At 37.4% G+C, this 72,089-nt stretch overlaps 1 pseudogene; it reads right to left on the reverse strand.

Annotated features, from left to right (window-relative positions):
• Positions 1-33,761: 33,761 nt before the first annotated feature.
• On the reverse strand, positions 33,762-36,910 carry LOC149207185 (uncharacterized; annotated as a pseudogene).
• Between the last annotated feature and the right edge of the window lie 35,179 nt (positions 36,911-72,089).

Consider the following 72,089-nt stretch of genomic DNA (forward strand, 5'->3'; position numbering starts at 1 on the left):
GAATTCGTTGCCCTGCTACAATCCACTGATTGAGCTTTGCTTCCATGCTTCCAGTAAATTACGCATCCTTTGGCTTTGTTCTATCCTCCTTAACAACTTTTGAAAGTTATCCATCCTCACATTCTATTCCTCTTACATACACGTGATCAGTTTGAGAACTGAAAACTATTTCTTCCTTTGGTTCATCACCCCTTATGAGCATCCCATTCAAATACTGTTCTGCATCTTGGTAGAAAAAAATCAAATATTGTCCCCCTCCATCTTACTCTCTCTTCATGATAGTTTCAAAATACTATCCTTCATCTGCAATAACTCCTACAACCATAAATGAATCATCAGAAAAAATGTAAGGCTCTGTAGCCTCATTTGATGTTTAAAAAATCAAGTCTCTATCAACATCATCACCATCCTCTCCAAGTATTTATCCTTGCTTAGGTTCACTTGTATGAATTGTTTCCTTATACTCAACTTTCTTCCTTTAGCCTGCATTTCAGATTCTGTATTTTCTACCTTGCAAATAATTTTTGAATAGGCCATTGGACCCTTTTCCTCATATTTCATCTCCTTCTTTGGTTCTCATCTTGTTGTAGCATCTCTATAAGCACATTCAACTGTGCCTTCATCTCAATGAGTTCCTTCTCAAACTCTTCATCACTCATATTCCTCATGCCAACTATTATGGCGTCTCCATGTCTTCTCTCTGAATTCTTTAAATGACTATCCGTAGTCATCTTCATCTTCTCCTCTTCCTCTGTGAGTTTTCTTCTGCCCATTATGAACTACAAATAACCTTTATAGTATCAGGTCTCCTTCCTACCACAAATGCGTCACCAAGATTCCCACTTGTACTTGGTCCTTTTGCATACCTGATTCCCTCCTCTGGAACCCCTTTCAAGCACTCCTTGCTCTTCAAGTTTCTACAATCACTCTTCTTCCTCCATCGCAGCTGCACGATCTATCAAAATTCCTTTGCGACAATTCTCATATCATTCCTAATACCAACTCTTTCCTTGCTACTATTTGCAAACACATTTGAGCAAATTCTCCCACTCTGATACTACTTAATGTAGGAAAATTGACTTTTTCTACTCTGTTCACTTCCATGAACTTGCAATATTAAGAATAACAAATAATGATATCTTTTCTAGCAATAAAAAAAACTAATAATCCACAATTTTGTGCTAATTAAATGATCCAAATTTTATTGGATTGGATTGATATGTTAATCACAAAACAAATTTCCATGCTTTCTTTGAAATGAAATAATCATATAAAACTTAGATTCACAATTATGCAAGAACTCTCATTCATTAAACTAGATATTTTTTTTTTTTTTTTTTTTGTTTTCCGAGGAAAAAAACGGTAACCTTTTATTAAAAATTAATGAAAAGTTACACTAGCAGATGCAATGAAGCATTTTGTAAATTGCCACATAGGCTTGAGTGCTTTCACACCCCACGCTACGTTAGAGGACTAACGTGCACAAAGAATAAGAGAAGAAAAGAGAAGAGAGAAAGAAGAAAGAAAAGGGGTGAAAAACCTGAATTTAAACCACGCTTCAAGTTTTTCTCCCCTTTTTCTTTTCGACCTTTCGCCACTCTCCTTGAGTGGCCTCGATCGAGGAAATGACTATCTGTGTTGTTTCATTCGGCGTCCCTGTTTCTTATTCTGAGTCTGAAGTGTCTGAGTGATGATGCCGTTTGATGCCTCCCATGCTTTGATCTACGCTTGTCATCTCTGCCTGATTTTGCTGGATCTCTGCCTGATTTGAGTGGGACTGTGAAGCCTTGTTGTCTGCTATTTGTTCCTTTTGGTTCTCTATTTCAAATTCCTCTATGGTGGTATCATCCTCTTCTGTTTCTGTTCCTTCGTCTTCTGCTACCGAAGGGGCTTTTTTTTCCGCGGCTCTCTTCTTTATGACATCATCTATGTTCTGCCATCCTTTGGGCTTCCTTTGTTGTGGCTTGTTCCTGTTGGGACTTTTGCATGCGTTGAATAGATGACCTGTTTGTTGACATCCCCTGCATCTGAATGCTGTATTCTCATAGTCCAACGGTTGTTTCCACTGAGAATTGTTAAAGTTCATAATGATGTTTTCCGGTAATCCTTGGCTAAGATCTATCTCGACACATATCCTGGCATAAGTAAAGATTCCTTTTAAATGTCTCTCAGTATCAATCTTTAACATTCTTCCAAGGGTATTCCCTATGGCTGATAAGGTCTTGAAGTGCCAAAAATGTATCGGAAGATTGTGCATCCTTACCCATACTGGCATCCTTGATACTACCATAGTATTGGCGTCAAACTCTGGGAACCATGGGGTAACAAACAATCCCGCACTGCCCCAAAACCATGGTCCTTCATTGAGAGCTTTTTCCCTTTCTCCTTCTGCGAGGAAGATAACTATGAAGAAACCCTTCGAGCATAGGTGGATTTGGCAGTTTTTTGTCCAGACCGTGTGAATCCATTGGTACAGAGCATCTGTTCTAGGCCAGAAGCCGTTAAATCTACAAATAACAGCTTTTTTTTGTAGATCTAAGAAAATGCTTTTTACCTCTGGAGTATCCAGCAAGATGGAGGGACTCTCTGGCATTTGATCCACGATATACTGCCCTGGAGGTATTTTACCAGCTGTGTATTCTTCCCCCTTTGGAGGTTCTTTCCCTTTGGCTGCATCGCGATAGGTGCCTATAGATTTTGAGGTAGATCCTTTAGATCCGCCTCGTAATCGGTGGTTGAGGATAATAGTTGAGTCCTTTGCAACCTTGTAATGCAGGAGAGTTTGTTGATCCTGCAAACATATCCCAGAAAAAATTAGATTTTGAAATGCAGCTGGAATTCCCAGTTTGTCCTGGATCTCTTTCTTTAGCTCCAAAACCCTCATCCGTTCCTAGATCTGCACACAAACATGTCTGCCTTCTGCTGATCTGATGAAGATTTGTTTCATATCCGCTGTGTCTCCCTTGATCAGATCCCGTTTTTCGGGTTTGTGTTCTGGATCTGGCGAAATTTCATTTTGCTTCTGCCTAGATCTGGCCAGATCTGGTAGATCCACCCCGAATCTACAAAGTTTGGCACCATCTGAAGGTCCGTTTCCCAGATCTGGCCTCCTATTAAGAAGATCCGTCCGATTGTTGGCTCGTTTTTGGATTCGGACTTCCATTTTCAGGGCAGCGACATCGATCCCATAGACTGCACTGACTGTTGCTCCAAGATCTCGATCTCCCCGAAAAAAAACTTCCAGATCTGACCATAGCAGAGGTCGATCTGTCAGATGGATGGCCGTAGGAGAGTGCCTTAGGCTGGATCTATGTACCAACCCTCGGATCAAGGGAACTGGTGCCTGAACAAAGCTCGACGGCGGTTGCTTGGACCATTGGTTTGCTTGATCTGCGTCACAAAGCTGCAGATCTGAGTTCTGGCTTGCAAAAAATTTCATAGCTCCTCCATTCCTTTTTCCGGAACAAAGATTGACCCTTCCGCATCCTCCATTGTTGCATGAGCCAGCGCCTTCGCAGATCTCGGCCGCATAAACCCTCGCGTGAACCCTCGCCATCGCCAAAAAATATGGGGAATACTTATTTCAAAAAAGCGTTTGACGTAATCATTCATTAAACTAGATTTGTACATACATATGTTGAGAGAAATTCATTTTCTCTATTCACTTTATATGGTCTGATTTCACATTCATTTGGCCATTAGTTTTCCCCTTACACTTAAAATCTTTTAAATAACATATATGAACAAAATAAATTTTCCTAGATCGATAAATCAATCCACAAGTCAATCATGCTTTTCAAGGTAGACTCATTTTTTCCTTATTGAAAAAATATTTCCTATCCATAGGTTTTCAAAAAACTAAAATCACTCCAATATTTTCTAAGATTTCCAAACTTTTTCCTATCCTAACAACTTTCTAATTGCTACCATTATTTTTTCTCTTACAACCTCTCATGCCTAAAATGGTAGATTTTCTTCTTAAAAATATTATCTACTCAATATTATCTCTATCCATACTTATTTAAGAAATAAAGAAATTAAAATAATTTACAATAAGGAAATCAAATTCCTTTTCCATGTTGAATCTCCAAAAATCTTGATGAATTGGAAGATCTAATGCTCCTGCATCATGAAGGGACAATAATATGCATGCAAGGGAAAATGAAGGAAGAATAAAGGAAAAAAGAAAATAAGAAGAGAAAGAACATTCACGCACTCTCTTGGAAATTATAGCATTCACTTAGGGAAAACTGAGAGCAAGGGAGAGACAACAAGCACTTGGACACAAGGAGGACTCAAGAAAGCAAGCAAGGAAAGTAAGGGAGTGCAAGAGGAATATTGGACATCAATAAGCAAGGTAAAAAATTAAGCAAAAAAAGAGAAATCAATGAGAGGATTTTGTAGGTAACAGGGCGCATGTTTGGTTATCTTGCTAGGATGTGAATGCATAGTCTATGCATTAGTCTATTGTTCATGTTTGTTGTCATCAACATGACAATTTCCTAGACTGACATTGGTGTATAGCCTTGTTGTTGCCATTTCCTGGATAGCCATGATGTATTCGGTTCCCTATTTTTGTTAAGCTTTGGATTGTTAGTAGATTTTGGATCCTAGTTGAGGTGGTACCAGGAAAATTCCCAAGGCTTGAGGGCGGAGATGGTTTTCTCCTAGAACTCTTGAAAAGTGGGTGGAGACAGGAAAATTCCTTTGGGTATGGTGAAGAAAGTTTGAGGCATCCAAGCTTGTATTAGTTTTGATGATTTCTGGACCGGTTTAGGTGATATCACTATGGTTGAGGGTTGAGGTGGTTTAGCTTATGGATGATTTTGGCTTATCCCATGTGATCCCACACTCATGCTTGGAGTATGGCATGGGGGTGATTGGCTGAAAGAGAGACATTGTTCAGCCCAATCCATGGTCGGGTGGTACTTGGAAGTCTGTGACTTGGTTAACTTTATGCATATGTCATTATGTGCTATTTCTTATTGAGATTAATGAGCACATGTATTGATTATTGTGTTGGTTTTATGACTGCTTTTTCATGGTTTCATTATGGTTAAATGTTGCTTATAGGCCTGGTTAAATTATGTTCTCTTGTTATGGAACTTTTTCATGATTCAATAAGTTATTGAATGGTTATATGAATGTATGAGCTAACAAGTGTTGTTGCAATAACCATGGGAGGGTTGCAAGCCTTCTTGATTATTCTTTGATGAAACTAATGGGAAAATGAACATATATGCATTCATGACCTATAGTTACTATGTTTACCATGTGTTTGTCTAAATGTTTATCATGTATTTGGAAAGTTTGGGCAATATCTAAGCCTAAGTATAGATTATGTAGACTTATCATCATATACTAGATTCTGGAAATTTTTGGGTAGTTCTGGGTAGTGGCTTGTAGGCTAGCCTTGAAATTTAGGAACTGAATCTATGGTTGCAAGCACATAACTAATTATTTTCAACTATAGCCACAAAGAGGATGACATGTGCGTGTAGATGGAGCCTTATGGCCGCATGGAATATATTGCATGCATGTGACTGAGATGCAAATCTTAGTGAAAATATAGTTACAACTAAAGGAAAGATCATCATTGGATGTTGTCTGACATCTGGGTGGTCAAGTGTCCCTTGGAGGTTGCAGTAATTTTCAGTATGGTAGAACTCACTTCGATAACTAGAACTTGGATGTTGGGTCATGCATAGTAACTCTTGTCTCATGTTTACCTTGGTGAGCTTGTAAAGGCGGGTAAATGTGGGGTGGGGTGTTACAGAGTGGTATCAGAGCAAGGTTGCAAAACTAGACCTCAGGGTAAATGCATATTTTTATGCATGCATGTAAGTTATCTATATGTTTTCCATGCATGCATGTTAGTTACTTATTGATATTTCTATTATATCGTGCACATCATATGTTTTATCGTGCCAATATGGATTGTGCATATGCAATAACCTAATCAACAATGAGTTAAGGTATGCTTTTGATTATGATTTTATTTAGCTAACAATGGCATATTGCAGGAAATAAAAGGTCAAGAGATGAAGATAAAAATAGTTGAGTACAGTTCATATGACTCCCCATATAGGTCGGAAGAGACATTGGTGGGATGGGGGAAATCAGTTTAGCATCAAGGAGAGGGAGACTGTATTGATCTAGCTGATACACTAAAAAGTTTGAAAGAAGAGATCATAAGTTGTAACGTAGATAATGAGAGGTTGATTGAAGCCCATGAAAGGCTTGTGAAAGCTCAAGAAAAGACATTTGAGGTCAATGCTGTTATTCTTCATAGAATTTCAAATTTGTAGAACTAGGGACAATTAGGAATCAGTCACGGGATAGACTGGAAGAAAATACTAATGGTGTAGATGGAAGTAGGTCTCATAAAGGGCACGGGTTGGACATGGGTGATATAGTGAAGAGTAGTAGAATCTTGGGATACACCTGAGAGGAGGGCTACCACTCATTGATTTTATTCTAGCTCTGCTTCTGGGAGACATCATCACCATCATCACCAACATAATTATAGGAAGAGTGAGAAGGGATACTTGGTATAAGAGTTCAAGAAAGCTAAGCCTCCTACTTTTTATGGTGAGTTGATTAAGTCAGAATATGTAGAAGTATGACTACTTGGGATGAGGAAATTCTTTAGACTTAATGATTGCTCTGATAATATGAAAGCCAATGTATCTACCTTCAGTATCAAGGGAAAAGAAGATATGTGGTGGGAAGATGTTAAGCATGTCAAAGGAATAAGGGAGGAGGATCTGACCTGGGAAGAATTTGAAGGACTCTTTAGGAAGAAATACCCGTCTGAGAGATTTTATGATGGAAAGTCCAAGTAATCCTATGAGCTCAAGATGGGTTCCAGGACATATGAAGAGTATACAACCAGATTTATGGAGTCGTTGAGATATGTGCCCTATCTCAAGGATGAGAAAGCAAATATCTAAAGGTTTGTCGGTGGACTGAATTATCATTTAAAGATTGGATTGAGTTTGATGAACCTTGATCTCTGGAGGAAGATATCAGGAAGTTGAAGCATAGTTATGAGTAGTCAAAGTGAAAACCCGAGTTTAAGCGTGACTCGAAGGGTAATGAGAAGACTAAAGGAAAATGGCCTAAGAAGTGAGGACGATCTTAGGATGTAAGTGACAAGGAAAATGTGGCCCCACATAAGAAGTTCAATGTAGCTAAGAGAGGACACGGGTCTCAGCCTAAGGAGTAGTAGAATAAAGGAAATGCCAGGAAACCATTGAAGTGTTGGACCTATCGTGGAGACCATCACAGGAGGGATTATCGATCATATCAGGGTGGCAGGCCTCAGATCTACACTGCTCAGGAGGCATAGAGAGTTTGGGATGTAGGTAAGAGAATTCCTTAGATCTATGCATTAGTGGATAGCAGGCAAGAAGATCATCCGACATCCATTATCAATATGGAAGGTAAGCATTGTGATCAAGTTGTTTATATTTTGATTGATCCTGGATTGAATTGTAGCTATATTAGTCTTGACCTAGTAGATCAATGCCAATTGAATAAGGAAGTGCATGCAGAATCTTGGTTGGTGCAGTTGGCTACAGGGACCAAGAGAAGAGTTCATCAATGGGTAAAGTCTTGTGCATTTGAGTTTAATGGCATGCCTACAACAGAAAATAAAAAATTGCTTCGTTTGGGTTGATATAACATGCCCTTGGGCATGGAATGGCTATTTATTCATGGAACTAAGATATATTTCTATGGAAAGGAAATTGAGTTCTTGGATGATGATGGAGAAAAGAGAGGTTTGCAAGGAAAGAATAAGCCTACCTCAGTGAGGATGGTTAAAGATATGCAAGCCAAGTGCAGCCATAGGAAAATGTGTTTATTGTTTGTAGTACATGTTTCTAGTGACAAAGGGAAGGAGGATGAGGATGATGAAGTTTTGAGAAGGTATCCTGTCTTACAACAATTTTAGGATATGTTTCCTGTAGATATTCCAGAGATTCCTCCTCATAGAGAGGTGCATTTCTCTATTGAGTTGATGTCGGGAGAAGCACCAACATCTAAGACACCTTACAGGATGAGCACACTTGAGTAGGTGGAACTAAAGTTACAACTTAAATAGATGCTTGATAAGGGATACATAAGGCCAAGTGTATCTCCTTGGGGTGCACAAGTGTTGTTTGTAGGGAAGAAGGATGGTATTCTCAGATTTTGCATTGACTACAAGGAGCTAAACTAGGTGAATATCAATAACAGGTACCCATTGCCTCAGATTGATGATTTGTTTGATTAGATGAAGGGAGTAGCAATATTTTGAAGATTGATTTGAGATCAGGATATCATCAAGTGCACATCAAAGAAGAAGACATCTACAAGACTGCATTTCGTACAAGGTATGGGCACTATGAGTTCACAGTGGTTCCTTTTGGTCTTACCAATGCTCCAACCACCTTCATGTGTTTGATGAACAATGTGTTGCACCCTTACCTGGATAAGTTTGTGATAGTGTTTTTTGATGATATATTGGTATATTCGAAGAATGAGGAGAAGCATGAAAAGAACCTAGCAATAATGTTGAGATTATTGAGAGAGAATAAGTTGTATGCCAGTCCCAGCAAGTGTAGCTTCTTTCATATTTAGATTCATTACTTGGCACATGTTGTTTATAAGGAGAGGATATCAGTGGATTTCGAAAAAATTAAGGCTATCATGGAGTGGCTAACTCCAAAGAATGTGGATGAGGTCAAATAATTCATGGGACAAGTAGGTTATTACATGAGGTTCATTCGGAGCTTCTCTAAGATTAGTTATCCTATCACATATTTGTAGAGGAAAGGGAAGAAATTTGAATGAACTATTGAGTGTGCATCTAGTTTTGATCACTTGAAGCAGTTGCTTACCAATGCTCCGGTTTTGAAGATTGCAAATCTTGATAAGGAGTTTGTGGTTTGTAGAGATGCTTGTGAGGAAGGACTTGGTGGAGTCGTGATGTTGGAAGGATAGGTGATTTTCATTGAATCACGAAAGCTGAATGAGCATGAGTAGAATTATGTGACCCATGATCTTAAGTTTGCACCTACCATTCATGCATTGAATATGTGGAGACATTATCTCCTTAGTAGGAGGTTTGTTTTGATGAGTGATAATAGTGAACTAAGGTACTTGTTTGACAAACCAAATCTTAATGCAAGGCAAGCTAGATGGTTGGCTACACTCAGTGATTTTGATTTTATATCAAGTACATCAAAGGAAAAGAGAACCAGGTTGCAGATTCTCTGATTAGGGGAGTGTAAGTGAATCATATTTTAGCTGTGAGATCTTATGGGACAAATTTACGGGAGCATATCTTACATGCAGGACAACACGATGAGAATTACCAACAACTCAAGTAGAGATTACGACAACAAGGTGAAGGTGATAAGGATGAGGAGTATCACCTCATAGCAGATGGCTTGGTTAGATTCAAGAGTAGGATCTATGTGTTTGATACTGGTGAATTGAAGAAGCTTATCTTAAGGGAGTTTCATGTCAAGCCATATTCAGGCCACCTATGATAACATAAGGTTTTGACAACTATCAAGAAGTCCTAATATTGGATGAATTTGAAAAAAGATGTGGGTGAGTTTGTTGCTAAATGCTTGGACTATCAACAAGTGAAAGTTGAATGCATGCACCCTATTGTTGTTTTGTAAACTATTCCGATTTCATAATGGAAATGTGAGGTTATTTCCATGGAATTTATTATAGTATTTTCTAAGAAATCAAGGAAACATGACTCCATCATGGTTGTTTTTGAAAAGTTGAGCAAGGTAGCTCACTTCATTGAAGTGAAGTCTACTAATTTAGCTAGTGAAGTGGATTAGGTATTCATTAAGGAGATAGTGAGGTTTCATGGAGTTACCAAGAATATTATATTAGATAGGGATGTCAAGTTCACTTCCAGGTTTTGGATGGAGTTGTTTACAGGCTTGGGGATAGAGTTAGCCTTCGGTACAACTTATCATTTGCAGATAGATGGAAAAACGAAGAGGGTTAATAGGATTCTTTCGGATATGTTGAGGATGTAATTATCATGCATCAACAAAGGAAGTGGGAAGAGTATGTTCCACTGGTGGAGTTTGTTTATAATAATGGGTATCAAGAATCCTTGAAGATGAGTCCATTTAAGGATCTCTATGGGAGGACTTGTTATACTCCCATCAGCTGGAGTGATCCAATGAACAAGGTGTTGATTAGGCTAGATATGTTGGCATATATAGAGAAGGAGATGCAACTTATCAAAAAGAATTTGAAGGCAACACATGATAGGCATAAGAGCTATGCATATTAGCATATGGTGTTCAAGGAGTTTTAGGTTGGGGAGCATGTGTACTTATGTATCAAGACCAAAAAGAGGTCCTTGAATATTGGATCATGTGCCAAGTTGGCACCTTGGTATTACATGCCTTTTGAGATCCTTGAGAGGATCAGACCGGTGGCCTACAAAATTGCTTTGCCTCCATTTGTGAAAGTCCATGACATTTTCCATGTTTCATTGCTTAAAATATGTATACAGGATGTTGATCATGTGATTGTTTGGTCTCTATTGCAAGTGTAACCAAAAGGAGAGTCCCGACCAAAGCCAAAATGCATCCTACAATGAAAGAAGCTCATGCTCTGAAACTAAGCAATAAAGAAAGTGGAAGTGTAGTGGAAGCACTTTGGGCCCGATGAATCTACTTAGCATATGGTTGATCAGATGTGGGAATTATATCCTTATGTATTTGTTGGTTGAAGAAAAAGAGTCTTATATATATGTGTTTGTCATTGTAAATATTGCATTGAGTTGTGTTTATAAAGCTCCAATAAGCATTATGTTTGTCATGTTTTCAACAATTTTTGTTGGTCATATGCTTCATAAAACATCGAGGATCTTATTCCCCCAATGGGGAGGGGTTTGTAAAAACCCTGGGTTAAGTGTCCATGTAAATAAAATAAAACCAAGGTCACGAGACATGTATGCTAAGTTGAATGAGGGGAAAACATTACAATGGGATCCACTTGTGGTTAATTATTCATTGGCTATGTCATGTCTCTATAATACTAATGTATTCCCCTTATTGTTATTGTTATTGTAGCCCCCTATTGTTATTATTGTTCCCATGTATACCCGATGTTGTTATTTTTTTGCCCCCATAGAATCCCACTATTGTTATTGTTATACACTTACATTATTATTGTTATGTAGGCTCTGATTAAATTGTGACCCCTTAGAATCCTATATATACCAAGAAGTTCTTATCATTTTTATCATTTAGGAATTTTTCATTTATGTAATGTAAAGGAGGTTCCACCCTCGAAGAGGATACGTTTTAAGTCATTGAACTATCTTTTTGTGAGCTGGTTGCATAACATTTGGTACCAAAGCTTTGGATTCTAGGGTTTCTCTTCTTTAAATAGGTCATCTTGTAATTTTCACTACAATTTTTTTAATATGAGTCTTCATTAGGTGAAATTGAAACCAAACAGAGTCTAAATATTTGTGAACTTTTTATATGAATTTCAGATCTTGGTTTGCTATATTTTCGGAGATATGATCTAAGGAAGTTAGGGTTTTTGCAAGCTTCAAAATTCCATCTCAAACAGGTGAACTACGGAAAAGTATCATAGATTTCTCTCCCAACATCAGATTTGAATTTCATAAAAAGTTACTGAAAGTGCATGGATTTTAGTTTTGCATGTATCATTTTTCAGGGCTGAAAGTCAGAACAATGATACATAGCACTCCATACAATTTAGCTCTATTGAACTAGTCTATAATCAGGTCATCATGGGAGATTGGGCATAAATATTTCTTGAAGAATCCAATATCGATATGACTTGTGGGGTTGGAAATAAGAATTAGAGGGATACCACAAGATTAAATTTCATACCTTGGATATCTAAAATTACAGAGATAAAAAAAATTCAATATCAAGCTCCTAAAAAGCAAGAAAAAGGTGTGTATTGTTTTAAATTTTGCATAACGTTTTTAAAAAAAATCAGTTTGAAGTAATTCAAATGGCACAATGAAGCATAGATATCATTGTTTGATTCCAAAATTCTTTGAAACAAAAAGATGGATAAACCTAGTAAGCAATCAAAAATATCTACTGTGACACATGAAGAAGAGGAAGAAATGCAACATGATATATCAGAATTACAAGACCAAGTGTTTTTTCTCTCACAAATAGTAACCAAAAATGAATTGGAATCTAAGATGGATGGTTTAGAAGAAAAAATAAAAGGAAATATGGAGGTTTTTAAAGTAGACATTGATGCAATGAATGTCAAGTTGGAAGGGTTGATAAAGTTGTTGAAAGAAAGGATTTCCAATGGTGAAAAGGTAATCCATGAAAATCATGATGAGGGCAAAAGGAATATGAATTCTGATTTTAGAGACTGCATTGTGGGGTTTAAGAACCACCACATTCCAAAGATAGATATGAGGAAGTTTGATGGCAAGGATCTGGTAACATGGACACTATAGATGGAGCAATATTTTGATCTCCATGATGTGTAACACACACAAAAGGTATAGATTGCATATTTATATTTAGAACCCAATCAATTTGTATGGTATCGATGGCTTTTTTCTCATAAACCACTTATCACTTGGTCAAATTTTATGCAGGAAATGATAGCACATTATGAGGATACAAAGAGTAACATATTCTTTAACCAATTGATAAATATCAAACAAAAGGGTTCAATGGCGGAGCAAATTGAGGACTTCCAGAAATTCAAAATCCAGGTAACTGATATTCTAGAGGAGCATAGGATTGATGTCTTCATAGGGACTTTGAAGGATAACATCCAATATGAGGTTTGACTTTGGGAAGCTGTTTCATTAGAGAAGGCATTTAGGGTGGCAGGAATGGTTGAAAGAAAAATTATGGCAACAAATAAGTCTACCACTCACAACTATAAATATGGAAGTGTTGTTTCTCCTTGCCTTCCACAACCTACAAGGTTGATGCCATAAAAATTGGAGTAGAAAACAGAAAAAGGGCTTTGTTATAGTTGTGATAGAAAATACACTAAATATCATAAGTGTGCTCAAAAGAAATTATTCTACATAGATTGTGAAGAGGAGAAAGAAAAGGAACAAGAAACATCAAAAGAGGAGGATATATCACTACAACAAAAAAGGTCATTGGTGAGGGTAGAAAATGGTCACCATAAGCTCATTGGTGATGGTCAAAAGAGCCTCTGTCACCAAAAAATGAACGTCACCAAAGGTGGCATCGCCAAAAGTATAGGTGTTGTGGTGACATTCAAAGTTTGTCACCAATAATGATTTATAATGACGGATAGTGACCATCATCATTTCATATGAACAATGGTGATGAAATTTAACATTTGTCACAAAAAAATTGAACGTCACCAAAGATGGCATCGCCAAAAGTATAGGTGTTTTGGTGACATTCAAGGTCCATCACGAATAATGATTATAGTGATGGATAGTGACCATCACCATTTCATATGAACAACAATGATTTATTCTGAAAGACCTTTCATGACCGTCATTATTGATGCATATATGGTGGCGTTCATTGACCGCCACCATTTCATATTTTGGTGAGGGTCAAAAAATGTCACCATAAGTTCATTGGTGATGGTCAAAAGAGACTTTGTCACCAAAAACTGATCATTGTCATTCCATATAAATATCAGGGCACGATGGAATTGAACCACCAACCTCCTGCTTGTAAAGCAGGTGCTCTTCCATTGAGCTAACACCCTTTAAAGAATTAGACTTTAAAAAATTGGACCTTGAAACTTTATAAATTATAAATTCTACAACTTTTAATAAATTATAAAACTTTGTAAAGTCTTGGAAAATATTTTACTAAACAAGCAAAATAGCATCGAAGTTGTCAGTCCCTACCTAATGGTTATGGAAGTTATGAAAATAAGGTGGAGGGAAATATAGTTATTTATAAGAAACTAAATATGTTCAATTGAATACTCAGTTAGAAGTGAAAATTTGAAGACATTTATAACCTATAAATGACCTATAGTTATCAAAGCTAAAATCTGGAATTACACCAAAGATTGATTTCTCACCTTGTGAATCATGTAAATTTGTTGTGACAACATAAAAATTTGTCTCTAAAATATTGCTTTGCATGCCATAAAGTAAAAACAGTGAGTATATATGATGCAACTATGAATAATGAGCTAAATGCTTGAATCCTATTGGCTATGGGGTCTAGAAAACTAATTGGGAGTGATTCTCGTTATTCATTAATTCAAAATGTCAAAATACAACAATCAATAACAATGATCCTAAAATGTAACCACTAAACAAATGTTAAAATTGTAAGCACAAAGTTTGACTAATATCCATTACACTAACATAACATCCGAGGGGCATTCAAACTCTTCCAAATCCACTCCAAGCATGAGTATCCAAATATCCAATTACATGGATACAATGAAAGCCCTCTATACCTCTTAATGATAACTATGTCCTCTCACAAGTACTTCAACTAGCAAAGGGGTGTGAAAACTTCATCAACACGCTATTCCATTGAAGGAGAGAGCTAAGCCTTTTAAACAAAAACATAGGCCTACAAATCAAAAGCTAGCTCCAATTATATAAAGTGAACTATAGAGGAAGTTAGAGGATAAGATCATTATTCCTAAAAGGTATTCATCATGGGTAATAATTTGGGGCCAGAAAAAAGAATGATGAAATCAGGTGTGTGTGTATTGACTTCAGAAAATTGAAACAATTGTCTCTCAAACAAAACTACCAACTGCCAAACATGGACCATTTGCTGTAAAAAGTGATGGTGAAACTGTCATGTCTACCTTGGATTCATTTTGAGGATATAATTAGGTTCTGGTAGAACAGGAAATTCAACATAGGACTGCTTTCACTACACCATGGAAAACCTTCATGCACTTGAGGATGACATTCAGATTGTTGAACATTGGTTCTACATTTGAAAGAGGTATGGATTATGCATTGAAGGACATCATCGACAAGATTATTGTCATTTATCAAGAAACTTGACAATTTTCTCTAAATATAGGAATGCACATGTTTGGCATCTCAAGCAGGTGTTATGGAAGATGTAGATAATTTGTGATCTCACTTAATCCAAAGAAATTAGTTTTTGGTCTGAATGAAGTAAAACTCTTGGGCCATACTACATCTAAATATGGTGTGAGGAGTTATCCAACAAGGGTGGAAGGTATTCAATATCTAACCTTGCCACCCAATAAGATGGAAATTCAATCATTCCTTGGTAAAATCAACTTCATCAAGAGGTTCATACCAAAATTGTTGAAATTACCAAACCCATTTCAGCCATGTTGAAGAAAGATCAAGAGGTCAAATAGAATAAAGAAACCAAGCAGGATTTTCAAGAAATTAAGGAGAGGAAATGTCTTCAACAACAATCTTGATAAGTCCTAAATATGCTTTTAGATTTTCTCTTTTGTGGAATTTATCATGCCCTAGTCACTTGCCTAGTGACAGAAAGATCATTGAGGTTAGTTGCAACAAAATATTTCCTAATGCATATAGGATTAGGATGGAAGAATCTAGATGGTCTAACCCTCTGATGTATGTATCCTCTGGAAGTACAAAAAAAAAGACGAAAATGCACAGTCGGTTCTATGGTGGACACTATTTAGCAAAGATGACTTTGCACAAATTTTGAGAGCATGTTACTATTCACCTACTATATTTTTTGATATGCATACATTTGTGAGATCGCATTAGTCTTGTCAACAATTTACAAGAAAACAGAAGGTGGAAACCTTGCTGTTGTAGCCTATGTTGGTTGAAGCACCTTTCCAACAATGGGGGTTGGAATTTATTGATAAATTCCATGAGAATTCAAGTAGTGAGAGTAAATGGACCGTCACTGCCATTGATTATTTCTCTGAGTGGGTTGAAGAATCCCCTACAAAGAAGGAAACCAAAAAAATGATAATTGACTTCATAAAAGAAAATATCATCACAAGACTTGGAGTTTCTGCTAAAATCACTATAGACAATGCCAAAGAATTCATATCCATTAAATTGGTGAGGATTGGTTTGAATTATGGAAAATTCTCCCACTCATCAAATTATTATCCCCAAGGGAATATCTTAGCCAAATGTAGCAGCAAGAACCTGATTAAGATTGTAAAGAAAACCCTTAGAGACAATAAGGAATGTTGGGACAACAAACTTAAGTTTTCCCTTTGGGAAGATTGCACCACCAGGAAAATAACTACAAGTAAAAATCCTTTTGAGCTAGTCTACGAAATGAAGATGACCTTTCCCATCAATTTGAAGATTCCTCTATACAAATTGCTGCAACATTTCACTTTAGATCAGGAGGAAAAGCATGCAAGGATAAAACAACTGGTTGAATTGGATGAGAAAAGGAGGAAGGCTTTTGAAAAACCCATAGATATTCAAGGCAAAATAAAGAAGCAATTTGACAATAAGTCTTAGATGAAGTCATTCAAATAATGAGACATTTTTTTGATGTGGGATAAGAGGCATGGAAAACTAGTTGATCATGGAAAATTTTTCAGTGAAATGGATGTCAAATGGATTTGAATGTGTATTTTAGCTGCATGGAGGTTTGTTGATGCTCATACCCTAGAAACTCACTTAGGATACCCAAATGGAAAATATAATTCACCAATCATCCCTAGAGCTTGAGTAGGTGCATCTGCTAATGCTCCCTCTCTAATACATTTATGAAGTCGAGTTTGCAAGGAGAAAGGAAAGTTGGTCCATAACATCATGAAGGTAACCATTTTAAGGATATGTTCTAACTTGTCATCAAGTACCATGGAAATTAGCCCAAGGGGTTAGATCAATCGTTCGATACCAATGTTGCTTGACATTTGGCAAGTTCCATGCCAGCAAGTGTCTAGTGCAAATCCCCCTTAGTGAGGTTCACTAGTCTACACCAACAATTTTACTAGGGATGCCATCCATGATTTGGGAAAGCATACCTTGTGTTTTCCCATGAGGCTTTTGTTGAGTTCCAAAACTGCCTCTTTCTTAAGCAATTTCTTCATCCTTCTTCCTTTGTTTTCCCATGACAATGCATCCTAAACCGTCAAAAGCCATTGCATGTTGCCTTCAGAAGTACATTTCAGTGATTTTCAAATTATATTGTTATGTGTGTTATTTGGATAGGTTTTTTTTTTTAGCTACGGAACATAGCCACATTCTGTAGCTAACCAGCTGTTCCGCAGTCATCTCCATACTTTTGTAGGTCACAGGTGTCGAGAGAAGAAATGAACCATATGGTTAGTTGGGAAATGTTAGTACATGGATGGTGTCCTATCCATTTGATCAAAGTCAATGAGAAAGACCCTGGTCAAAGGGGAGTCAATAGAAGAGACCTACAACAACTAGAACTCTGTTTTTGCACGTTTCTTAGTAAATGAATCCGAGGCAGGCTCCTAAAGCTAAGGATGTCATTTGCCACCTGCATAACCAGTATCCAACAACCACTATTTGAAGATTTACTTTTCAAGCCAACCGAAGACTAAATTTCCGGATACACCACATGTTTACGTGTTTGCTGTAGAAGACTTCTCTCTTAAAACAATTATGTATTTTTCCTATAAATATCAGCGTTTGGAACACAGAACTAGTTAATGTTTTTGCTGATGTAGTAGTGCAATTCCCACTTGTAGCTCGAGACATTCAGTACTCTGTTTTTAATATAAAAAAACTTTGTTTCTTTTATATGGATACCTGAAGCATGTGAAGTGATTCTGCGTTGCTAGTCCTAGACCTTGCAGAGGTCTCCTACATGGTCAAGGTTACTTTTCATTTCTGTACATTTTCATTTGTTGTCTTTCTTCATTCAGTTGTACATTTACTGTGTTTTTTATTATGTTCATAATCACTTCTAACAGTGTGTTCATTGTAGCTTGTGTCATTTGTTTCCACTAACTTAGTTAGTTGCATTCCAACGTAGAAGTAGTTCTTTGGTTTCCCTTATTCTCTAGCTTCTTAACTGTAGTTTTTAAATTGTTGACAGTAGCATCATTAGACTTATTTCTTCTGTTGTTCCTTAGTTTTTATTTTTTAAATTTAAGTTGGTTCATGCCTTTTCTTATTAGAATAATCACTCATTACATAAATGGATGTTTCCAAAGCATTTCGTTGATGGTTTATCCTCAAACTAAATGGTGAAATGTTGAGTTTATGAATGAGATTTCTTGCAGTTCATTAGTTTTTGAGTCAAGATGTTTAATGCCTTTTTCTTCTTAGTGTAGTCACTCATGATATAAACAAATATTTCCAGAGCCTTTCGTTGATGATTAATCCTCAAACTAAATGGTGAAATGTTGTGTTTATGAATGAGATTTCTTGTTGTTCATTAGTTTAGAGTTAGATAGCTTAATGCCATTTTCTTATCAATTTAGCAACTCATGATTTAAATAGATATTTCCAAAAGCCCTTCATCGATGGTTGAACCTAAGACTAAGTGGTGAAATGTTTTACTAATGACTGAGTTTTTCCTTGCATTTTCATGTTTACTTCTTTTAGAATGATGAAGAATGGAATCTCTCAAATGTTGCTATCATAAGGAGTCAATTCTCCCTAAATTATATAGCAGAGTGATAACAATACTTCATTTAGTTTTGCTTTCATAAATAGAATAGCTGCAGTTTCATTTTTGTTTCTTTTCCTTAGTATAGTTGCAGTTCCATATTCAGTAGTTCACTGAGCTTTAAATTTGCAAGTAGATTAGACAACAGAAGTAGTTTTGTTTCTAGTATTTCATTCTCAATTTGTTATAGATAGTTGCAATTCCATTTTCTCACTTAAGTTTTGGTTTTATAATTAAGTAGACAACAGTTTTAAGAGTCCTTTCAGCTCATGTTTTGGAAACCATTACAATAGCAAGAAGATAAGCTTTGTTCTTCACTTTCTTGTTTTGAAAACCTCACTTCCAAACTTGACCTAAAAAGCACTTTTAGACTCTCACTTCATTTTTCTAGGTTCTTAGTAGCAATAGATCAAAAGAACAAAACCCCAAAACAAACATAAACTTGAAAATAGTGAGGTAAGAAAGGGTTATTTAGCACATATAGTGCACTACACTTCATTAGTTTACGACACCCGGATTGATAATTTATGTAGCAATTTAGGACACTAAATTGACTAAACATTTTGGCGTCGTTGCCGGGGAAGTGTAACTAGGTAGCCTTACTTCTTACATTCATAAAAAATAAAAATAAAAAAAATAAAAAAAATCATTAAAAACAACAAAACAAAACAATGACATGCATAGAGAAAGAGATTCTAGGGGTAGATTTATAGCTAGAGGCAGAAGTTTAATTTTCACAACTCCAACTACTCCACCAAGAGTTAGAAAGGACACACCTTCATCCCAGACTCATACTCCCAACCTTAGGATTCCTGGAATTCAAGGGGCAACAACTCAGTTAGAAGATTCTCCCACTTCATCTACTAAACCAGACCTAGGAGAGGAACCCTTTTTCACCTCTATAGGGGAGCCTATTGTAGTTGAAGAAGTAGAAATACCTAGAGAAGAAGAAGAAGTAGAAACTCTCTCTCATCAGCCATTAATAGAAGAACCAGAAGATTCTGAGGAAACTATCATGGCAGAAGAAGAGCAAGATGGAGAATTTTCACTATTTGGAGGAGGGGGTAGAGGTAGAGGAAACAATGGAGGAGGTAGAGGTAATAATGGAGGTAGAGGTAATAATGGAGGAGGTAGAGGAAATAGGGAAGGAGATAACTCATTTGGATTCCCTATAGTAGATGAGGAAATGCATACAACAATGAAAAACATTTCACCATCTGTCCTCCCAAAATTTTATGGGTTGAGAAGTGAGGATCCTGAAACGTTTCTGTTTGGGTTTGAAGTCTTATGCCAGACTTATGACTATCTAGAAGAATCTCAAAAACTCAAATTGTTCCCTTCAACACTAAAAGGGGATGCTCTGAAATGGTTTATGGGATTAGTCACTCAATCCATTAGAACTTGGAATGATATGAGGCAGGAATTTTTGGATAGATACTTGGATTACTGTATGCCTACCAATCATAAGGATGAAGTATTAAAAATGATGCAAAAGGAAGATGAAAACTTAGAGGATTTTCTTGAGAGGTTTAACTACAATTTGAAAAGAGAAAAAATGAACAATTTAGATGAAGAGACCTTGAAAGCTCTTTTGTTGAAGGCCATTAGAGATGAATGGATAGATATCCTAAACATGATGGGGAAGGGAGACATCTCTCAACTTCCATTGAGTGACATAGCAGAACTATGTGTCCATCTCTCAAGAGGAAAATCTAAAACTAGGAAAGGACCAAGAGATCCTTCTCTTATTAGAGTAAACAAATCTGCAATAGGATCTATAAGTAGGGCAGAAATTGGCAATATGCTTGATGAGTTCAAAACTAATATTTTAGGGAGCCTTAGTGAGTAGCTAGACACCCTCAAAATCCAAAACAAGTAGAAAACAGAAGCTGATGCTTTAGCCATCTTTTTTCCAAAATGCAGAAAGAAACATGCTCTAAGGGAATGCCCTTTAGATGCAAAAATTGTAGAAACTTGTATGATTTGTTTAGAAAGTCATGAGACCAAGGGTTGTCCTTCAATCCCAGGTCTTAAGGCTGTCTTTCAAGAGGAAGTAGTCCCAAATTATGTAGAACCTCTTTGTTTTGTTGCAAGAAGACCTTGGCAAGGGCCACAAAATCAAGGATTTAACAATCCAATGAACTTTTAGCCCCCACCAAACTAGAATTCTTGGCAGCAACCTTGGCCTCAACCTCAAAATCAGTATCAATCTCAACCATGGGCACAAGGGGTACAAAATCCTTATGGGAGATTTGCTCAATATTATCAATATCCTCCATCTTATCAGAGCTATCCTCCCCCACAAATCAATAGCAAAATAAAAAATCACAACTTCCAAATCAAAGCCCTCACCTTTCATTGCCATTTCCACAACAACTTCCACAACAAAGTCAAAATCTTCAACTCTTACTTCCATTTCAACAAAATTCAAATCAACTACCAGCCCAACCATTGCCAAACCCCAATAATAAAAGCCCTCAAAATGCTTACATGGTAGAAGGACAACAATTTCCTACTTACATGATTGTTCCTCTAGATCTTAATGATGTTCAACTTAGATCTAGTAGGATATTAGAAAAGGAAAAACCTTCTATAGATATTCAAGAACAAGATGCTTCTGAGGAGGTCTCTCTGAAAGTCAATAAAAGTTTTGAGGGAACATCCCTTCAAAACCAAAACATTCAAAAAGAAAAACAAAAAGAGTCAATAAACACAACTCCTGTAATTGAGCAACATGCATCTACTTCTACACCTCCTTTTCCTGAGAGATTACAAATTGATAGAGGAGTGGAAAAACAGATCTTGTTGCCCAATTATGACTTCTTAGATGAATTAAAGAATGTTTGTATCAAGATTCCTTTGTTACAAGCCATTCAAGAAATTCCTATTCTAGCAAAAACAATAAAGGAGTTGAGCATCAAAAGACCAGGAAGAAAACCAAGAGACACAAAAATAATTCACCTGGTAGGAAAAATAGCAGATATCATGATGGGAAAGATTGCCATGTAGAAATATGTGGATCCAGGAAGTCCAATTGTCAAGACACACATAAATGGGATTGAAATTCCAAACACATTGATTGACTTAGGGGCAACAATAAACATTATGAGTAGACAGACTATGGAATAGCTTAAACTTCCTAATCTTCTTTACACACCTACCTTACTGCAACTTGTAGATAGATCAATAATCAAACTAGATGGTGTGCTAGAAGACATTTCAGTCTCCTTAGATTCTTGGGAATATCCTATTGTTTTCATGATTTTAACTCCCAAGAGTAACCTAGGAGGAAACCCACTTATCTTAGGAAGACCTTGGCTAGCCACAACTGATGCTTTTATTAGTTGTAGATCTGGTGACATGTACATTTCTGATGGTAGTTCAACAAAGAAATTCACTTTGTATCCTCTATCAAAATCAATCACAGAAATAGATGACAAGGAATGGATTGATGATGAGGATGTTATTCAGCCTATTTGTACTATATCAGAAATTAGTGAGGATAGTCAAATTTTGAACACATTAGAAAATTTTGAAACATCTTTAGAATATGATCATGCACAATTTCAGGTAAATTCTAATGTTGAATACTTGTCGTCTAGGTAGATGTCTCTCTATTCTATGGAAGAGTTTGGTAGCTCTATAATTGAAATTTTTCTAGGTGGAACATTGAACATAAACAAAAACTTGGAGAAATTACAACAAGAGGAGCTAACCAAGATCTTACAAAAACATTCTACTACATTTGCATGGGAGTACACTGACATGAAAGATATTGACCCTAAGACTTGTATCCATCATATCTATATTGAGGAAAACAGTAGACCAATTAGACAACCTCAGAGAAGAATGAAGCCAAATCTTAGGGAGATTGTGAAAGAAGAGCTCCAAAAGCTACTCAATGTAAACTTCATTTACCCAATCTCAGATAGCCAATGGGTTTCTCCTTTGGTAATTGTGCCTAAAAGGAATGGTAAATGGAGGGTGTGCATTGATTACAGAGAATTGAATAAAGCAACCTTGAAAGATCACTTTCATTTGCCCTTTATAGATCAGGTATTAGATACATTAGCAGGTAAAAAGTACTTTTCATTTTTGGATGGTTTTAGTGGTTATAATCAAATTCAGGTAGCACTTGAGGATCAGGATAAGACCACATTTACTTGTCCATGGGGAAATTTTGCCTACCGAGTGCTTCCTTTTGGATTATGTAATGCACCCGCAACATTCCAAAGAGCAGTACTAGGAATTTTTTTTGATCTAATACATGATTGTGTAGAGGTATATATGGATGATTTTACAGTCTATGGTAACACATTTGAAGAAGCCTTGGAAAATTTGGAAAAAGTCCTTAAAAGATGTAAAGAAACAAACCTTTCATTAAGCCATGAAAAATGCTTTATGATGTTTACGAAAGGTATTGTTTTAGGACATCACATTTCAGGAGATGGGATTAAAGTAGACAAATCTAAAGTTGAAGTCATCTCTAAGTTACCAATTCCAAATTGCCAAAAAGATGTTAGGAGTTTTCTAGGATTTATAGGATATTACAGAAGGTTCATAGAAAAATTTACTAAAGTAGCATCTCCACTCTTCAAATTGCTTACAAAAGATTGTGAATTCAAGTGGAATCCTGATTGCCAACTAGCATTTGAAACCTTGAAAGAAAAAATATCTGAAGCACCTATCTTAAGAGGACCAAATTGGAAACTTCCTTTCCATATTTCTACAAATGCTTCAGATACAGCTCTAGGAGCTGTACTGGGACAAAAAGCTTTGATTCCTTATGCCATTTACTATATAAGTAAAAAGTTGACTTCCACTGAGTTGAATTATACTGTGACTAAAAAAGAGTTCTTAGCTGTTGTTCATGCAATTAACAAGTTTAGACATTATATAACAGGCTATGAAACTTCTGTTCATATAAATCACCCTGCAATTAGATATTTGATGAATAAACCTGTTACTAATAGCAGAGTTACACAATGGCTTTTACTTTTGCAAGAATTCAATATTACTATGTTAGATAGACCTGGAAAACAAAACACAGTTGCTGATTTCTTGTCCCAGATTCATAATATCAAAGAATATTGTCCAGTTGAGGATAAGTTCCCTGATTAATATCTATTCGCAGTAACTACTCAAACTCGTTAGTTTGCAGATGTTGCTAACTACTTGGTTATAGGGAAGTTACCTTCACATTTATTTCCTAAAGAGAAAAGAAGGATAATTCAACATAGTTCAAGATATTCATGGATCTCTAACGAATTGTATAAAACAGGGCTAGATATTATGATCAGAAGATGTGTCAGGGAAGATGAGATGCCTGATATTCTCAAAGCATGCCATGATGAGCTGTGTGGTGGACACTTGGATGAGAAGAGGACAGCCTATAAAATCCTTTCTTTAGGATATTATTGGCCATCCATCTTCAAAGATACAAAAGAATATGTCAGAAGGTGCGACAACTGCCAAAGGGTAGGGAAACCTGCCCCCTCAAATGAGATGCCATTACAACCTCAAGTACTTATCAAACCCATTGAAAAATGGGCTTTAGACTTTATTGGACCTATTAATCCTCCATCCAAGCAGAAAAGTATATATTGGTATGTATTGATTATGTCACCAAATGGGTAGAAGCCAGAGCATTACTTTTTTCTAACGAAAATTCTGTAGTTAGTTTTCTTTTTGAGGATGTTTTTACTCGTTTTGGTGTTCCAAGAGAAATTGTGATAGATCAGGGAGCCCAATTCACATCCAACATGATGGAGAGGCTTATGGAACAATACAAGATCAAGCATAGGAAATCCACTCCATATCATCCACAAGAAAATGATCAAGTGGAGTCTACAAATAAAGTGATTGAAGGAATCCTCACCAAGACTGTGCATCTACATAGAAGAGATTGGGAAGAAAGGCTTCCTGAAGCCTTGTGGGCCTATAGAACTACATGGAGGAACACAACAGGACATACACCTTATGAACTTGTTTATGGAAAGCAAGTCCTGTTCCCCATTGAGTTCCAAGTCAAAACTTTCAAGATGGTAGTCAAGTTGGGGATGGATCTATCAGAAGCTCAAAAGCATAGACTGGAGCAGTTGAATGAACTTGATGAAATCAGACAAGAAGCAGTTCAAAGGATTGGTCTAGTTCAACAACAGAGAGCTAAGTGGCATGACAAGTACATCAAGGACAAAAGGTTTCAAGAAGGAGATTGGGAATTGCTATTTGATTCAAAGTTCAAGTATTTTCAAGGAAAATTTCAAACTCATTGGCTTGGGCCATATGAGATTGAAAAAGTTTTCAGTAATGGAGCAGTAAGAATCAGAACCATAAATGAGCATCAAACTCCTCTCCTTGTGAATGGTCATAGGTTGAAGATTTATCAAAAGCCAATCTCAAAGGAGGAGTTTATCAAGATCTTTCAAAATAATTCTGAAATGAAGTTGGTGAAGAAGAATCCTTCTTCTCCACCAACTTAGTCTTTGTTCTTTTCATCAATTGAGAAAAAAAGAAAGAGGTCCTTCATTATGCATTCTGAAAATTCATGGTTTACTTCGTTCCATTCCATTTTATTTATGCAAATTTCACTCCATTTCACCACCATATTCCATCAATAAACTTTTCTTCAGTATTTCTTCCATTTCCATTTTTCATTTCCATTATGCCATATTTCATCCACACAGTCATTTTCTATTTTCATTCATTCATCAAGTCATATTTTATTCACTATTTCACATTCTGCAGTTGTTCTCCAGTTTCGCAGCTGTTCTAGTTCCACAACTAATCCTCTTCTGCAGCCAATGTGACTTTGCAGTAATAGTTTGATCATTAGCTCAAAAAAATAAAAAAAGAGGCCAGTTCATAATAAATGCCATGTGCAGGCATTGAAGGAGAAATCAACTTTTGAAGACACATCAGCACCTAAGCACTTGCAAAAGCAAACAACCAAAGCTTAACAAATGGAAAGGTATGGTTCTAAAGGTGAGAATAAAAACCTATTTCAAGTAGCAATATAAAAGCATAAGTTGTATAATTTGAATAATCACTACTCCTTGACTTGTCATCATGTGATTTTATTGTTGTCATTACTCTACCATACCTTTCGACTTAATGCCTAACGGTCTCATGATTTGCTCTCTGACTTTAACTTGTACTTCACTGTAATTCTCTACTCCACATGTTTAACGACTAATTATGTGAACTTAACCCAGTTGGATATGGCTCTTTTACATCTCTATCATTCCTTTAATATACTAAGTTTCTTGTTTTTAACTCCCACAACCTTCTTATGAATACGAGCACTCGGACTATTCATTCAGTTTTTGGTTCTGTGTATGAGCAATACTCTGTTTCCACATAGTCTATGTGTGCAACACCACTAGTCCTTATATCCTTTGCACATTTTCATGCATAAGGTCTCCCTACTTCACATACCCTCCATATTTCATTCCCATAACCATCATTTTTTTTCCACAGTACTCTGATATTCCATTTCCGTCTCTATAACTGTTTTGTTTTCATATACCACCGTTTACAAAGTTTTCTACACGCAGACAGTGAAGAAAAGCAGAGAAAAGAGTAATGGGTCCCATTGTAAGAACAGAACCTATAGGAGTGAAATTTATGGAGGGATACCCTCAGTTGAAAGGGATGTTGAAGAAGGTTGGCTGGCTGAAGTTTATTGAGAAATTCGATGGCCATCACAAAGAAATCACCAAGACATTTGCTAGATCTTTTGATGGGGTAGATGTGGAGATTGGTGATATAAATTTCTCGGTGACTGAGTCTTTCATTGCAGCTGCAACTAAACTACCAAAAGATGGAGAGAGGTGGTTCAAGAATAAGGAATTCCATGAAGAGACTTGGAAAGTCATTCTCCAAAATCTAGGTATGGATATCTCAATTTTCAAAAGAGGAATTCCTATCTCAGCAATTAAGGATAAATGGAGTAGTTTGCTCTTGATTATTCAGAAATTTATCACATGTGAGGGTAGATATGGTTCAATGTATATGTATCACATAAGGTTGTTGATGAACTTTCTTGAAAACGAAACCATCAATCTCCCTTACTTTCTGTTGAATAGCTTAAGGAGGATGTCTGCCACTGTTCAAAAGAAAATAGAAGATATAGAACTTCACCTTTATCACCATGGTATCATAAAAATTTTAGTTGAATATTACTTGAAGGATATAGGAGACACATGGGAAAACTTTATGATCAAGAACTTTTTCCAAGATCCACCCGAGTTACCTGAAGGAAGTTCAGTTAAAAAGAGTAGGAGGAGAAGAACAAGTCTTGCAATTCAAAACACTCCTACAAGTTCAGCAAAAGAAAACAGTGAGGAAGAACCTCTCTCTGAAACTCTAATAGAAATCATAAAGCAAAAAAAATAGAGAGGAAAAATGAAAAGAAAATTTGAGGAAATCTATCAAACTCCTGAGCCTTCATCAGAGGAGGAGCAATTACTCTATGAGAAATTAGTCCACATCAAGGAACAGTCCAAGAAAGAGAAAGAAAAGGGGAAAATAAGACAGGTCATAGAGGAAGAAGACATAGGCTCACAAAGTTTGAGGAGAAGCTCTAGGCTTAAGGGCAGAATGAAGAAAACGAAGACAAAAGAGTCCCAATTCATAGATTTGGGAGAGGAGACTCCAACTCAATCTCAAGACAACATCTCATTTAAGTAGAGTCCACAACATTCTCCTAAACTAGGCTTTGAAAGTAGTCCAAAGAGAGTATCTCTAGGGATTGACCGAGTTCAACAACAGATTTATAATTATATTGAGTCATTGGAGCAGAAGATCACATTAGTAGATCAAGGGACTTCATCCAACCCACCAATTAAATCACAAGAGACTTTGATTAACTCACTTAAGCAAGAAATCTATGAGTTAGAGGTCTTAAACAAGCATATTCAGAAGGAAAATGAAACTTTAAAAGAACAAAACAAGTTGGAAAAGATCATTCATGATAATACCATGCTTCATTTGGGTCTATGGCATAAGAAGAACAAAAAATTGAAGAGGAAAAGTAGGAAGCTAAGCAGGGCTCTCATCAACCTTAAATATAGATTCCTCATGAGAAAGCTCATAATGGTAGTTGCAGCAAAAAGAAGCAAGAAAAGGTTGGATGTTATAATTGAGGTTTCAAAGCAGATGCAGTAGAATAAGGGTGTTACAATTTTGGTTGCGTGAGGACATGCAACAGCTTCATAGTGGGGGTATGTTGAGTTCCAAAACTGCCTCTTTCTTAAGCAATTTCTTCATCTTTCTTCCTTTGTTTTCCCATGACAATGCATCCTAAACCGTCAAAAGCCATTGCATCAGGAGTACATTTCAGTGAGTTTCAAATTATATTTTTATATGTGTTATTTGGATAGGTTTTTGTTTTTCAACTATGGAACATAGCTACATTCCACAGCGAACCGGCTGTTTCGCAGCCATCTCCATACTTTTGTAGGTCATAGGTGTCGAGAGAAGAAACAAACCATATGGGTAGTTGGGAAAATTTTAGTACATGGATGGTGTGCTATCCATTTGATCAAAGTCGACGAGAAAGACCCTGGTCAAAGGGGAGTCAACGGAAGAGACTTACAGCAACTAGAACTCTGTTTTTGCATGTTTCTTAGCAAATGAATCCAAGGTAGGCTCCTGAATCTAAGGATGTCGTTTGCCACCTGCATAACCAGTATCTAATAGCCACTATTCAGAGATTTACTTTTCAAGCCAACTGAAGACTAAATTTCCAGATACACCACCTGTTTACGTGTTTGCTATAGAAGACTTCTCTCTTAAAACAGTTATGTATTTTTCCTCTAAATATCAGCATTTGGAATGCAGAACTAGTTAATGTTTTTTTTGATGTAGTAGTGAAATTCCTACTTGTAGCTCGAGACATTCAGTACTCTGTTTTTAATATAAAAAAAACTTTGTTTCTTTTATATGGATACCTAAAGCGTGTGAAGTGATTTTGCGTTGCTAGTCCTAGACCTTGTAGAGGGCCCTTGCATTGCTAGTCCTAGTTCTTTGGTTTCCCTTATTCTCTAGCTTCTTAACTGTAGTTTTTAAATTGTTGACAGTAGCATCATTATACTTATTTCTTCTGTTGTTCCTTAGTTCTTAGTTTTTAAATTTAAGTTGGTTCATGCCATTGCTTATTAGAATAATCACTCATTACATAAATGGATGTTTTCAAAGCCTTTCATTGATGGTTTATCCTCAAACTAAATGGTGAAATGTTGAACTTATGAATGAGATTTATTGTTGTTCATTAGTTTTTTGAGTCAAGATGTTTAATTCCTTTTTCTTCTTAGTGTAGTCACTCATGATCTAAACAAATATTTCCAGAGCCTTTCGTTGATGATTAATCCTCAAACTAAATGGCGAAATGTTGTATTTATGAATGAGATTTCTTGTTGTTCATTACTTTAGAGTTAGATAGCTTAATGCCATTTTCTTATCAATTTAGAAACTCATGATTTAAATAGATATTTCCAAAAGCCCTTCGTCAATGGTTGAACCTAAGACTAAGTGGTGAAATGTTTTACTAATGACTGATTTTTTCCTTGCATTTTGATGTTTACTTCTTTTAAAATGATGAAGAATGGAATCTCTCAAAAGTTGCTATCATAAGGAGTCAATTCTCCCTAAATTATATAGCAGAGTGATAACAATACTTCATTTAGTTTTTCTTTCATAAATAGAATAGCTACAGTTTCATTTTTGTTTCTTTTCCTTAGTATAGTTGCAGTTCCATATTCAGTAGTTCACTGAGCTTTAAATTTGCAAGTAGATTAGACAACATAAGTAGTTTTGTTTCCAGTATTTCATTCTCAATTTGTTATAGATAGCTGCAATTCCATTTTCTCACTTAAGTTTTGGTTTTATAATTAAGTAGACAATAGTTTTAAGAGTCCTTTTAGCTCATGTTTTGGAAACCATTACAATAGCAAGAAGATAAGCTTTGTTCTTCACTTTCTTGTTTTGAAAATCTCACTTCCGAACTTGACCTAAAAAGCACTTTTAGAATCTCACTTCATTTTTCTAGTTTCTTAGCAGCAATAGATTAAGATTTTAACTACATTGCAGAACTTTAGGAATCAAAAGAACAAAACCCCAAAACAAACATAAACTTGAAAATAGTGAGGTAAGAAAGGGTTATTTAGCACATATAGTGCACTTCATTAGTTTACGACACCCGGATTGATAATTTATGTAGCAATTTAGGACACTAAATTGACTAAACAACTTTCCTTAGGTAAAGAAGAATATTAATGGAAATTATCAATCGATAGTTTTATTCTCATACCATGTGGGTGCTCTCAAAGTCTCTTATGCCTTTAGTCATAAAGGCATTATACCATTTCAAACGTCTTTCGATAGTCTTTAGATGAACCAAGACTCATGATATGGTGCTAATTTAAACAAATCTAAGCAAGGTCAACCTTGTGCATAATTGTGTAATAGAGATTCATCATAATGGGTAATCTACACTAGTTACCATGCACCATCTATTGGGTGTAATAAAAAGCAGTGGAGAATGAATTCCAAAGGTGCAGCCAAATGATAATGGTAATTAATGCAAAATGTCACTTACAATGTTCAAAAATTTGAGAAAGATTCAAGAATGACAACTTATCTTATTCAAGAAGGAAGCTCTCCAAGAGCTCTCCTCTAAGTAGGAAAGATTAAGGATACAAGATCTAGATGAAATGAAATGCAAGACGAGCCTGTGTTTATACCCAGAATGGTTCTCTTGTGATGCATTGTTGGACCAATGTGGAAATATCTGTTAACAAATGTGGTCTGAACTTTAAACATAACTTTATTCTAAGTTCTCTCGAAAGTTCATAATCCTTAGGTGGTTGAAATTTGACGTCACCAACAACTGGTTGACAAAAATTGTTAAGAAGTGACACCAAACATTCAAATGGCACATCATTTTCTAACTACTACATAGTGCATAACATTTGATATTACATTAAACGAAAGTCAACAATAATAACACATTGTGTTAATGAGTGTTGTCCTGTCTAATGTTGGATTAAAAGAGTTAGTATTTGATAAATTGGAAAGCATAATTGCAAGGTTTAAATATTTCTCCATTTTAATGATAACTATGTCCTCCCACAAGTACTTCAACTAGCAAAGGGATGATTTCTGTGTTTTAATATATCGGTGTGAAATAAAGGACAACGTAGTTTAGACATGAAAGAGAGCTTCTTTACCATAAGACACAATTGATGTGCAGCTGATGCAACAACCTTTTGAGAGTCAGAATCAATCACATCATAACCTTGCAATAACCTGACATACATTGTTGGCACCTAATAAAAGAAATAGTGCTTTAGTTTAGGAGGTGATAACTGAATGCTTATTTCTGTCCACATAGGACATGCATCTTGCAAAATGATCATGGGGTACAAAAGGCCTACATCTTACTAGCATTGTCATAACCAAGAATAAAAACCCTTTCACATGAAATAGGGTCAGTACCACATTCTACAAGCACAAATGACAAATTCAAAAACAATATACTTATTCAATGAAAACATGATGAATCCTGTTAGCACACTTTAAATTGAATAGATTTTCTTGTTTCAAGAGAATACTAGAAAAAATTAATTGACAATTTAGAAAATAATGATGTTCATTTTTGGATTTTCCCTGAATTTGTATTTTTCAGGTATCGATCTGATGGAAAACAATAACACAAATGAGACTAAATGAACATAGTCCTCATAACAATGGTTTTAAACTTTTACTGTTGAATATCTTACAATTGCAATAATTATCATCAACACATGTATCTATTATCATTTGATAACACTACAATTTGATAACTTAAAAGCAATACAGCTAAAACACAAACACAAAGACATATACATATGTTGACAACTTAGACAAAACAACTATTATTAAAGAGGTAGTAATTAAATGCACTAATATAAACAAGCTAGTAATAAAATACATCAATACTCATGATAAAATCCACACTCATCAACACTTATTAATAAATTAACACTTATCAATACTCATGTGACACTCATAATGAATGAGTTAGACTATTGCAAGATATGGTGCTTGGGACTCATCGCCTCTTGTTGTTTTACTATATGATTGATTATGATTAACTTATTAGGTGATGATTTTGTATATTTCTTTGTTTATTGGACTATTGGTGGTAGGTTGAGACCTGGTCGAAGAATGGGAAAATCACACCCATGTTTACTGTTCATGTTCTAATCAAGGTGACACAATAGTTTAGAGCTTAGGAAGCCATGGGGAAGGGAAAACTTGTGAAAATGACCTCCAAAGTTAACTTGACTAGAAGGGAAAAAGGAAAAAGGGTTTTTGATCTAAAAATGAGGGACTTATAACCCACTCGCTTCACCAACATGGATCCTTGTGGAATTGTAATGTGATTCTTGTTCTTAGCATTATGCAAAGATCTTTGTCTTCAAAATGGCTACTAGATATATGTTCTTTATGTAAGTCTGAGTGGAAAACCACTCTATAACATTGTTGAGGATTAGTGAGATGGCTTATTCTTTGGTATAACTTGCAAACAATCAACAATAATAATTCAAAATGATAACCAAGACTGTGAAAATACTCTATCTTTGAGAACTCAGTTTTCGGTGGAACTCCTTTGCATGTTGTTGTCTAGTTGAACTAGATCTCTCAATATGCTCAATGCTAAGACACCATCATGGTTTGGTGTGTATGTTTAGTTTTGCTTGTAGTGGTTTGAGAAATTGTAGACTTCTCCTAATTGTTCAATTCTTTAGGCAAGACCAACTAACTAATGGTGCTAGCTATTGATGAATGACACCCATTAGGGTTAAACCCCAACCATTGAAACTTATTAAGAACAAGGTATATAACTCTATCCTCAATGCAACCAACTTGGCATAACAATGAAATTCCATTTCAAATGAAAATTGTAGTATGCACCCTTCTTATCAAATATGTAAAGCCAATAATTCTGCTTTTATTTAGAAATAGCCCACTCTATTGATGAAATATGCTGCATATTTGATAGTCCATCCACAACAAAAAGGAGATGAAGCATTCCCACTCCCACTCACTCAACAGGGTAGTTATGTCATCCTTCTCATTAATGTATATGAATATATATTCATGACACTGCTAAAACACCATGTCATTTGTAATAAATCAAAATATCTAATAAAAAATCTCTCCCTCTTCTGCTGTTAAGTTGGGAGAATCAGAGATGTGGTGTGTAATAACAGGTAGATTTGAGTTGAGATTGAGACTGTTCATCTTCCTAAAAAAATGCAACTTTATGTGCCTATGTTTATGTCTGGATAGATTTATACAACATTAGATACAAGAACAACATTTCTATCCAATTAGCACTAGAAAATGTCTCAAACTACAAAATAAACAGAGGAAAATAGTCTAGCCAAGGGCAAGGAGTTGAAAATAGAGGAAATTTTCTAATATTTTGGAAAATTCATATGTTTTTGTATGTGTAAAATGTATACTCTGGGATTTTTCCATATTGGATTTTAGGCAATCAATTTTTTTCTGTATCGAATCGAATTAGAATTCAAACTTAGTAACTATGGTTTTTTGTGGCTATTGTTCCAGAACAATGCTATGACCCACCATCATAAGCATGAGGGATGTGGATACCTTAGAAGTAGTCAATCTAAAAATTAGTAGCCTAAATGAACTTACCTCTACAACAACCTGCAAGATCAGCAGAAAAAACCTTTCTAGTGCAGAGGATAAGTAAAAGACTTGATAAATGCAAGTCCTTGTAAACGTATAGCAAAGCAATTAGATATTCAAAGGAGGAAGAAATATATCTCATAGTAGATTTTGCAGTGACCATCCTCTTAGTCCTATCTTTATGGGTTTATTAAAAATAAACTAGAGTGTTTGTGCTAAATGCAATGTGCATCTTTTATAAAAAACAAGTGGTTTAAACTTTAAACAACTCTTTCCAGTTAAGCCGCAGAGAGTTGCAAACTTTTAACATCTAGAAATAGAAAATTGAGGAAAGAAAGGGAGAGATGCATATAATGAGTTTCAGGATTTTTGAGTAGGAAAGAAAAGGAGCGGTGCCTCTTTTTGGTAGAAAAAAATTAAAATGCACAAAATTCATAGATTGTGAAGTTTAAAGATGCTTAATCAATTAGGTAGGTAAGAATATGTCATTGGAGTAGGCTTACAACCACGAGCAATCATATCTTTAAAGATTCCATATGCATGGTTAACTTGGCCTGCTCTATTGAACCCACAGATCAATGTATTATGAATCACAACATCTGGTACATGCCCCTCTGATAGTAGTTCTTTATATAAGTCCTTTGCCTGCTTCCCCATGCCTACATTTCCAAAGTGGTTTATCAAGGAGTTATAGGTGAATAGGTTTGGAACAAATCCATTTTTTCATTTCATTGAAAAGTATTAAGGCCTTCATATACCTCTGTGCTTTTCTCAATCCATCAATGATGATATTATAGAGAGTGGTATCTGGCTTCAAGCAATGAGTTTTCAATTCCTCAAAAAAGTGAAGGGCATCATCTATCCTACCCTTCATACAAAGGCTATCTATGAGAACAGAGTAAGATTTTAGATCTGGTTTTATGCCCTATGCTACATTTTGGCAAAAATTTTTCATACATCATGTATGTTCCCTACTTTCCTAAATGCATTCATAAGACTAATGTAAGAAGCACAATTAGGCATGCACCCAACTTTGGCCATCTCCTAAAAGAGATCATTTGCCTCATCCACTCTTCCTGCCTTGCAAAGGCCATCAATTAAAGGGCAATAAGTAAAGGGTGAGGGAGGACATCCATTTTCCATCATGTCATCATATATACTTAAGGCCTCATCTACTCTATTGGCCTTTACAAGGCTTGAAATTAGAGTGTTGTAGGTAATTGTATCCATTTTGCATCCTCTTGCAAGCATCTTTCCAAGCAATCTGAAGGATTCATCCATATTGGAAACTTTTCCAAGAGCATCAAAGAATGAATTATAAGTGAAAACATCAGGAGTATGGCCTAATGTCTTCATCGCTTTGAAAAGATTCCAAGCATTATGGAAACAATCAGCTTTATAGAGGCCATCAATAAGCACATTATATGCTACAATATCAAAAGTAACACCTCTATGTATTGATTCCTCAAACAATCTGTGGGCATCAAACACTCTCCCTGCCTTACATAGTGAATCGATAAGAGAACATACCACATAAACATCCCAACCGACACCTTTGTTCAACATCTCTTCATAAAGCAAGATTGCCTCATCCACCCTGCCAGCTTTTCCCATGCCATCAATTAGAGCTGCACACATGTTATCATCAAGAAATAATCCCCTCACTCGATATAACTCCCTATACAATTCCAAACCATAATATAGCTTCCCAACTTTCACTAGCCCAGGTAGGAGACTACCCAAGCTGATAAGTTCTAGAGACAACTCATCCTTCATCCGATTAAACAACTGGCAAGCATAATCTATCATGTCTCCTTTAACGAGACCATCAATTAATATATTGTAAGTAAAATCATCAGGCTTGCACCCAGTTTTTTCCATTCTTTGCATCATCCTGCAAGCCAAATCTACTTCACCATTCTTGTAGAGGCCATCTAGGATTGAATTGCATGTAATAACATTTGGAGGGCATCTTCTTACCCACATTTCTTTAAGTAACTCTATCATTTCCTTGATCTTACCATCTTTACCAAGCCCATTTATCAAAATATTGTATGTCACAGTGGTAGGAGATATATGAATGTGTTGCATTTTGTTGAACAACTTCCATGCCTCATCTTCTCTACTTGCTTTGTAAAGAATACTCAACAAACTGTAAATTATAATTTCATCGGGATCACATTCCATTTTCATCATCTGAAAGAGAAGCTCAATAGCCTTATCAACCTTCCCTACTTTGAAATAACATCTTATCATCATGTTACATGTAATTGTATGAGGAGAAATGCCTACTTGTCTCATATCTTCAAGATGGTCTTTCACTTCTCTAACTTTTCCTACTCTTCCAAGACAATTGATACAAATATTGAAGGAAACAACATCAAGAGCAATGCTCTTCCACTTCATCTACCAAACAAACTGATATTCTTCACCAAACTTTCCCTCCTTAACATATTAATCCATGAAGAAATTATAGGTAAAAGAAGTGGGGTTTCATTCATTGGTATGCATTACTTGCAAAAGTTTCAGTGCTTCTTCTAATATGTTAGTCTTGAGAAGCCCAATAATCAAAGAATTGTAAGTAATCAAATTGGGAGAGTTTTCCTTCTTCACCATCTTATCCAATGCTCCAAAGGACTCATCAAATTTTCCTACTAGGAAGTGGGCATTGACAAGAGTAGTGAAGGTAATTGGGTTTGATACACACCCATTATCCTCCATCTCCTTCCAAAGCTCTTGGACAACACTGATGTCTCTAAAATCACCATACTTGTGGATTAGAGTATTTTATGTGACTGAATCAGGCCTTCATTTTCTTCTCCTCATTTCACTTAGCAATTCCCTTGCCTTATTCAATATATTAGCATCGCAAAGAGCATCCATCAATGCAATGAAGGCCATGAAATCCAATTCATAACCCTCTGTCTTCATTTGTCTCAACATACCACATGGTTCATCCACTCTCTCGACTCTCCCTCGAACTTTGATGTAGAATGTGAAGGTCTAAACATTGGGCTTCAAGCCCAACCTTTCAATTTCTTTAAATTTTTTTGATACCTATCTCGTTTCTCCCTTACCCCCCAGGAACTCATAAGTTCAGAATAACATGTCATGTTGGGTACATGTCTTCTGGTATCATCTTCTTGTATACATCCATGGCTTCTCTCTGAAATCCAGATTTTAAAAGCAGAGTTATCATACCATTGTATGACATGCTATTTAGCACAAACCTAGATCATTTCATCTCTTCCAGGGCTAAAGGAACTTGTTGGATAACTCATCTGAACCCAAAGACCCAAAAAATTTGTTATAAATTTTAGGGAATTAGGCTTACAATTTTTTTCTCCATTAGATCCAGAATTTTTGTCATTGAATTGAACATGTGGGCTGACCCCATTATTTCTAGCATAGAATTGTATGCCTCTATGTGGTGCATGAATTTTGGTTTATGAGATGCCCATTTGAAGAAATTCAGTGCTTGTTTGGATCTATATATGATTTTAGAACTTGTGCAACATAGTGTGGAGTAATATGTGGGAAACATTAGGAATTTCAGAAATTAACCCAAATATTGAAGTTGTTTGAGTGGTCCTTTTTTTGTTTGAGGCCCAATTGCACCAACATTATGGAAAGAAAAGGGCATTAAAGCAAATACTTTGAAAGGTGATAACCATTTTCCTCCTCTACCTTCCCAAGTAAAAGTAAAGACCACCACTATATATATTATATCGCATGCTCCAAGTGCACAAAGATCCATTGTTTTAGCCTTCTATTCCTTGGTTCCAACCATATAGTAAATGAAACTCGATCTTTGCTATCCTATCGTCCTAATGTAAGGGGAAGTTGTTACTACCAAGTTACCAACTAATCAATATTGGCCCAAGAAAGAGGAGAATGCAATCACCAAGAAACTTGTTGACAAGTCTCCATTAAGGGCTTAATCTCTTCAGAAATCATAAGCATTCTTAGGACCAATCTCCTTGAGACATTAAATCAAATTCTAGGCATGAAAGCCGAAATCCTAATGAAGGAGTCAATAAAATCAAGACTGACTCTTCTAGCCGATCTTAACACTCTGTACTTGACCGAACCATAGTTTGTAGAGAGAGTCGTTATAAAGGGAGTGATCTTCAAGATCTGAAATCTAAGTCTCAATAGTGACAAAGAAGCGAAGATCATATTTAATCTATGTGTATTTTGTGAACCCAAAAAGAGTCTTCTTGAAGATTGAAGAATAAACCTAGAAGGCAATATCTCCGTGGTTTGAATTTACAAGGTTTTGGGTATATATAAATAAGAGATCTGAGTCCTAACAAGTATCCTAGAAGCCGACTTTGAAAGATAAAAGGATCTCTGTGCATAGAGGGACAATTTGAAATTTCTACTTCACTAATTAAAGAAGCCCTAATCAAGGGAGCATAATTAGGACTATAGATATATATCTTTGAGAAGGCCTATAATAGCCTCTCTATCTTAAGTTATGAGTCATGACACCCTGAAAGAAAAACTAGTACTCATATGTTGAAGAAGAATTAGATCTGCTTGAGAAACATTTCTTGTGCTTGCTGAAAGTTTGTGGGCCCAGTTTGCAAATAGAAAAATCTACAGGTGTCCTAGAAGCATAAGGAGAATACTAAGTGACATGCATCAAAATCCAAGTAAAATAGTGTCATCCTGAAGGAATTCAAGTTCTTAACTCTTGGACAAGTCCTAAAACTACTTTGAAATTTCTCTCATATGAAAGTTGAAGCCTCAAAAGGAAAATTAGTCGATCGTAAGTAATATACTATGAAAATAGGAAGCCCTAGCTAGAGTGTTGGATACCTATATTAGCTTTTATGCAAAATTGAGATGGAATCATATTTGTAGGTAAATCAATATTGGAATATATTCATAGATAAAGTTAGCATTAGAAGAAGTATTGAAATGGCATCCATATCTTTCTTCAAGACACCTAAAACATCTTATCAAAGATAGTTGTTCATACATAAGGAGTGATTAAAGCATGCATGGGTGACCAATCTTCATTAGATAATGAACTAAAACTCACATCTGTCTATGGCTCATTTACCTTAGAAGGAACCTTGCACCCTCTACAAGTCCGTGTCTTGCACTATAGAGATCTTTGTGACAAAGTTAATTCTTTTTGCATAGCTACATGCCATCAATGTTATATGTCACAACTATATGATTCATGTTATGTATGGAATCAATATTCACATGTTACAAATTTATTACAAGAGAAAATAATTATGATGATAGGTCATAGTTAGTCCTAGCACTGTAATCTCGAACGATCTATATGCTCAACAAATATAACATTAGGTATCAGTTTTGGTAAAACATAATTTTCCATTTATTTGACATGATCTCATAAATTGGATCAAAAGAATTATTGCAATAAATGCCTTTAATTTTTGAGACATATATAGAAACAAAGTGGTCAAATTTTGTCCTAGAGCTCAAGTTCTGTTGCAGTTTTATTAAGCTCTTCACGGGGGAACCAAGTAAATTGGGAAAATTATGCCTTGGAGCTGAGTCTCCATGTGATCTTAAGACTATCCTTATGTTTGACACAGCCACTATAAGAATTCATATGGTTGACAACCAAGAAGCTATAATAAAGAATCATTGACATATATATTCGATCCCTATCTTTTAAGAAATCTGACCTGAGAAGGATTGTTGAATGAACCAATATTCTTATTGATCTCTGAAGAAAAGTTATGGATGTGCTGATAAGGCCAAGAGCCTGAGTTGAAAGATCCTTATTTTTAGAGGGTTCATCCATGTATGATGCAATGAGAGTAGTCCCTCTGTGAAGTCTTTTGCACAAACTACATCAGGCCGAGATCCTCTTATGCAGTGAAAATGACCTACTAACCAAGACAGAGTTGGTGCCTTAGTTTGGCTTGTTGTCTGAGGTCCAAATCAAGGTCAAAGGTTGTCAAAAGAGTTTTCTTCAAAAGGGACAGTGTGAAGATGCCTAGAAACTAATGAAATCTTAGTGAATAGAGTGGGAGAAATTACTCATATCCTTATCTAGCAGTTGAATCAATGGAAGCTCATACTGGCACCTTTGAGTATCTTTAGAAGTCTGGTAGCCGGAAAAAGAGTGCATGGCACTTTGGAGTAGTTCCTTGTATCAACCCCAATGAGAAAGAAAACATAATTTCCATAGACCCTATTCTTGGCATCTTGATCTTATAGATATAAATGTCTAAATCATGGACTGGGTAATTTGATGCATTTGTAGCATTCATTCAGCAAGGAAGGATATGGCAGTTGTTTTGTAATAATTTCATGATGACTTTTCTGAAACTGACCTGAAGCTTCCTAGAAGTTTGTTGTTACCATTGCTATGTGATAAGTCTCATTTCCCATAAGGGAAGCTCATGATTCAAGGAAAAATGATCACCTGAAGCAAGGTTTTAGAGGGAGCTTTAAAATCCTTGATGACTTCTCTTGCCTAATGATTTTTGATAAAGGCAAGTCATGTCAGCTGAATATTATAACTCCGGTGATGGCTTAAAGGTTGTATATGATGACCCTCTTCTTTATTAATGTAAGAAAAAGTGGAAGTTAAGATGGATGACCTAGCCGTAATGCACTTAAAGGTCTGATGAAATGTAGAAGTTGTTGATCCCTGGTGCTCTTGATAAACACCTATCATATACCTCGCTATAAAGACTCTGAATAGATCTATGGATAAGCCCCATTAAGGATAATTTCTCATTGAGATATTTTAGTGTTTTTATTTTTTCAAGTACATTTTTGTAAATTGAAATTTGTTGGTCTGACAATAATGTGAATGAAAAGTGCACATCTAGAGTACTGTAACTCTTGGAATTCACCTTACTTTGTGGATGAATCAAAATCGTAAAACTGGGAGCTCAAAAAGCATCAAGCATGGCTTACTATGAAGCCATTCGATTGGAGATACACTTCGAGAGATTTATTCTCATGATGATTATCAACCTTCATATATTAGCAGCAAGAAGCTTCCAAGATCCATCATTGCTGGGTGGATGAACATATTTATGTATTATTTTGTAGTGGCTACAACATCCCTCTAAAATTTTGGCTCGCATGCAAATTTTAGAACCTACCTTGGATCCTGTGATCGATCGTTCCTTGGTCACTTGTTGGTAAGGTGATGATCTCAAGCCTCCTCCTTGATCTTAAGAGTTGTTCACGTTCTCATCTTTATGTAGTATGTGTCATCTTTGGGCATAGGGATTGTTGTTTGTCACACAAAGGGAATGTTGTTTTGCTTCAAGGGAAATCTTGTGCGTATGAGTTGTTTTCATTACATAAACATGTTTCACACTCACTTCACACACTCTTTTCACGAAGGTTGTTGCATCAAGAAGAGTATGTTTTATACATTCTGGATGGTATACGTTGTATCATTAAGTGTTTGTGTGTGATCATACTTGAGTCTTATCACTGTTTACATTTGTTTCACTGATCTCACACTTAACCAATTTCCCCGACAACCTAGCCTCATCCAGCTTCCCGAAATTGTGAACTTTGCTTCTGCAACCCTTAAGCTTTGTCCCATTCCTGCTAGAACTGCGCAGTTCATAGAGACCCCAGCCTACCTTGGCATCCAAAAATGCGTAGTGGTTTCCTCCAGTGTCCTCCCAAGCCAAAACCCATTGTCTTCAGAAACTGCACAGTGTTGTCCCTCAGCTGACCAACCAACACTACTCTCCAGAAATGCACAGAGCAGTCTGGCTGCCCTACATTTAGAAACTATGTAGAGGTGTCCTCCCAAGATCCCATCCCATAGAAGTGCCGTACATCTCAAAATTACGCAGTGTTTTCCTAATTTCCTAGTAGGCTTTCTCCCAGAAATTGCATAGAGTAACCCAACCTTGCTCTAGAAAACTGTGTAGAGTAACCAACAGCCTTGCTCTCAGAAATTGCGTAGAGCAGGAAACCCAACCTTGCTCTGGAAAACTATGCAGATCATCCCGGCAGCAGTCACTGCCCACTAAAATTGTGCATATCTATCTCTTAGCGATTACATGAAAAGATGACATGTTGCATCACTCTCAAGGAGTAGAGGATAAGGAATAAGAAACCGGGTTATGATTAGGACCTCATGCAAACTCCGTCAGATGCATGATCATCTCAAGGGTAAGTATGGTAAGTAAATAATATCTTTTGAAGTACACCTCTTAGTGAATCTTGAAGGACTTCTTGTCATTTTCATATCATTCTGTCTTCGATAAAATGCATGTTTGCAAGCACAAAATCATTTCATGTGTTTCCTCTATGTGTCTTGCTTCCTTTTCGCTTGTCTAACTAGCTATCGTCTTCAACATGTTGAATGCTATGTCATGCTTGTGACCTTGTTCTGTTGATGTTGAATTGTCTTTGTGTGTATGAGTTGTGTTCTCTATGTAAACATATATCACACTGACACACAAAGTTGTAAATAATGTCGCGCAAGTATCGTCACTGTCATTTGATGATCCATCCCAAGTGGCAAACTTTTTGCTTTCACCTTTAGATAGTCACACTGAGACATATTATCTTGTTGGTTTGAGGTGTCTTGTCATTGAGTCATGTTGAATGTGTGTTCTCAAGGTCATGTATACATGAGTTCACTTGCTCACACACTTATCAATTTTTCCAAAAATCTATCGACTGGACCACCCTCCATCAACGGACCTCCATTGAGTTGCACTACGCAGTCTCAGCCCTCAGTGACCAAGAAATGTTGTCTAGAACTACACAGAGCTTGAGGCTTCCCTCCAGGTAGTCTCCACTGTGCAATTTTGGAATCAACCTGGCTAGCTGTCACCCAGAACAATGCAAAAGTTCCCAAGAAGACATCTAAGTCTAGGCTCCGCGCAAGCCTATCCATCAAGCCTCCCACTGGTCAACCGGAGAATTTGACTTGAGTAATGACCCAGGGTTGCAGTCATCTCCAAAACTGCGCAGAAGATGTCCAGCCTGCCTGCCTGCACTGCCTAAAGAAACTACAAACACATGAGGGACAAGCACCCGTTGCTTGTCATGGAAAGGTCTTGGGAAATTGCACAGTTTTTCCATGTAGTCCCGCTGCTGGCCTTCTCTCCACTCCTCCTGAAAATTATGAAATTTTCATTGACAGTCCACCTGATGCCCGGCACCCTGTTGAACCTAGAAATTGCGCAGTCATGTCCTGCTTGACTGCCTCCTAGATCTGCACAGTTTTGACCAGCAGGCTCCCGCAGCTTGATTCCAACCTCCTGTAGAAAGCTGCGTAGTTTTCACTGTTAGTGCCTCCTCTTGCCCGCACTTCTTTCCCCATAAAAAATGTGCAATTTTACCTCCTAACTAAGCCATATCCCACAGATTTCACTGCTTTCCTGAACTTCTCAACCCAACCTCTAAATGACCTTTGCACAATTTTTCCTAATAGTACCCTGTAGCCTCACATCCCAGCCTGACATGTGCTCTATGCTGTTTAAGAGCCTTTTCCTATCTCCCGATCACCTGCACCCAAAAACAAAAGATAATGCATCATGGTAGACTAGGGGATTTCTGGATTTGATTTCGTCTCGTCATGAATGATTGCAAAAATAGCTACATGGATGAGACATGGGATGGTTACGTATGGGATGAACAAGGAGTGCATGCTAGAAGACTTGCTCATGGTTGGACGAATGCAAGAAGCATACCAATTAGCAAGAGAAAGAGACACATGCACATGCATGAATAATCAAGCGAACACAAAACCATTGAAGACACCATGCACTTTTCCATGCGAAGGTGAAGCTATGGTACACCACGAGCATAATCATCACTCAATAGCACAACAACTTGACACAAACATCACAGCTAGCATGTGCCTACTAGCAGTGTCATGTCCATTTGTGTAATGAGTCACCTTGGCCACATCACTACTTTTGATGATACTTGTTGTAATCAATGTAATGTAACGTGGAAGTCCGAGAGTCCGACGGATGAAGTCAAAGAGTCATGTAAGTTGAAGAGTCATGTAAGTCAAATAGTCATGAGGGAAGTCAAACAGTCACAAGGGTCAGTTCACCTTTGGCTATATATACCCCCTCATTTGTACAACAAAGGGCCTTTCACCTTGGTTCCTCCCACATAGCCTTGAGAGTCTGTAATATTTTCTTTGAGGAGCGAGCAGTGGCTCCAACGCTCCATTACTAGGGCTAGTGATGTGTGGTGTATGAATGTGTCTTGGACCTTTCACTTAATTCAGAAGCCTGTCAAAGGTCAGCATGTTTTCACACATGTATTACATTTGTTTGTAAGACTATTCTTTGGGTGCTTGTTATGCATGTTGCTTTAACTTGTACTAAGATAGTTGAACTATTTCGGTTGTTTTAGTGCATATGCTATTGGAAATGTTTTTTATAAGTTGTTATCACTGTCTTTCTCATGTGGACTACTTTGCTGGACACTACACAGACTCATTCTTGTAAACTTGTTATAATGACCGTCGCACTCGTGTGGACTTCTCCACTGGGTGTTTTACATGCTATTTATTCACCTTTATGTATGTGACTATCACGTTCATGTGGACTACTTCGCTGGAAGCTACACAGATCCTGTTGTGTGGTGTGTCTCTACTTGAGTTGGGACTACTCCCTTTCGACTTAAGACTCACTCTCCCCCTCCCCCTCTGCAGTGAAAGAACTTTGACACAAGTGACACTAAGGACTCACTAGGTACACGAACCTCGCTGTTTGAAGACTAAGTATACCACTCTCATGTGCTGACAACCAAGAGCTAAGGCATATCTTTAAAATAATGGCAACCGAGCCATCATACTGGATGGGAATCCTACATCAAACGGTGTGAGGTCTAGTTGGGACTTCATACCGGGGAGATCCTCTGAATGTTGGCAGATCCAACACCGTCAACATTTATGGTGCTAGAAGGAGGGCCAGATGACAAGCTGAGCCCATTGCATCTGGTTTGAATCTCTTATGCAAAATGGCTCATCCATCAATCGTGATCCCGGAGCATTTCTCCAATTTTTCCCTTTATCAAATTTCACTCCCTGATGAGCTTCTCAATCTCTTGTCCTTGTTAAAGTTTGATAGTGAGGATAGAATGTCCGTAACAAGGCACATTTATGATTTTCTTCATTTCTATGAATCTCATGAAATTGATAGTGAAGAGCTTGTTTGTGTACTTTTCTTCCTCACCATTGAAGGTCATGCTAATCGGTGGTGCCATACCTTGTCACCTGCTTCCATCCATTCCCTTCTCCCTTTCCACAGGGAGCTCCATTGAGCCTTTGGTAAGTATAACTACCGAGATGTCTGTGGAAGGATCAACCTATTAAGTATGGAGCCTAACGAATTAGTTAATAACTTTTCTGATGAATTCCTTCACCTTTGCTATGAAATTCAAGAAGAAGATGTGAACTGGGATTTCTTGAAACAAGAGTTTGAGCACTTGGTTCATGTCTCTTCATATGGTGAACCTGAACCTCCTGATTTTTCTGCTTCCCCAACTCTTACAGATCATGAGGCACCTCATATTGTAGAGGGGGAGCCCAACACCCCGTTTTTTCCTTGTCCTCCTCCTTTCCTGGTCTTGATGTGGGTGCCCCGTTGCGGTGATTGCAAAGCTGAGGAACCTGCGCAGCATGCCCCCATCCCATCTTCACATCTGTCTCCAACTTCCATGGAGGAGTTCCAGAATGGCTCAGAGAGCCTATAGCCAAGACTCACTCCTCCATTCTGCAAGAGGACATCACCGTTCACAACTCAAGTCTCGAAGTTGATCTGCCTCTCTTCCATCTTCCATCATTCACAAGCCATGACTCCTTGTACCATGACTCGCTTGATCAAAATATTTCTCCATCAAGTTGTGCACATTCTCTCGATTCTCAAGTTGCTGGCTCAAATTTCAATCAGGCGCAAGGTAGTCACATTACACCAGTAGAAGAGCAGAAAGGTGAGGAAACTATCAATTCCCTCTCTCTGATTCAAAATTGTCCACATCAAAACAATGGGCTTCCATTCTGTAACAATTCTCAATCAGCTAATCTCAGTGAAACATCTTGTATAATTAATTATTTCGATCAACCACTAGTCTTGGGCAGTCATTACTCCCATACTTCCATATGTCATGATGAATTCCCAAGCACATCATGTGATCTTCCATTTTATCATGAATACTCTAACACAGATCTAGAATTTCCTTCGGTCAAAGAAGACGTTCATGTCGAAACTTCCTCTTCACCTTAGTTTCCTGTGTGTCCTACTATTCACAACGCATCCACGTGCGTCGGAGATACTCCATGTTCTCTGACTTCTTCATCCAATGAGTTATCTCCTTAATTAACACAAGGAAGTGAGGTTGTCCATGATGAGGTCGAAAATAGTTTAATCATAAAGCATACTTCCCATTCCCCGTCATCATCTTGTATGTTGCATGAAGAAAACTTGTCAAGTCAGCTTGTTGAAGATGAAAAGTTTGATGAAGCCTGTGATAGAGATGGCTACCATGCTAAAAGAAGTTTTGAAATCAACAACAACAACCATCCTCAATCCATGCATGATCTGGTTCACATCTCAAAATGCAATTTTTCAATTCTAGAAAGTTTCGGGATGTGCCAGGGAGTTGAGGCACTTCAGCATTCATTGATGGTTATGTCAGGACCTCGCGACTCTGGTAAGCCCCTTGAACTGAATCAGATCTGGTTTCTCATGCACAATCCATTTATCTTCATGGTTGCACTCGACGTGGATCCCCATGTTAAAAATGTTTACTACTCCGGGTGTGATATTTCAAGATTTCAAGATTTTACTCATGATCGAATCCATGAGTTTACTCATGATCGAATCCATGATTTTACTCATGATCAAATCCATGAGTCTGTTACAGCGTGTCCATCTTCATGCACATCTCTTACATCCAACTTAGGTTGGGAGTGTCCGTCTCTCATGAAATCATGGAACTTTCAAGTTGATTATCTCAAAGGATGTCTTTGTCTGGAATCATATTTATCAGATGTTCTCTCTCGTGAACAATGCCTTGGTCTTCTTGTGAATAATGCACTTCAAATATGACCACTCATCACACCATCAATCTCCCTGTGTCATGATGAGTGCACAAGCTATCACGCGAATCAAGTTTCTCTCATTTCACTACACCCCAACTGGCTTCACACATTCAGAGTGCTGGCATCCTTTCTATAATCATGTGATGACCATGATGCCTGCACAATTTTTCACCAGTTGTAGGTGGTTGTTCTGTCATATCTAGCACATAGCAAACTTGGTTCCATAATTCAGAGCGTTCGAAAGATTGTTCAAAAAATTTCTTTGTTCATGTCAAACTGGGAATTTGGCATCTTGACCAACTCGTCTGATCTTTCCTCTATCTTGGGTGACTGTCATGCAGTTTATCATTTTCCCAATAGTACAACCATGAAAGTCACTTCGTGCACTACGATCTTCACCATGTAACGTCTTTCTCTTCATACTTCTGTAAAGCAGGTGAGGCACTTCAGCCTATGCTGATGGCTATGGAAGGTCCTCACTGTCTTGACATGATCGATGAGAATGATCAAATCTATCTATCCATACCATATTCCCATCATGATCCCCTTTCTTGAATCAGAAATCCATCTTTTCAAAGATCATGAGTCTTTCAAAACAACTGTCACGAATTTTATGATCCAATCGCTGAATGGCTAGAGCAATCTTACTTGGTGAGCTGTGTTGTAAGTAACAAGCTCTAGTCCTTCCTTGCACTCACTAAGAAGCTTGGTACAGATCAACACACACTCGAAAGAGCATCCCGAGGTTTGTTGAAAAATTGTAGTCATTGAAAAGGTAAGCATGTGTGTTGGGTGGTTGTGACACATATTTCTTCCAACAAGCAAGACCTTCTCTCTTGTGTGCAAGATTGTCAAGTTTTTGTATCTTCTGTTCCACACTAGTTTTTATCTATTTTAATTACTTATATCTTTGTGGTTGCAGGTCGGGTATGCCTATGGTGGCTTCACTAGAAATTTCATTTCACGTAACCCCGACTGTTTAGCATAGGAGTAGTAGTGTTTTCTTTTTGGTTTGCATGTTTGTTTGCTCACTGACTTGGTTTGGTTGCTTTCTTTCTTTCTTTGCTTTATTTACTTCTGCTTTTTTCTTTCTTCTTTATTTTCTTCCTTGTATCCATAGGCTAGTATCACATGAAACCATGTTTGGTTCTCGAGACAAGCCGAGAAAATATAAGAGGACTAGTACATCTATCAACATATGGTTATCTGTTGTCCTCTCTCTTTATGAAGAACTTGTTTTTTGTTTTTGTGTGTATTTTTTTTTTTTGTTCACAGTCGAGGATACCCTGATGAGAAATACGTTTTGTTTAGAGTGAGTCTTGGTGAAAACACAACACTTGTACTATTAACTAGTACCGCCTACTCTAATCGGTTCTTTTGGGTTAACCCTTGTCATCTCTATCAAGTAGAGTAAGGTGAGGGGGAAAACCTTAACAAGTATGTAAAAGGTATATATAACATACTTCTCTGAAGGAACAACCTCTTCTTCTCTCAATAAGTCGAGATCCCTCTTCCACCTTTGAAATAAATAATTTCCTATACATAGTTCTTTGAAAAATGAAAAAAAAAATGAATAAGGCGAAAGAAGGGAAAGGCTTCCTGTGCAGAATGATACAAGTAACTCCACTCAGGTACTGACTAGGCTCACTGGCAGTGGAGCAATGCTTGTGTTCCTGCGTGACTCCATCGGGGTACTGTCCAAGTCTGTTAGCCACGGAGCAACACCAGAGATAAAACTTAAACTCTAACAACTATATTACTTGTGCATCCATATACTCTTCATCCTCATCAAAACAGCTAAGTTTAATTGGCTTGGAATGTGTGATGACCAATTAAGAGAATGGTAGGGACTACATATTTCACACAATCTATTGTGGAAACCATCATGATCAAAGGATCGAACAATACTTTCATAAGGGTTAGACTCGTTTTTCACGAAACAAGGTCTATACAGAGAGATGGAGTTCTACTAGTGTGTCACCAATGTTGTAGTGGCTACAACATCCCTCCAAAATTTTGGCTTGCATGCAAATTTCAGAGCCTACCTTGGATCTTGTGATCAATCATTCCTTGGTCACTTGTTGGTAAGGTGATGATCTCAAGCCTCCTCCTTGATCTTAAGAGTTGTTCACATTCTCATCTTTATGTAGTATGTGTCATCTTTGGGCATAGGGAATGTTGTTTGTCACGCAAAGGGATTGTTTTTTGTCACTTGCTTCAAGGGAAATATTGTGTGTATGAGTCATTTTCATTACATAGACATGTTTCACACTAACTTCACGCACTCTTGTCATGAAGGTTGTTGCATCAAGCAGAGTATGTTTTATACATTATGGATGGTCTAAGTTGTATCACTAAGTGTTCATGTGTGATCATAGTCAAGTCCTATCAATGTTTACATATGTTTCACTTATCTCACACTTAACCGATTTCCTCGACAACCTAGCCTCATCTAGATTCATGGAAATGTGCACTTTGCTTTTGCAACCCTTAAGTGTTTTCCATTGCCCAATGGAACTGCGCAGTGTGCAGAGACCCCAGCCTCCCTTGGCATCCAAAACTGCGCAGTGGTTTCCTCTAGTGTCCTTCCCCATCTAGAACCCACTATCTTCAGAAACTACACAGTGTTGTCCCTCAACTGCCCAGACAGTACTGCTCCCCAGAAATGCACAGAACAGTTCAACTACCCTGCATTCAGAAACTACGTAGAGGTGTCCTTTTATGACCCCATTCTGCAGCAATATCTTACATCTAAAAACTATGAAGTGTTGTCCTAACTGCCTGGAAAACTTTCTCCTAGAAATTGCGTAGAGAAGCCCAACCTTGTTTTGGAAAACTGCACAGAGTAGGCCAACAACCTTTCTCTTAGAAATTGTGTAGAGCAAGCAACCCAACCTTGCTATGGAAAACTACGAAGATCATCCTGAAAACAGTCACTCACCACTGAAATTGTGCAGATATATCTCTTAGTGATACAAGAAAAGATGACATGCTTCATCACTCTCAAGGAGTTGAGGAAGAAGGAACAAGAAACCAGGTTATGATCGGGACCTCATGTGAACTCGGTCGGATGCATGATCATATCAAGGGTAAGTATGGAAAGTAAAGAATATCTTTTGAAGTAAATCTCTTAGTGGAGCTTGAAGGACTACTTGTCATTGTCATATCATTTTGTCTTCGATAACATGCATGTTTTCAAGCACAAAATAATTTCATGTGTTTCCTCTACGTGTCTTGCTTCCTTTTTGCTTGTTTGACCAACGGTGGTCTTCAGCATGTTGATTGCTATGCCATGCTTGCAACATTGTTCTGGTGATGTTGAAGGTTTGTCTTTATGTGTATGATTTTTTTTCACTAATGTAAACATCTATCACACTCACATACGAAGTTGTAAATAATGTAATGCAAGTGTCGTCACAGTCGTTCGATGATCTATCCCAAGTGTTGCAATTGTCACTTTCACCTTTAGACAATCACACTGAGACATGTTGTCTTGTTGGTTTGAGGTGTCTTGTCGTAAATTTATGTTGAATATGTGTTCACAAGGTCATGTATGCACGAGTTCACTCTCTCACACACTTAGCAATTTTTTCGAAAATCTGTTGACTAGACCACCCTCCATCATCCGGACCTCCACTGAGCTGTACTGTGCAGTCTCAACCCTCAGTGACCAAGTAATGTTGCCCAAAACTACGCAGAACTTGATGCTAAACTCAAGGTAGTTCGTACTTCATAATTCTAGAATCAAATCCACTGACTATCACCCAGAACAATGCAAAAGTTTCCCAAGAAGCCATCTCAGTCTGCGCTCCCTGTAAGCATATCTATCAAGCCTCCCATTTGTCAATTGGAGAATTTGACTTGAGTAGTGACCTAGGGCTGCACTCATATCTAAAAATACACAGAATCTGTCCAACCTACCTGCCTACACTGCCTGAAGAAACTACACATACATGAGGGACAGGCACCCACTGCTTCTCATTGCAATGTCTCAGGAAATTATGCAGTTTTTCCAGGCAGTCCTGCTGCTGGCCTACTCTCTACTCCTCCTGAAAACTGCGTAGTTTTCATTGATAGTCCACCTTATTCCCAACACCCCACTCAGCCTGAAAACTACACAGTCATGTCTTTCTTGAATGCCTCCCAGAACTATGCAGTTTTGACCAGCAGGCTCTCGAAGCCCGATCCCAGCTTCCTTTAGAAAATTGGACAATTTTCATTGCCAGTGCCTCCTGTTGACTGCGCTGCGTTCCATGGAAAAAATGCACAATTCTACCTCCTAGTTGAGCCATATCCCGCAGATGTCATGACTATTTCGAATTGCTTAACCCAGCCTCTAAATGACCTCTGCACAGGTTTTCCTAATGGTGCCCTGGAGCTTTGCATCCTGGCCTAACATGTTCTCTACGTTGTTTTAGAGCCTTGTCTTATCTCTCAGTTACCTGCACCCAGAAATGAAAGAAAATGCATCATGGTATACTAGGGGATTTCTGGATTTGATGTAGTCTCATCTCGAGTGATTGCATAAATAGGTACATGGATGAGACATGGCGCGACGATGAACAGGATGAACAAGTAGCACATGCTAGAAGACTTTCTTGTGGTTGGACGAACACACGAAGCATACCAAGTAGAAAGCGAAGGAGACACATGCACATGCATGAACTATCAAGTGAACACCAAGACCAGTGAAGACTCCACACATTTTGACATGCAGAGGTGAAGCTATGGTATGCATGAGCACACTCATCACTCAGCAGCACAACATCTCGACACGAACAACACAACTAGAATGTGCATACTAGTAGTGTCATGTCAAGTTGTCTCTTGAGTCACCTCGGCCACATAACTACTTTGGGTCATACTTGTTTTAATCAATGTAATGTAACGTGGAATTCCAAGAGACCCATATATGAAGTCAAAGAGTCATGTATTACAAACAGTCATGAGGGAAAGGGTTAGTTTCTCCTTTGGCTATATATACCCCCTCATTTGTACAATAAAGGAATTTTCATCTTGGCTCCTCCCATATAGCCTTGAGAGTCTATAATATTTCTTTGAGGAGCGAGCAGTGGCTCCAATGCTCCACTATTGGGGCTAGTGATGTATGGTGTACGAATGTGTCTTGGAACTTTTTCTTGATTCAGAAGCTTGTCATAGGTTAGCATGTTTTCACGCATGTATTGCATTCGTTTGTAAGACTATTATTTGGACGCATGTAATGGATGTTGCTTTAACTTATACTAAGATAGTTGAACTAATTTGGTTGTTTTAGTGCATATTATGTTGGAAATTTGTTGTATCAGTTGTTATTTTTGTCTTGTGCATGTGTACTACTCCGCCGGACACTAGACAGACTCATTCTTGTAATCTTGTTATAACGACCATCACACTCGTGTGGACTACTCTGCTGGGTGTTGTACGTGCTATCTGTTCATGTTTGTGTATGTGACTTCCATATCCATGTGGAATAATCCAACAGAAGCTGTGTAGATCCTGTTGTGTGGTGTGTCTCTACTTGAGTTGGGACTACTCCCTTTCGACTTGAGACTCACTCTCACCCTCCCCGCCTGCAGTGAAAGAACTTTTACACAAGTGAAATTAAGCTCTCACCAAGTACACGAACCGCATTGTTTGAAGACTAAGTATACCACTCTCATGTGCTGACAAGCAAGAGCTAAGGCATATCTTTAAGATAATGTAAACTGGGTCATCATACCAGATGGGACTCCTACACCAAACGATGTGAGGTCTAGTTGGGACTTCATACCGGGGAGATCCCCTGAATGTTGGCGGATCCAACACCATGAACATATTCATATCCACTTGATAAGGTCAAGACTACATTCCTTCAAAAGGTCATAGATAGACCATATTGAGAGGGTCTCGATTGAACTTAGAGATTTGGGAGCTCCTGGGGTTTTGGGATACTTCTTGAAGCTATGAGCGACCATAGGGTGAGTGGTTCACCTTCCCCTATATATGTGCTATGTACAGGGCGAGTGGTTCACCTTCCCTTGTGATACCTCATAATGGTTGACATGTGTGTAGGGTGTTCACCTTCCCCTACGATTGATGATATATGCATAAGATGAGTGGTTCACCTTCTCCTATGGCATATGAGAAGGATGAGTGGTTCACCTTCTCCTGTGGATACCCTAGTGAGAGATGCATATAGGCATCTATTGGTTGTCACATGTGGACATGTCAGTGGGATGTGGTTCATCCTTTCCCCACTTGTATGATGATCATTCCCTACATTTGGTGGTTGACATGTCGGTGGAACATGGTTCATCCTTCCCCCACGTGTAGGATCTTACCTACAATTGTTGGTTGGCATGCATGTAGGACATGGTTCATCCTTTCCCTACTCTCGGTGATTTACATGCGCATAGGATGTGGTATATCCTTTCCCTACGATGGTTGTGACATGTGACTATAGGATGTGTTTCATCCTTTCCCTACGATGGTTGTGATATGTGACTGTAGGATGTGGTTCATCCTTTCCCTACGTGTGGTTGTGAGCAGGATGTGATTTATTCTTTCCCTGTTATTTCTCTAGTATCATCCTACCCATGTAGTCCGGGACACATGGGAAGTACCTCTCATCTAGCCAATGCATTTTGAAAAGTGGATAGAGACCATAGCACTACTGATGGATGCATCATGTACTGACGTACTCCCTATGTCTAGTATGCATGATGTTCAACAACTTGATCACTTGGGATCAAGTCTGACTAGGGTTTAACCCCTGGTTATGTGGACTTACCTTTTCAAGTGGAGAGTGGCTAGGTCTTGTGACTCACTATCGATCAATTCTTCTTGATTATCCATATCAGTGTTCAACAGAGTTGAGACGAGATGCAGAGATGGTTCATGATGATAGGATGGCATGGTAGGTGGAATTCTTCCTAGTTGAGAGGGAGTGTTAAAATTGGAAACTAGGGAGAAATTCCACTTTGGATAGGTCTTTTGAAGAAGATAATTATGGAATTTAATTCCTCTTTTCATGAGGACCAAAATCAAGCTAAAGATCATCAAATTTTGTTAATGGGAAATGTGTTTTTGAATTTATGACCTCTCATATGCAAATTGTCAAGGTCGGATTCTCCACCATAAAGCCCAAACATCATGTCTCTTGACCCTCTCAAATTTCTATATATAGAGGTGTCCTCCAACCTCATTTATCATCCAAGGTGCAATCTCATCAAATAACACCTCTGAAATTTGGTGTGAATCTCAAGCAGCAAGGAAGGGAGAAAGGTAGCATTGGAGAAGGCTTGTCTGTTTTAGGGTGTAGATTCCTTCAAGAGAGAGGCTACAGGCTAGAAGGTAAGAAAAGGGTTGGTTCCATACATATGATTAGGTTCTTTGTCTTTTGTTCTGGCCGTAGGAATTAATTATTGTTGCAGATGAAATTTGACCCTTGTTTGGAGGCGAGGGGCCTAGAAAAGGTCTACTATCCCAGCCGTAGCCACAAAGGAGTAGAACAGGTGAACAATCAGTGCTTTTATATGGAAATAAGTTTAGAGATATTGTTGTATCTTGACCGCAAGAAGTAAGGTGCTTTTTGGAGGATCCCAAGGAAAATCAAGTACTTTATGAGGGCTAGAAGGACATCGAGTGAACCAGACCAATTGGAGAACTAGACTAAGTTAGGTCTCATGATCCAGGATCAAGTTTCTCTTTGAAGGCAACTTTGAAACTCTTTGATTATCATTTACCTATCGGTAGGGAAGAAGGCTGGTGTGCAAACTTGACTGAGCTATCTCCTAAGAATTTGGATAGTGGTGTTGATCACCATATTGGCAATTCAATTTTGACTTTAATTGTACTCTCTCTCTTTATTTCTTTGTTGAACGTTTGATACTAATAATAAAGAAGATTGATCAAGGGTTTTCCCCTTCTTGGGGTTTTTCCCTGGATTGAGCCAATTTCTATGTTCTCTTGTCTCAGATTGTCTTCTGCATATGATGTCTTATGTTCTTTCTTTAATTACCTTCAATGAATACTATTTTATGTGATTTTTAATGAAAGAAATTGAATTTAATCTTGGGCTCATCCGAATCATTGAAGTAATTGTCCTAAGGAAAGAACATGTTAATCTAAAATTAACAATTATGAACTAGAGGAGGGGGTTTTCAACAAATTTGGGCTAGTCCCAAATATTTTATCCATTCGAATTTGGAATTCAGATCAAAATGTCACCATGTCAGGGTTTCCGAGCCTACCGGGTCTTTAGAAAGCAAAGTTAAGAATTCGATAGGGAAACCATCTAGCAGTTCAGAGGCCCTATTCCACCTTCCAATTGCACATTATTTGGTTCCTCTAGTTTTGGCTAGGCCAGTGTCCAAGGCCATTTTTCAAGGGCTACAAAACTCTTCTTGGGGTTCTCTAGCTCCGAGTTTGGTTCGCCTTTTGTCTTGGAGATCAGAGGAAGACATACAATGTGTTTTGACTTTCTTAGGGTTTTCAAAAGTTTCAAAAGTTATGAATTTCTTTGATTTGTTTTTATTTCTTGTCCTTCCTCTCAAGTTTCATTGGCCTTGCCCTCCTTTAGCGAACTGGTGAAGGAGAGCCTTGCCCCAGTGATGGAGGAAGGTCAAATTGATGTTGAGAATGGTGTTGGGATTTTTGAGGAGAAACCATCTTGTGAACAAGAGTTGCGATTCAAAAGGATTCTAAAAAAGTAAGGAAGAGGAAAATAAATCGTAGTGTGAAGAAGATGAACAAGGTCCTCCTTTCTTTGGTGTTGGGAATCAATGTCGCCATTCAGAAGACTACGGAAATTTCCTAAAAATCGCTTGTGGGGTGATTAAGGGGTCGAAAATTTAGATCCTCAACCCTAAAAGCATGGAAAAACAAGGAAATCTAGCCTATTATCAAATGTCCTCCAAATGTGTCTCTACTAGCTTGAGGTTGGACTCATTTGTGCTTACAAGACATGGCCCTTGTTTATTTATTGTTAAAGTCCCCAACCTTGTTGAAGATTCCAACCTTGTTTGTTGATTGTTGAAGCCTTTGTATGGTTTGAAGTAGGCCCCTAGGGACTAGTATGCAAAGATTAACCATTTATTTTTCAATCTTGGATTCAAACATTGTGAGTCTGACCATAATATCTATGTATTACATGATCACGATGATACTTTGACTATTGTTGTATATATTGATGATTTAGTTATAACCTACAATAATATTGATCTAATTCTTATATTGAAGAAATTATTTACTATCACTTTTGAAATGATAGGAGTTAGGATGAATCTAATTGCTACCTTTGATGTGTTCATGCTTGACCCTTGGTTTAATTTGCCATGAAAGAAAAAGCAATGGATCGAATGCACAAAGTTTGGGGTGTGCCACATCTTCTTATGTTAATGCTTGTTATTGTGATATACAATAGCCATTTATATGTCTGGTGCAAGACTCCTATGGAGATTTCTATCCAGCAATAACATCTATGTGGTGAAAGGTGTGGTGTCAGAGGTTGGTCCATCAAAATATAGAAACCAAAAGGGACCTTACTATGCACACAGATAAAGAATTAAGAATATTGTTATCTACGAGTGCTGATGTGGACGTATGGGACAAAATTATACAGGAAACAAACATTTTTTGTTCAGTAGATCAAGATCTAAGAAGGAAAATGTGCGATTATATATACAGGTGTGATAGTATTTGGAGCAATGCCAACCTAACCCATAAATATGTTGACATTTTGCTGGAGCTGACCTATAATTTTTCTTGAAGTTAATAAACAGGTAAAATAGGATTGACCTTTCAATAAAAAATATAAACTTATAGGAACAGGGCCAACTTGTGAAAGTGTAAAAATTGGTATGGTTTAAAGGGACCTATCCCTTTGAAAAGTCTTAAATGTGGCAATGAAGGTTGAGCCTTGTTCCAAAATCCCTTTGGGCATCCATCTTAGGAATTGGTGTAGGATGCAACACTTTAGAATAATTTTTTTAGTAGTGATGTCAACACTTGTACGGTGACATGGCACTGGAGTTGGCCTGTCAAAGCTCATTGGTCTACTTTGGAGCTTCTATAGGGTGATGCCTTAGATGATTTGGAGTAAGAGGGAATGATTTTATATTTAGTTTGAATTGAAGAAGATTTGGAGGACCGATACTTCAAAAAGCCCCTAGTTCTGAACAGGGAAGCACTTCCTCTCCACCGCTTGAATCACTTATGGAGGTTGAAACTTGAGGCACTTTGGCACACTCCACTAGCTCAATTCTGCCAAGGAAAAGCATGCCAATGCAACGAGTGGTTGTAATATTGATTGGTCAATATGGATGAAAAGACACAGTCATAGAACAATGGAACAATGGAGCAATTTAGAATTGGAAAAATTTCATGTTGTTTAACTTAAAGGTTGAGGGCACAAAGCATTCTTATTGAGTCATATAACAAATTTACAGTATGGGAAATACAGTAACTGTGTAGAGCTTGGGAAACACATTGTTTATGAATATCTTGGCAATGGAACTCTCTATTATATGTTACACTTTGCATATGATAGTGGTAAGAGATTGACCTGGAACTCTGTGTGAGGGTTACACTAGGCACTATCTAGGATATAATTTTCCTCACTATATCTTCTAAGAACAAAACAAAACAAATGTCATAAGGGTTACTCTATAAAAAAATAAAAATGTGCGCCAGGAACTATAAAATTCTACATCGAGTGTAACACTCAATTATGGAGGTGTCATGCTTAGAATTACTCTTAAATTTGGGGTATTGTTGGCCCAGATTTGAAGTTTCGGGCAAGCATTTCAAAGACTATTAGAGGGCTCAACATATAATCTTGGTTTGTATCAATAGAGGAGGTGTAGAGGATGGGTCTATGCCTCTAAAGAAGTGAGTTGCATCCACTACCACATTCATGTCAAGTAAGCCAAATAACCTGATTTTCCTCTTGGTTCCAAAAATGATACCCTTATATAGAAGGGTACTATATCTAATGATATTTCAACATATGATGGGATGGGATAACACAAAAAGGGCACATGTATATGAGAGTTTAGACTTAGACAAAGAATCCCCACCAAAGGAAGGAAACATGAAGAGAACTGGAAATGGTTCTTGTTGCATCAAGCTTTGAAGGATGGTTGAAAGTTAAAAAAAGAAAGGAGAGAAAGAGAAATGAAGTGATTATGTTGGTATTATGGTACATGTGTTTTCCTTGATGGCAACTCACATATACGATACCCAGAAATGAATCAGTGATGTATGATTGCAGTTCATAGTGCAACAAGTCAATTAAGAGGTAACAACAAAGGATTACAAATTATACTCCAGAGATTGAAGAAAGAGAATGTTTTAAGAAGTATACACTGGTTCACCTAGTAGAAGTCATGTATACAAGTGCGTACACAGACCAAAAAGAGTGTATACGTATGCACACACTTTCACGGAAGGAAAAGCGCGTATGGGATGGAAAATTAAGGATAATGAATACCAAGGGTCCATACCATGGTATTAGCCCACAATATTGAGTGGAATAATGGTTACTTGATCCCGTCTAAGAATACCACAGGTTCTAAGTGTTTTTTTGGTTTGAGGTATTGAGAAAGGATACAACTATATAAGGAGGAGAAGATCAAAGGGCTGAGTGTGCAAGTAATGAATATCTTATGAAGGGTTACATACAAATGAAATATGCATGTTATGGGTTTCTGATGTTTTACTTGATCTGAACTAAGTATGTACCTGAGTGTTTGATGACGGATGAGATCTAATGACGGATCAGGATCATAATACCTGAAATGACTTATCATTGTATGATCTGATAATGGTTGGGCTAGATATGAATGCTAACACAAGTTTTATTCTTTAAATTTTATGATCTGGGTATGTCCGAAGTCTAGAATAATTGTGAAGTTATAAGTTATTATTTGCAGATCTATATGCTGGTTCGCCTTGGTGAAGGCACGTATACATATAGGTTCAACACTTGTAAGTAGCGTATACATTTTGACATATGATGTTTGAAGTTTCAGTTAGTTCTAGTTGTTGATGCAGAGTTTTGGGTTCAGCTCTGTGTTCTAGTGACAGTGATATGATTGTTTAGATTGATTGATTGTGATTTGCTTCAGTGTTGATGGGTTTCAGTGATTGGTCATATTGCAATGATGATTGATTTTGAGCTTCAATGTTATTGATGGGGCCAGTACGAAAATTGGATGAAACGTGGCCTACATATTGTGTTGTTGTGTACGAGGAGTATCTAATTTGAAAATTTATGAAACATGGTCCCTGGAGGAAGAGTGAAGTTCGTAACATTCTGTAGGCCGGCGCCTACATATTGGTAAACATATATGCTAGTACAAGAGCTAGGGGTTGGAGCTCCCTTCTAGTAGCAGCTAGAAAACAAGTGAAGGTTGAAGCCTTTTGTAGGTCGACCCCTACATACTGGTAAACATATCAGCTAGTACAAGAGCTAGGGGGTTGTAGCTCCCTTCCAGTAGAAGCTGGTGAACCAAAGAAGGTCTTAGCCTTCTGCAGATGGGTGCCTACATACTAGTATGACTCTGCGCCAGTACAAGATTGTAAACAGGTTTTTCTTATATTAAAAAGAAGACAGAGATGAAAACAACAGGTGGTTTTTCTCCCACATTAGTTTTCCACCTTAAATCTTGGTGTTCATGTGTGTTGCTTATGTGTGATGGTTTATTCTATTATTGTTGTTCCTGATTACTTCTTATTTAATGTTTAATAAAGATCTGATGCACCGGTTTAAGATCAACAGACAATGAATTAATTGTTTTACAATTTTATTATATATACGTTGGTTTCATTCATTGTAGTCGCAGATATACGCCGGTTGGCTTCTGTAAAATTGCGTATATAGTTTAAAAAAGAAAAAGTTAAAATATTGATTCACCCACCCCCCCAGTATTTTTCCCAACAATTAGTATCAGAGCTGGTCCTTAAGAAGAAGCTTGATCACTTGAAGGAAGACCTCTCACGATGAGCAATCACGAAGGAATGGGATCTATCAGACCACCAATATCCAATGAATATAACTTAGTATATTGGAAGACAAGAACTAGAGCCTATCTTCAATCACTTGGAGCTGATGTTTGGGAAATTGTGGAAAGAGGATACCAATATCCAACAATAGTTCTGACGGATCTAGCAGAAAAGAAATCATATGAAATCAATGCCAAAGACGTCAATGCTTTATTGGGAAGTCAATCAGAATCAAAATTCATCAAAGTCATGTAGTTCAACACAACCAAGGAAATATGGGACAAAATTATTCAGAGCTATGAAGGAGACTCCGAGGTAAAACATGCTAAACCCTAAACTCTCAGAATCTAGTATGAAACTCTCAAGATGCACAGTGATGTAGGTATTTCTAGTTATTTTTTATGAGTAGATGAGATTGTAAATCATATGAGGAGTTTGGGTGAAGAAATAAAGGAGGCTATTATAGTTGAGAAAATTTTGAGATCTCTATCTTCTAAATTTGAGTCAAAAGGATCTGCCATTGAAGAAAAGCAGGATCTGCAATCTATTACTATTGTTCAACTACATGGAATTTTAAATGCCTTTGAAATGAGGAAAGGAGGTCCATCAAAAATTAGAGAAACCACTTTCAAAGCTTCTGCAAAAGGAAAAGAAAAGAAGGATCTCAAAGAATTAGGATATATATAAGAAGAAGATGAGGCAAACTTTGTGAAGAAACTTTAGCGGGGTTCCGGAAGATTCAAAAGTAAGCTTCTCTTCAAATGTTTTTCTTGTGGAAGAGTTGGTAATTATTCTGTGAAATGTCCTTATAAATATAACCATGACAAAGGAAATACAACTGCAGAAGGTAATAGAAGAAGTTATTATACTCATGAAGATAGTGATGGCCTGTCCAATAGTGATGAAGATGATCAAGATTTTAAACTGCTCATGGCATATGAAAATGATACCTTAGAAGAAGAATATTTCCTTAAAGAAATCATTCAACTCAAAATATGTTTGGAAGAAGAGGATACAATCATAGACATAGTGACACATCAACCCATTGAAAAGGACAAGAACAATTAAAAATTAGAGACTGAAGTAGTAAGTCTAAGAAAAGAACTTGAGAAGACAAAAACTTTGAATCTTAGATTTGCTAAATGGTCGTAGACCTTAGATGAAATCATCAAAGTTCAATGTTCTACAATTACAAAGAAGGATCTTGGTTTTCATGAAACTATTGAAGGTGAATCTAGCTCACAAGATGAGGCAAGGAATTCTAATGCAAAATCTGAAATGCTCAACAAAAGAGGTCAACCCCGTCAACAACCAAGGAAATAAAGTCTTCAAAGAAAATCATATACTCCTATCTATTGAAGTAATAATTGGTTCTTTCCTTTGATGAATAATGTTGAATGTCATATCTGTCTTAATTTTGGACATGTTGCAACCAGGTGTAGAAGTAGAATGTTTCAAGCTAATAATCACCTCATAGAAAGATCATCAGCTTCCAGGTACTTTTTGGGATATTTTTTTTTCTTGCAATATATTTGGTCACAAACCTATTGAGTGCTATAGAAGGAATATGAAACATATAATATGTTATGCTTGTAACAAGTTTAGGCATATATCAAAAGAATGTAGGAGAAAATTTTAGCCAACATACCAAAAGGAGAAAACATCATCACACTCCAAGGTATGGAAGAAGAAGGAATTATTGTTAGAAAGATGTGGCATAGCCTAGTATACATACATAAAAGGCTCAGGGAGAGCTGAAAGTGTGACATTTCAGTATTCCAATTCTCATACACAATTATTATGAAGACAAGCCATGTAAATACACAAATTAGAAGTTGCACAGTCACGTATATGTTGGTTTGATGAAGAAGCAGTGGGACATACTCTGGAAATGGGGTCTGATTGTTGGAATTATGGTACATGTGTTGTCCTTGATGGAAACTCACATATATGATACCCAAAAATGAATCATTGATGTATGATGGTAGTTCACAGTGCAACAGGACAATTTAGAGGTAAAAAAAAGGATTACAGATTAGACTCCAGAGATTGAAGAAAGAGAATGATTTAAGAAGTATATGTTGGTTCACCTAGCTGAATTCGCATATACAAGTGGGTACACCGACCAAAAAGAGAGTATACATATGCACACACTTTCACAAAAGGAAAAGAGTGTATGGGATGGAAAATTAAGGATAATGAATACCAAGGGTCCATACCATGGTATTAGCCCACAATATTGAGAGGAATAACGATTACTTGATCCCATCTAAGAATAATATGTAGAAAATCTGCTGGTAGGTTAACTCGATAAAGCAGAATACTATAACCTACTTCTACTATCAATTTGCGGAAGCTTAAAGATCGAGTTGAACAATATAACCAGAAGAAGAAGAATCAATCACACAATACACATGAAAATACTTTGGGGAAAGCCTCAACTAAAAACCCCACTATCTGTATTATCATACAAGGTGGAAATACATAGGAATTATAGAAAGCCTTAGCTCTCACAGCTAGCCAGCTCTCAGTACAATCCTCACAGATGCTCACAGGAAATATTGGCTTCTCTCCAGCCTTCCTCTCTACCCTCCAAGCTCCTATTTCCTTGCGTTGTTCCTCTGGGATGATTCTCCTTCAACCAAGTGGAAAAACTCATCTACAAAGTGGATGATCACCTGATCTCACGCATTGTCATAACTGCTCAATCCTCAATGAATGATTCCTTCTGCATGCATGAGTTTTCTTTATAAGAAAACACATGCAACTGATAGTACGCTATCCTTGACTTTAATCTCAATTGGTTATTTCTCAGAATAGACATGCATGAGTTTTTGAAGAGGGAATCTTTAGTTAACTAGAGTACACTAGTTGAGTGCATGCATGCATCAACTGACTGTTAACTCACCATTAGTTCCTCAAAAAATTTGGAACTAATTTAACTGGACTTAACTCAATAAAATGAGTTAACTAATTACAACTCAAATATAACTCAATCTTATCTCCTTAATTTAAGGGATAACTCTTAAATGACTTCAGAAGGACTTCTAACTTGAATTTCTCCAACTAATTAATTCAAAATGAATTAATCAATTATTTCCAAGTAGCTGTTAAGACTAAATTCGATTTTAATTCACAATTTAATTCAACGACAAATTAAATTTGAATATTCTTGTTGCCACATTTCAACACTCCCTCTCAACAAGAAAGGGATTATTTGCCACCCCGATCCTGTCTCTATGAAACTCGAATTTACACTTTGACAATGCCTTTGTCAAAATGTCAACATCTTGCTCCTCTGTCAAAATATACTGCAACAACATGATCCTCCCATCATGAGCAGCTTGCTTTACCTTATAAAACCAATAGGAACTCACAACTGACTTGTTCTTCGGTCTTGGAACCACGTCCCAAACACTGTTACGAACTATGGAGTCATACTCCTCCACCACAACATCAACCCAAATTGGCTGCTGCACTACTTCCTCAAAGGAAGATGGCTCGGTCTCAACACATTCCCCAGCAAAGGCCATGTATCCAATGTATCTCTCAGGTGACCTCCTCTGTGTGTGCTGAGAAGATGGTGCTCCCACATTCTCTCTCGCATCCTGCAAAAATCTGTCAGCTTCTCTTGTGCGCTTCCATCCATATCTGGAAGACTCTGCCTGAGTGGATGTCTCCACTCCTTGGAACCTCTGCATACAGTTGCTCCACATCAGTTGAGGCTCCTCCTCCTTAGGAAGCAATAGTTCCTCCATAGCCTGTAATAGGAGCTCCCTCTCAAGGGAAACTCACATGGCCTTTTGCTCATCAAACTTGAGATCTTTGCAAACCATTGTCCTCCAACTGGTAGGCAAGTACACCCGATAGTTGTGAGGTGTATCAGTGTACGCCACAAGTATCCCCAAATCTGTTGTCAGCTCAAGCTTCTTCTGTGCATCCTTTGTCACATGGAAATATACCAATGAGCCAAAGATCCCGAAGTGACCCACATCTAGTCTCTTACTGGAGAAAGCTTCCTCTGGTGTCTTCATCCCAAGTATGCAATGCGGGCTTCTATTCTGCAAATAAACCATTATGTTACATGCCTCAGCCCACAAGTGAAGTGGTAGGCCTTGGTCATCAGCATTTCTCGTGCTGCCCCTACAATAGTTTTGTTCTTCCTCTCGGCCACCCCATTCTACTATGGGTTATGAGGTGCTGTCAAATCTTGTTTAATTCCTTCCACTGCATAGAAGTCCTTAAACTCTTGAGAGACATATTCTCCACCGTTGTCGCTTCTTAAGGCTTTAATCTTCTTCCTTGACTCTTTCTCGACCAAATATTTGAACTCACAAAACTTTGTCAATGCGGGCTTCTATTCTGCAAATAGACCATTGTGTTACATGCCTCAGCCCACAAGTGAAGTGGTAGCCCTTGGTCATCAGCATTTATCATGCTTCCCCTACAATAGTTTTGTTCTTCCTCTCGGCCACCCCATTCTTCTGTGGGTTATGAGGTGCCATCAACTCTCGATTAATTCCTTCTGCTGCACAGAAGTCCTTAAACTCTTGAGAGACATATTCTCCACCATTGTCACTTCTCAAGGCCTTAATATTCTTCGTTGACTCTTTCTCGACCAAATCTTTGAACTCACAAAACTTTGTGAAGGTTTAGTCCTTCTTCTGCATGAAATAAATCCAGCATTTACGAGAATAATCATTAATGAAAATCACATAATACCTTTGCTTCCCTGTGGATGCCGTTGAGAATGGTCCACACACATTAGTATGAACTCGCTCTAAGATAGCCTTTACTCGACTGTCTCGATCATGAAAGGAAGACTTGGTGTACTTTCCCAAGGTACAACCTTTGCATGTGTCAACTTGCTCAAGTTTACCTTTGGGAAGTCCAGTAGATATCTGCTGCATTATCTTAAAATCCCTATGATGCAAATGGCCCAACCACCTATGCCACAACTCGCCAATGTCTTGGCTTTGCACCAATTCTACTTTCATACTCAATGCTGCACAATCATCTACCTCTAGTTTATAGAAATTCTTCACCTGAATCCCTATCCTCTTGGTTTGACCCATGGCTATATGTCTTAGGAACGCCTTTCCTTTATTGAAGACAACATCGTAGCCTTTTTCCTCCAACATCGCGACCGATACCAAGTTCTTCTTCAGTCTAGGCACATACTTGTTTTCGGGAAAACTAGTGTCTATTCAGAGCTGCTAGTCCCACTAAGAAGGGTCTCTATCTTAGAAACAAAAAATACAAAGTAACTTGCGTTTTCCTTTATGAGAGATAGATGAGAGAGAAGCAGAGAATACCAACCTCAGTCTTTTGCTTGGCTCCTTGCTTTTTTCTTCTCTCCTTTGATAGAGCTTCACCACTCCTTTCTCATTTGTCCCACTTCAAAGAACACTTGTAGAGTCAAAGCAGCAAAATACCATCAAAGCATAGAGATCTATAACCATAAACAATGTAGAATCAGATGTACATTAACCATACAAAAGCATACACAAATACAAGATTCAGAAATATACAGGTATATGAAGGAAAACTCAAATAGATTTATTGATAGAAGTAGTAGAAGAGAGGATTACAACCCAACTATCTGATCCAGCATCATCCTCTCAGCATGAAAGCCCTCTTCACCTCATGAAAATCTAGATCACCCAACAATACAATGTCTCAAAGAGAAACCAACAACACTTCCTTACAAATTACAAAATTCCAGCCTTTGGATCTCTAGGATGAGGGATCCATATATAGATGTTTGCAGGGGAGTGAGTCAGCTTTTGGGATTTTGATTAGTGTCATTTCACTGATAGTTCTTGGTTCCACTTGGAGATTTTATGATCTCTTACTCATCCCTGGGCGAATTCAGAGAGGCAAGTGTCATATGAGCAGTTTCTTGAAGATTATCTGAGTTTCCACCTAGCAAACTGCCTATGCCATTTGTTTTCTCTCGCTCATCGCACCCTACAAAAGGGATTTTTAGTATGCATTGCACCCTTTGTGTGTGTTTAGTCAATTTAGTATGTCCTAAATTGCTACATTAATGATCAATCTGGGAGTCATAAACTGATGAAGTGTGGCGCACTATATGTGCAAGGCAACCTCTTTCTTACTTTTTATTGTTTTCAATTTTATCTTGTTTTTGGGGGTTTTATCTTGGTTTGTCTCCTAATGCAAATGGAAATCCTATTCCTAAGTTTTAAGAATACTTTAGAAGGCAAGTATGGGTATATATTTTAAGGCAATTATGTCCTTTATGATGACTTCTAGAACTTAACACTTCAGAGGATCTCAAAACATGCTAATGATGAAATTAATACTTGAACAAGAATGTAAATGTGCAGCTATTTGAATCAAACAAGTGATGAACTACTGATCATGAAATATCTATCTCTGCTACTCATCTAAATACATAAATAAAAGTTAAGCTATTGCACTCAAACAAATCAAAAACTGCAAACTAATAAAAGTAAAACCAATTCACTTCATTTATAGTCCGATAGCTTGCCAAGTAGCTTTTCGGGGTTAAGCCATGGCTCTGGAGATAACGTCAATAACATGAGGAATTGATATCTAAATTATCTACTTGCAAATGAAAATAAAATCAAGTATCTTCATTTACAGTCCGATAGCTCGCCAAGTAGCTTTTCCAGGTTAAGCCATGGCTCTGGAGATAACGTCAATAACATGAAGAATCAAATCACTTCACTCAAAATCCGATAGCTCGCCAAGTAGCTTTTTGGGGTTAAGCCATGGCTCTGGAGATAACGTTAAATGACATGAAGGATTTGATATCCAAACTAACTATCAACAACAAATGAATAAGACTGAAATCAAAGCATAACTGAAATTGAAAGCTAAGAAAAACAAAGTCAACAGAGAGGACAATCTCATGTCACTATTTACTGCAAAAATTGTATGAAAATGCCTGGGCCTATCCTAACCTGAAACACACTGATCAGTGTTAGCAAAAATATACAACACTTGGAAAATCATGTACATGAATGAAACATTAACACCATAACTGAAATGTGAAATATACACAAGTGAACAAACTACGAAATATCTACAGTGGAAATAAAACAATAGCATATGAAAACTTTACAGAAATAAAAGAACGAAACCTTAGCCAACAGGGGCCCTCTGCACGGCCTTGGTTAACACGCTGTCAGTCCAAGATTATGCTCACACAATCATATAAAACAGAGTCTTATTATATTGCAAAACAGAGGAAGGATCCTCTCGTTATCACAGCAGGACCAGTGTCACGGCAAAGTACATAAAATTAACAGCAAGATTACATCAAAAGAACTAGCTACCTGCGATTGCAAACATGTTATTTATAAGGGAAATTACATAACTGTTTTTCCTATGGAACTCCTTTAGCAGAAGACACGTAAAAAGACAGCATCCGTGAGCTTAGCGTGTTGGTTGCCATGATCATTCAATCTACCAAAAGGTGGCTGTTGGATTTGCATTGTGGAGGCAGTCTACAGCTATCAAAATGAATCCACGGATCTAGGAATGGTCTCGAACCCTTTTACGTACTGAAACATAGACTTGTTTTCCGTAGGACTCCTCGTTTGATCACCGTTTGACTACAACTTTCCTCTACAAATCTGGCTAAACCAATAGGACCTAGTCCATGTCCAGATCATTTCTGACCTACCCACGTGCCTTGTTTTGCTTGCTGACACCTGCATCCTAGAGATCAACAAAAACAGCTGCGGAATCTTAAGTCAGCTGCAGAAAGTGGCTGCATTCCGCAGTTGATGAGCAAAATCTACTTCAAATAGCAAACACAAAAACATAGTTAGAAAACCACTTAAATGCACTCTCAGAATCAATATGTAATGATTTTGATAGCTTGTAAGGCACTGGTGAGGGGAAAAGGTCTAGAAAAGTGTGTAGAAGAGATGTAGTTTCAGGGCTCAACATACCCCCATTGTGAAGGTGTTGCATGTCCTCATGCAACCAAAACTGTGACCATCCTCCCTTCAGTTCATGTGTTCTGAGACCTCTGTTAACACATCCTGCCTTCTTTTCTTCTTTCTTGGTACCACTGTCATCCTCGGCTTCCTCATTAGGCACTTGAATTTGAGGTTGATGAGAGCTTTGCTCAACCTCCTGCTCTTTGTCTTCAATTTTCTATTTTTCTTCTACCACATCCCAAGATGCAACATGGTGTTGTCATGAATAATCTTATCCAACCTGCTCTGTTCTTTTAATGTTTCATTTTCTCTTTTGATGTGTCTATTTAGGACCTCCAGTTCAAAAACTTCCTGTTTTAGTGATTGGATTAGAGCTTCTTGAGCTGTATTAGGCTGGGCAAATGAAGTGCCTTGATCTGTGGCAGTCTTCTCCAATGACTCAATATAATCATACATTTCTTGCTAGGTTGGATCTATCTCAGGTGTAGTCTTTCTTGGGCTATCCCCAAAATCTGGTTGAGAAGGACTGATCTCAAAATTTGGCTAAGAAGGACTGATCTCAAAATCTCGCTGAGAAGGACTGATCTCAAAATTTGGTTGAGGAATAGGAGTATGGTGTGGGCTATGGCCGGGAGGGATTGTTGGAGGCTGTTTTGGTGTTTCCCCTCCTAAATCAATGAAGTGGGGCCCTTTAGTTTGTACTTTCCTCAGTTTTCCTTCAAGTCTAGAGCTCCTCCTTAGATTCTGTGAGCTAGTGTCTCCTTTCTCCACACTCTGTTTTTCTTTCCCTTTTCTCTTTGCTGTAGCTGATTGTTCATGAAGGTAAACTAGTCTTTCAAAGAGTATTTGGTCCTCTTCTGAGGAAGGTTCTGGGGTTTGATAGACAGCTTCAATATTTATTTTCCCCTTGAGTTTTCTTTGCTTCCTAACCTCAGTTCTTTCCTTCCTACTTTCAGACAACTTCTCTTCCTTATTAGTTTCTTTAGCTATGTTAGTAGGAGTGTCCTGAATTTTCACACTTGTTTTCCTTCTCCTACTTTTCCTTACTGAGCTGCTCTCGGGTGTTTCAAGTGGATCTTGAAAGAAGTTTCTAACCAAAAACTGTTCCCAGGTGTCCTTCTTTTCCTTTAACTATTTTTCAATAAAAAATTTTACAAGGCCGTGATGGTACAGGTGGGGTTCTATGTCCTCCAGATTCTTTTGTACAGTTATGGACATCTTTTTCAGGCTATTCAATAAAAAGTAAGGCAAATTGATGGTTTGATTTTCTAGAAAATTCATTAGCAACTGGGTGTGGTACATATACATGGACCCAAACCATCCTTCACATGTAATAAACTTCTGGATTATCAATAATAGACTAGTCCACTTTTCCTCTAAAGTAGAGACAGGGATTCCACGTTTGAAAATGGTTATATCCATACCTGGATTGCGTAGGATAATCCTCCAGGCCCTCTCATCAAAGCTTTTGTTTTTGAACCACCATTCCCCCTCCTGTGGGAGTTCCATTGCTGCTGCGATAGATGCCTCTGTGACTGAAAATTTAAGATCTCCAACCTCAACTTCCATGCCATTAAAAGACCTCGCAAATGTCTTCGTAACTTCTTTATTGTAACCTCTGAATTTCTGGATGAACTGTAGCCACTGTGCCTTCTTTAGTATGATTTTCAATTGTGGATACCCCTCCATGAACTTAGGCCCTTCCGATTCTGCTCTTAGCAAAAGACCCATTCCTTCCTCCTGCCTTAAAATACGTTTGAGTGAGTAATGGATTGACAGAGGTGAAACGGTTGTGTTAGCGGGGAATGGAGAAGGTTTGTGGAGAAAAACCAGTAGTTGTAAACGAAAGAGCAGAGAACAGGTAATGAGAATGAGTTCACGGGGATGTAAACAAGCTAGAAATAACAAACACAACTTCAATGGGATAGTATAGAATTAGAGTGAGCTTAGATTTTGAGATAGAAGGCTGCGGAATAGGCGTGAGCATGTTCTCAAAATGACTGCAGATTTGTGCGGCGGGGAAGAGCCGTGATCAAATAGATTACGTCCTCATAATTACCTGGTTCAATAGGTGGAATGCCAACGTACAAATAAACACAAGTTAAATTCGGAGGCGGATCATGAAGCCGTTAAAAATTAATGCAAGGTTCATGGAGGAATAATGTAAAGGCCATGGAGCGGTTATGAAAGCTATCAATGATAATCATTACACATAATGGAGCCGTGGTTTCATAACTATATAGATTGTGCTTTAAAATGCTATTTGAAATGAATTTTGCTTACCTTAGAATCTTACTACTTCCGCTCACTGACCTTTGATTGGCTGCTTCCTGTTGATACTTTAGGTGTTTTATATCTTCAACATATTTTCCTTTGTCATACCTACATTTGGTTCCCATCATTATTTGGCTAACATCTGACTGTCAGTGCTGAATAACAGAGTGTTAGCTGCGGAATCAGTTTTTAGCTACGGAAACTGAATTTAGTTGTGGAAACTGACACAGTGAACATATGACTGAATGGAGATGGATGGAAATGAATGATGACTGAGTGAATGATATATGAAAACTGGTCATAAAAGGAATTTTATTGGCGAAATGTGATGATGAAATGAAATGAAGTGAAATGTCATGAAACTATGAATAAAATGAGGAAAGATTTTTTTTGGAAAATATAGGGTGTCAAAAGTTTCTGATTTTTGCCCTATATTTTCTGTATAAGACTGCCAATCAGTGATTGGTTTTCAGGCTTATACAATTTTTTTTTTTTTTTTTTTAACAGAAAGAAAAAAGACTATGCTGGTGGAGAAGAAGGATTCTTCTTCACCAGCCTTATTGTAGAATTATCTTGAAAGATTTTGACAAATTCCTCCTTTGAGAGCAGCTTATTATAGATCTTTAATCTGTGGCCATTCACAATAAGAGGAGTTTGATGTTCATCAATGGTTTTGACTCTTACCGCTCCATTGCTAAATACTTTGTCAATCTCATATGGCCCAAGCCAATGAGTTTGAAATTTACCTTTGAAAACTTGGAATCAAATAACAATGCCCAATCTCCTTCTTGAAACTTTTTCTCCTTGATGTATTTGTCATGCCATTTAGCTCTTTGATATTGAACTAGATCAGTTCTAAGGATTGCTTCTTGTCTGATCTCATCTAACTCATTCAACTGCTCCATTCTATGCTTTTGGGCTTCTAATAGATCCATTCCCAATTGAACTGCCATCTTGAAGGTTCTAACTTGGAACTCAATGGGGAGCAGAACTTCTTTCCCATAAACAAGTTCATAGGGAGAATGTCCTGTTGTATTCCTCCATGTAGTTCTGTAGGCCCATAAGGCTTCAAGAAGCCTTTCTGCCCAATCTCTTCTATGTAGATGAACAGTCTTGGTAATGATGCCTTCAAGAACTTTGTTTGTAGACTCCACTTGACCATTTGCTTATGGATGTTAAGGAGTAGATTTTCTGTGCTTGACCTTGTACTCTTCCATCAGCTTCTCCACCAATTTGGATGTGAATTGACCTCCCTGATCTATCACAATTTCTCTTGGAACACGAAAGCGAGTAAAAATATCCTCATAAAGAAAACAACTGAATGCTCAGTAGCAGAAAATAATTCCTTGGCTTCTACCCATTTAGTGACATAATCAGTACATACCAATATATACTTTCTTTGTTTATATGGTGGGTTAATAGGTCCAATGAAATCTAAAGCCCATTTTTCAAAGGGTTCGATGAGTACCTGAAGTTGTAATGACATTTCATTTGAAAGGTTAGGTTTCCCTACTCTTTGGCAGCTGTCACATCTTCTGACATATTGTTTTGCATCTTTGAAGAGGGATGGCCAATAATATCCTAAAGAGAGGATTTTATAGGCTGTCCTTTTATCAGCAAAGTGTCCGTCGCATGGTTCGTCATGACATGCTTTGAGAATATCAGGCATCTCATCTTCTCTAACACATCTTCTGATCACAAGATTTGGCCCTGTTTTAAACAATTCATTAGAAATCCATGAATATTTTGAACTCTCCTGAATAATCTTTCTTCTTTCACCAGGAAATAAATGTGGAGGTAGGTTCCCTGTAACCAAATAGTTAGCTATATCTGCATACCAAGGAGTCGTAGTAGTTACTGCAAATAAATATTCATCAGGAAACTTGTCCTCTACAAGAGAATCTTCTTTAGTATTCTAAATCCTAGACAAGAAATCAGCTACTGTGTTTTGTTTCCCTCTTCTATCTAACACAATAATATTGAATTCCTGTAAAAGTAGGAGCCACCTTGTAATTCTACCATTAGTAATGGGTTTTTTCATTAGATATCTAATTGCAGAATGATTAGTATGAATTAAAGTTTCATAGCTTGTTATATAATGTCTAAACTTATTGATTGCATGAACAACAACTAAGAACTCTTTTTTAGTCACAGTATAGTTCAACTTAGTAGGAGTTAAATTTTTACTGGTATAGTAAATGGCATAAGGAACTAAATCTTTCTGTCCCAATATAGCCCCTAGAGCTGTATCTGAAGCATCTGTAGAAATATGGAAAGGAAGTTTCCAATTTGGTCCTCTCAAGATAGGCACTTCAGATATTCTTGTTTTCAAAGTTTCAAATGCTGATTGGCAATCAGGACCCCATTTGAATTCACAGTCTTTTGTAAGCAGTTTGAAGAGTGGAAATGCTATTTTGGTGAAGTTTTCTATAAATCTTCTATAATATCCAGTAAATCCTAGAAATCTTCTAACATCTTTTTGACAACTTGGAATATATAACTTGGAAATGACTTCAACTTTTAATCTATCATCTTTAATCCCATCCC

This window comes from Pinus tabuliformis, chromosome 1_2 (genome assembly GCF_031772625.1).
Source record: "Pinus tabuliformis cultivar Carrire ecotype Pingquan chromosome 1_2, CPIR1, whole genome shotgun sequence".
In the NCBI taxonomy this organism is placed as follows: Eukaryota; Viridiplantae; Streptophyta; class Pinopsida; order Pinales; family Pinaceae; genus Pinus; species Pinus tabuliformis.